The 71,344-nt window shown below is 36.5% G+C and overlaps 5 protein-coding genes and 1 long non-coding RNA gene across 9 annotated transcripts; all 6 read right to left on the bottom strand.

Moving 5' to 3' along the window:
• Positions 1-2,698: 2,698 nt before the first annotated feature.
• LOC133880781 (probable acylpyruvase FAHD1, mitochondrial) lies at positions 2,699-6,782 on the bottom strand. The gene is made up of 7 exons (XM_062319783.1): positions 6,595-6,782; positions 6,255-6,420; positions 6,028-6,080; positions 5,250-5,312; positions 4,071-4,121; positions 3,853-3,970; positions 2,699-3,009 (listed from the first exon to the last, which is right to left on the bottom strand). Exons 1-7 carry the CDS (start codon positions 6,697-6,699, stop codon positions 2,894-2,896), a joined length of 672 nt encoding a protein of 223 aa, XP_062175767.1. The 5' UTR covers positions 6,700-6,782; the 3' UTR covers positions 2,699-2,893.
• Positions 6,783-14,467: 7,685 nt separating this feature from the next.
• Positions 14,468-16,425, bottom strand: LOC133874567 (uncharacterized). The gene is made up of 3 exons (XR_009901324.1): positions 16,330-16,425; positions 15,396-15,445; positions 14,468-14,558 (listed from the first exon to the last, which is right to left on the bottom strand). It is a non-coding gene; the product is annotated as an uncharacterized LOC133874567 (long non-coding RNA).
• Positions 16,426-21,778: 5,353 nt separating this feature from the next.
• Positions 21,779-22,462, bottom strand: LOC133859943 (succinate-semialdehyde dehydrogenase, mitochondrial-like). Its single transcript, XM_062295535.1, has 2 exons — positions 22,361-22,462; positions 21,779-22,204 (listed from the first exon to the last, which is right to left on the bottom strand). The coding sequence occupies exons 1-2, from the start codon at positions 22,460-22,462 to the stop codon at positions 21,779-21,781; spliced, it is 528 nt and encodes a 175-aa protein (XP_062151519.1).
• Positions 22,463-35,574: 13,112 nt separating this feature from the next.
• Positions 35,575-46,704, bottom strand: LOC133880754 (protein GAMETE EXPRESSED 2-like). 4 transcript variants are annotated; one of them, XM_062319754.1, is made up of 17 exons: positions 46,310-46,704; positions 45,881-46,201; positions 45,175-45,513; positions 44,337-44,663; positions 43,720-43,926; positions 43,542-43,627; positions 43,325-43,466; positions 42,697-43,005; positions 42,158-42,282; positions 41,484-41,701; positions 41,153-41,380; positions 40,349-40,578; positions 39,340-39,578; positions 37,615-37,771; positions 36,757-36,920; positions 36,377-36,518; positions 35,575-35,825 (listed from the first exon to the last, which is right to left on the bottom strand). In XM_062319754.1, exons 1-17 carry the CDS (start codon positions 46,602-46,604, stop codon positions 35,584-35,586), a joined length of 3,771 nt encoding a protein of 1,256 aa, XP_062175738.1. In that variant the 5' UTR covers positions 46,605-46,704; the 3' UTR covers positions 35,575-35,583. The 4 variants fall into 4 exon arrangements, with proteins under 4 accessions (XP_062175738.1, XP_062175759.1, XP_062175745.1 ...); XM_062319761.1 differs by having other exon boundaries at positions 35,611-35,825; positions 36,377-36,471; XM_062319767.1 differs by lacking the exon at positions 36,757-36,920 and having other exon boundaries at positions 35,611-35,825; positions 36,377-36,471.
• Positions 46,705-61,646: 14,942 nt separating this feature from the next.
• LOC133858884 (large ribosomal subunit protein eL18x-like) lies at positions 61,647-63,718 on the bottom strand. Its single transcript, XM_062294336.1, has 5 exons — positions 63,568-63,718; positions 63,257-63,346; positions 63,042-63,170; positions 62,783-62,965; positions 61,647-62,031 (listed from the first exon to the last, which is right to left on the bottom strand). The coding sequence occupies exons 1-5, from the start codon at positions 63,568-63,570 to the stop codon at positions 61,873-61,875; spliced, it is 564 nt and encodes a 187-aa protein (XP_062150320.1). The 5' UTR covers positions 63,571-63,718; the 3' UTR covers positions 61,647-61,872.
• A 610-nt stretch (positions 63,719-64,328) lies between these two features.
• Positions 64,329-70,769, bottom strand: LOC133880747 (lipoamide acyltransferase component of branched-chain alpha-keto acid dehydrogenase complex, mitochondrial). Its single transcript, XM_062319743.1, has 8 exons — positions 70,353-70,769; positions 69,607-69,753; positions 68,890-69,015; positions 68,203-68,615; positions 67,313-67,560; positions 66,431-66,519; positions 65,055-65,282; positions 64,329-64,605 (listed from the first exon to the last, which is right to left on the bottom strand). Exons 1-8 carry the CDS (start codon positions 70,554-70,556, stop codon positions 64,492-64,494), a joined length of 1,569 nt encoding a protein of 522 aa, XP_062175727.1. The 5' UTR covers positions 70,557-70,769; the 3' UTR covers positions 64,329-64,491.
• Positions 70,770-71,344: the final 575 nt, after the last annotated feature.

Raw genomic sequence — 71,344 nt, 5'->3', positions numbered from 1 at the left:
TCATCTCCTAACAATTAGCCGGTCTACTAGTTATGTCAACCGAAGTGCAAATTTCTGTGCCCATCATGTGGCAAACTGAGCCGTAACTAGACTTCATCCTGGCAGCATTTCCTTTTCTTGTCTTGGAAAGGAATCCACCTCTTATTTTCTAGTTCCTTAATCTCTGTACTCTTTTTATCTTGTACTTACTAAAAAGAAAACACTTGGGGAGCATGAATTTGTTAAGTCTAGACAAGGGAGATATTCCATCTGGACGAGGATGGAATCAACGATCGAGATTGAGTCACATGCGGAGAGTTGACGGATGGGATAGACGTTAGTGCGGTCTGACAAGGAATCATCCGGACAAAAGGAAATCCTTGTCCGAGCGAAAGTTCGAAGTATTGTAGAAGCAAGGTAATCCCAAGAGTGCAAACTATAGACGTTTGCGAGGTTTGAAATGCTAAGGTTTGAACGGCCCAAGTTAATTACCAAACTTAATTAATTTTGAGAGAGTTACACATACATGGTTAATTGTACAGGTATGCCAAGAAAAGAAAAAAAAAGACAGTATATTATATGTATAAGCATTTTTTGTTAAGCCCATAAATTTGATGCACGAAAGTGAAATGTTATAAAACATTCCTTGTTTATATAATTCATGTAACCTTGCATTACAAAGAACCAACATGAGTAATTTTGTGAACTCACTATCCTTTAAGGATTTTGCTGAATGAAATGTTTTATCTATGATTTTATAACAATGGTTCATCTCGTGAGTTACTTCCATGTAGCGTTTATTTGCCAAGTCGTGGACTTAACCTTTCCATCTATAAAACATTGTTTTACAAAGGAACCAATACTTGAATTTGGGCAAGAGGTAGATGCAACTACCTAAGTTGTTATGGATGTTTACTTGTTATGTCTTTTGGGAGGACTTATTATGTTTTTATAGATAGAGCTTGGCACTTAGTACCCATGTGTAGTAGAATATGAAATATTTCATACTTCGGATGTATTTATGTTTGTCAGCTTATTGACCCGATGTTATGTTGATTACAATTATGTGATGGTCTTTTGCTTAGATGCTCTGGTTAAAATATGATGATGTTAGTTTATATATATATGTATAGCCAAATTCCGCAGCAATTTTGTTGGTAAGGTATGGTAGTGTTCCAAATTGTCCCAAGGGTAACATAATTTTGGGCATTACACTATTAGTAAAGGATGTGATTTGACATAAAAGGTGCAATCTTTGAAATCCAACGATCTAAATAAGTGATTCCATGCTTTTGTGGCGCCTTTATGGCACAATTGGTACTTGGCAAGAAACATCATAGTAAGGAGCAATAAGATCATGAATATTAAATTTTATATAATTGTGATTTTATGATCTAGTAATTTGATCTAGATTATAGGATGCTTATATGCACGATTCGACGGTTAGATTTACTTGAATGTTAATATTATCAACTATAAGATTAAATCAAGTGAGATTTAACGATTGAAGTTAAGTACGATTTGATAGTCAAGATTAACTGTCTGTTGGTAAAAACTGCGATCATACGGTCAGAATTTAATTACTGTTAGAAGGCAATTATAGAAATTATTGTAACTCGATATACACCAATTAAAAACAAGGAAAAACTTCACTTATAATCTCTAATCTTTCGTTACTTTTAAAAAAATGTATATAAACTTTAAAAAGTGTCAATTTAGGGTATTCGCTTTTCAATTTTTTTCAATTTCAGCCATATGTTAAAATTTTTCATTAAATCCTATCAAAATTTTTAAAATACCCATTAGTTTATTTTTTATTTTTAAAAAAAATTATAAAAGTTTTCCAAGATTCTAGCATGGGTATGTTTGCAAATTCTGTTAAATTCTGACCAATACCTAAATCCTAGTATTTTTTTTTTTTTTTTTCTAAAATAAAAGGAGAGGTATTTTGAGAATTTTAATAGGATTTAACGAAAAATTATAAGGAATGAAAATTGAAAAAAATTGAAAGACGATTACTCTAAATTAACACTTTTAAAGTTTGAGTACATTTTTTTAAAAGTAATGAAAAATTAAGGATTATAAGTGAAGCTCTCTTTAAAAATAATTAGTGGTGACAAATATTATCTTAGGGAAAAGTGAGTCACAAACGAGCCTTGAAGCTTTTTATCATTAGTTTTAGAATTCAGAGACTTTTGCTCCAACAATTACTAATGCATATCAAAGAAAATCACCATCTCAAGCAATGAATTTGTTATGGAAAATATTTTCCACCCCGTATTACTGTCTTCATGCTTGTTCCTCTTTAACAATTTTCTTCTGCCAATACTGTAGCAAATTTGGACCTCGGTGGAGATGCAAATCTATAAGCTAAGCATTTTGGCCACATTTAAACTATGAGGAAAGAGAGTAAAATGTTATTTAGTAGATAACTGCCATACAATTAGATAATGTGGCCATAAAAATCAGTCTTTAAATAAGCACTTGTAGTAAATAAAAAATAAAAAAAATGTTAATCGTAGGACTGATTTTTACTGCTACGATATTCAGTTATATGACAGTAGTATAGGAATTTACTAAATAGAAATTATGGTTGAGTCAGCACGTAGTAGTTCTCCACACAGATTTATATATGGATTTATATCTGAGTCGAGGGATTTGATCAATGCTTCAATACCTGAGTTTGCACGCCCATAAGAATGATTCCTCAACCAACATGTCAACTGTAAAAGTGAGACAAATAGTAATTATTCTGCTTTCTGAAAATCATGTCCAATTGTCCATAACGGAGCTATTTATTTAAATCCCTTTTTACTAGATGGTTCTCCTTCAAACAACTGGAATAGAATGGTGTTTTAGATGGTACGCCCCGTCCCGTGAACACCTTCGGAAAGAAAAAGAGCGAAGAATGTAGTTAAGAACTTCCCGGCTTTTGCCGTTTTTCAACATTGAAGTAGACGTCCTGTAGGTTGGTAATGCCAGCAGTTATCTTTTGACCTGCTTTCACAGGGCCGACACCTGGTGGAGTGCCTGCACAAACAGCATCAATAAGTTAATAACACAATTAATGCGACCTCATGATCTTCATTCTTGTCTCAGAAAGGTTGATAACTCTGGAAGAACATAGTTACATGGACCTAATTACCTAAACATGATCGGCAAAAACAATGGCATGACATCATGTTAGTACCAGAACCAGCTGCTTTGTTCTAATCCATTAGTGTCTCTCATTAACCTCTAGCTATCCCATGGCAGTTTGTGTTAACAAGCAACCACAAATGCTGCTTTTTTAAGGCATAAATTAAACTGTCTTGTAAGATTACTTATCAAAAAAAAAAAAAAAAACTGTCTTTTAAGATTGTGTCATATACAGATATGAGTCAACTGAACATCAATCCCCAGTACTTATCAATAAACTACAATGAGCGTCCTGTGAATTTTGTAATTAAGCCCTCCCATGAATAAAATCATACAGAAATCACATCTCTTGGATTTGGATAGGCCATTTGACACCCACAGCAATCATTTACTTAGCCACCTTAAGCATCCAAACTAAACCTTAAGTATGAATTGCTAAGCATACATATTACATAAGCCAAAAGTGGTTTCAGAACGTTAGAACTATAGGCATGATTTTTAGCATATAAACTAACGCCTGACATATAGATAACAAACTGCGCCCGGTGCATGACTTTTAGCATAAAAAGCGATTAAAACTTAAGTATGAATGGGATAGGCAGTGGCTAATCTTCCTTATAAGAGTCCTTTATATCAATTAAGATCCCAATTTCATTCACGAAAATAGGTTTTTACAAATAATGTTTTAGTGTTTAGACTACAATAATTATAGCAGAAATAATGAAAAGGCAATACCTGTCAGTATGACATCTCCTTCCAGAAGTGTCATGATAGAACTTATGTGGCTAATGAGAAACGGGATCTTAAATATCATATCCTTGGTTGAGCCTTTCTGTCGTATTTCACCATCAACCTGTTGTGACGCAAATCCAGTCAACCTCAATCAGTTTGGAATGACCATAAAATAAACATTTTGTAAAGTATAAAACAAATTAAGTTTGGAGATTTTGAACCTTCAACCACAGTTCTAAGTCGTCAGGGTCTGGCACCATTGCCTTGGGCAGCTGCATAATATTTTGGGGGATCAAATAGAAAGTATGCCTAAATATAGTTAAAAGAAAGACAAATCCTCGTAGTGAAGAATCAACAGGTAAGTAATTACTGATTACTTAAAGCTACTTCTTTTCTATTATTCTTTAGAAAAATATTGATAGGACCCCCTTGTGTTTTTCGCGGTTTTGACATTAAGACCCCTGTTTCCAATTTTGAAAATTTAATATCCGAGTTTAGGAACATTTTAAATCTAAAAACTTTCATCCATTTTTCTACAAAATCAATATAAAGAAGCAATATGCAAAGTTTAGGGCCAGCCATGAGTGCCCTGTGGATGTGCTGGCTAACATCTAACCAGGCATAGACATGGCTGGGAAACAGCCCAGCCATGGGAGTCTAGCCAGGTCATACCCAACCACAGACATGGCTGCATGACCAGCCACGGATCAAGCCAGCTCTGTCATTCTAGGTAGTTGCTGCCCAGCCACAGCTGTGTCCGAGTATGACCCAGCCCCATCTCTCGTCCAGCCACAATGGGGCTGGGTAACAGCCTAGCCATGGTGTGTTTTTGTTTTTGTCTTTTTCTTTATTTAATTTTAGATGAGGACATAATTGTTTTTTTCACCAAAATTTATATTATTTATTTGAGGGAAAATGAATGAAAGTCTTCGATTTAAAATGACCCTAAACTCAGGTCTTAAATTTATAAAATTCAAAATTGGGGTTTTGCTGTCAAAAAACATGAAAAAGCACAAGAGATACTGTCAAAAAACATGTAAAGCACTAGAGAGTCCTATCAAAATTTCCCGCTTTTTTTAACTACAAAAATTGGTGAGATTATACGTAATAGTACAACTACTACAAGTACAGGGAAGCAGCGTTGTTGGTGTTGGTCTCTAATTGCCTCCAGAAAAGCCTTCATATTCTTTTTCAACTACTTAAAATAGAAAATGTAAAGTTTTAGGAAAATAATTTCTTAGATTTCTTCTTACTCCCAACCCATGTTTGTTAATATTAGTAACTTCTCATCTATGTGTCTGCTCAGAGCACCTGTTTGATCTGTGAAATGAATTTACGATCCAATATAGAACAATTTCAGCAGAAGTAGAAGCATAGAAAAAGTACAGTTCATTTCTTACAACAGAACTGATTGGTGTGAAGGTGTCCTGCCCTTTAGCTACCGTCCATGGAAGACCTGCAGACTGGTACATGTAGCAAGAAAAAGAAGCCACATTAACTAGCAAACAAGGATCACATACTTTTATCTGAATGCAAAAGAGAAGCAAATACATGGTAAAACTATATGAGTTACTCCTGTGATAAAATAATAGGGTCCACAACAGACTCACGCTATTCTCAATTTCATAAGTACACAATCCAACTCTATCGAATTTGCGTTAACTAGCAGTAACATGCTAGTTACACCAACATCACAATACTTCTTAGTTCGTTAACATGCTTTGGCAAAAGCACCACAATCATGATCATTTCATCCATATTAACATGTGACATAAACCTTTCTTAATCTTCCACATCCAAAAAAATGGATTATATAAAAGGGCAGCACATGGATACGGAAACCACCAATTCGTGTTACAAAAACCACTTGAGAAGAGAATTATCAATATTAAGAATGTTAAAACACTGCATCCTCAGGTGAAAAAGTATGAATAATTTAATAAAAGAATAACAATTAAAATTTTAAGAACCCCAGTCACAATCCAAGAAGCACTAACCACATCTGTTTTATACCCCAAAAGGCCTACTCACAATTGAGGTTCCCTGTAATTGACTATCTAGTCCAGTGGCCACATTCCAATCCAATCCAGGATATCACAATTGCACCGTAGAGTTACGATAAGAAAGTTTAGAGGATCTTGATTTTTATTAACATGTAGGAGAGTAAAAGGTGCCTACTTTTGCAGAAGCTTGAATTTCCCTGGCAGTCATATCCAGTCCCAGAGCATAACCTGAGACACCAAACTTTAAGCAAATGGGATTTCATCCAAAACAACATAATAAATACTCCATGAACTAGAGCCGTTCATCAACAACGATGTGAATAAACAAATCCAACAAAGATCAATAAAAATGTGATTATTATATCAATTTCCATGAAGAAAGGTCAACGTTTTGGAGCATACCCGCAACATAGTCCATGGCAGTGGCCTCAGGAACCTCGCGAGCTTTCTTTCCGATCACCACCGCGAGCTCCACCTCATGGTCCAGAGACTCCAACGGGTGTGGGATTCTGATCGTGCCTCCATTTTCCAAGTAAGACGACGTCGGTTTCAGAAACAACACCGGCTCCTATTCACAACAACATGTAGTCCAATTCAAGTGAGCACAAAACAACCAAAATCTCCAACAAATTTCCTATTTTTGTTCTTCTTTCCCTGCAGTTTCTCGGGCATCAAACAGAGGATTAAGACATGTTGAGAGAGAGAGAGAGAGAGAGAGAGAGAGAGAGAGAGGAGGGAAGACCTTGGGGACGGCGTTGCCTAGTTCTTTGGCATGAGCGGCGTAGTTTCTGCCCACAGCGACGATCTTAGTCCCCGCTGTCAATAGATGCTGAAATGCCGTTGCCATTTCTCAAAAACAGCCTTTCCCCTCTGTTTCTTGAATCCGCCTTGGAATCTGTCACTTTTGTCGACCTACGTTTAACCGTCTCCTCTCATTTGGTAATCTTCTCGGCATTTACCGTTCAACAAATTTACTTCGTATTTTAATTAAAAAAAAATTAGTTTTTTTTAATCTATTTTAATTACATATTTTATCTAAATCATTTAATTTTACTATTTTATCTAAATGTTTTTTTTTTTTAAAAAAAAAAAATCTGTATTTTTTATTGAGAAAATAAAAATAAAAATTTAAAGTACTTTCTTTTGACCTTTTGATAATAGGTTTTTTTTTTTTTTTTTGAACACTGAAAATCTTCTTCTCATTAAAAGAGAGATGACCAAATTACAGTCTAGAGACCAAAAAGTCTCTAAAAGAAGCATCAGAAATGAAAAGAGGCATCTCCTCAATCCAACTATAAGACAAGCATTTAGAAGAAGCTTTTCTAGCTAATTGGTGGGCAACAACATTTGCTTCTCTACAACAATGAGCCCAAGAGCAAGAAATAAAATCAGAAGCATCTTTTCTAATAGCATCTACAAAGTGCCCAATTTTAACAGAAGTGGAGCTTGGATCACAAATTGCTTTAACCACTTGAAGGGAGTCACCTTCGCAAATAATCTTAGAAAAACTCATATCTTTACAAAAATTCATAGCTGAATGGGCTGCCATACATTCTGCCAAGAGGGGATTTGCTTCAACCATGCAAGCACAACATTTGGCACCCACAATCACTCCATCATCACTTCTAATTACACAACCCAGGCCAACAACTCCATTTCTAATATTTAAAGAGGCATCCCAATTAACTTTAACATACCCCAAATCTGGGCATTTCCAGGATTTACTGCTAATGAGAGTGCTGGAATGTAACTGTCTTACCATTTCATCCTTTTTATGAGCTGACTGGTACTCCTCATGACGCCGAAAAGCATCCTTAAAGACAGTCAAAGGGGAAGACAAAAAAAAGAAGAAGAAGAAGAAGAAGAAAGAAAAGGAAAGAAAAAGAGAAGAAGAAATATGTATGTTCTCAAAGGCTGCCACCTAATCATACAAGGATTTTAGCTTGATAATAGACCTATGAGATAGACAAAACTTAATTCTATCGCCACCAACAATTAATTCATTAAAAACTATTCGGATTAGTACTCGTAATGCTCTTAATTAATTAACTGGTAATTAACTTGAAGTGTAACCTCTACTCACTACAAGAAATTTGCACATTAGCGGACAACTTCTTAGCGGGGACACCAAAGTCACTGCTAAAGATCACTCATTAGCGGCGACAATTAGAGGTCACTACTAATGAGCGATCTTTAGCGGCGACTTTTGTGCCGCCGCTAATAGTAGCCGCAAATATACACTATATTATTAGCAGCAACAAAATATTGCCGCTAATGATCCATCATCAGCGGCGACACTCACAAGTTGCCACTAATACTAGATTATTAGCGGCGACAAATACGAGTCGCCGCTAATAATAGTCAATAGCGGCGACTCCAGGTGTCGCCGCTATTGACCCTACACAATTTAAAAAAACAAAATCATATTCATCAGCGGCGACATCTAAAGGTCCCCGCTAATAATTGGTCAATAGCGGCGACAATTGGAGTTGCCACTATTGACCCTACAAAAAATTTAAAATGCAAAATCGTATTTATCAGCGGCGACTTGTGAGTGTCGCTGCTAATGCTAGATTATTAGCGGCGATCCTTAGATGTCGCCGCTAATAAGGTGTCAATAGCGGTGACAATTGGAGCGCCGCTATTGACTCTACACAATAAAAAATAATAATAAAATAAAAAATAAAATCATATTTTAGCCTCTTAAAATAATATTAGCCTAATAAACTTTTTTCAAACAATTAAATCCTACAAAAAAAAAAATTGATATTTTTAAATATTATTAGTGAAATTTTCTATTTACTATTCTTATTTAATATATATTCACCGTTTATAAATTTTTTGTTTTTTTAGATATATATTAATTGTTTTTGTCATGATTGATCTTAGTGCATTAGATTATAGACTTGGTCAAATGTATCCTAAACAAAACAGAATGATCTCATGTATCGAATATCCGATCGAACCTATTGCATTAGTCTGATTAATTATGATAGAGTTCAACCGATCAAACTTGACACAGTGAAGGTTCGATCGATCCTAGTGTAGTAGTTCAATCAATCATAATAAAATAATATGATTGATATATCATCCGATCAATCCTAGTGCATTAGTATGATCGATTGTGATAGAGTTTCATCAATCAAACTTGGCACAGTGAAAGTTCGATCTAACATGTGATTGATCCTAAGTATTAGTCCAATCGATCATCATAGGATCGATCAGAAGATCCAAGCGAATTACTCTGATCGATCGAACATCCAATCAATCCTAATGCATTAGTCTAATCAATCGTGATAGAGTTTGATCAATTAAACTTGACAAAGTGAATGTTCGATAGAAGATATTAACAATCATAGTGCATTGGTCCGATTTGACAAAGTGAATGTTCAATAGAAGATATGATCGATCATAATGCATTAGTCTGATCGATCATAATAAGATCAATAGAAGATATGATCGATCATAGTGCAATAGTTTAATCGATCGTAATAGAATTCGATTAATCAAACTTGACAAAGTGAATGTCCGATCTAACGTACGATTGATCCTAAGTGCTAGTTCAATCGATCATGACAGGATCATAGGATCGATAAAAGATCTGATTGATCAAAGTATATCACTTCGATCGATTGAACCTATTGCATTAGTTTGATTAATCATGATAGAGTTCGACCGATCAAACTTGACAAAGTGAAGGTTCGATCGAACGTTTGATCGATCCTAGGGTAGTAGTCTGATCGATCATGATATAATAATATTATCGATAGACCATTTGATCGATCCTATTGCATTTGTCCAATTGGTCGTGATGGAGTTCGATCGATCAAACTTGACATAGTGAATGTTCGATCTAACGTGCGATTGATCGTAAGTACTTGTCCGATCAATCATCATATGACATTGTGAAGGTTCGATCGATCGTCCAATCGATCCTACTGTACTTGTCCGTCCAATCGATCAAATTAGACGCTTTTTCATTTTTTGGCCCAAACTGCCCTATGGGGGTAGCTAAATTGTAATTTTCCCATATATATATTACATATACACATCATATATACATATTATAATTTTTAAATAGTTATTAAGAAATATATAACATTATTATTATTTTTTTTGGAAAAGCACACATATTCCCCTTAAACTACCACTTAATTGTCAATGTATCTCATGAACTACCAATTATGTCAATATCCCCCCTAAGACCAACAAAAAGACAAAATTGACCCTAAATTATTATTTTTTTAAAAAAATAAACACTCGAAAAAAAAAGAATAAACAGTTTTAAATTTTTTTTAGGGAATATTACATTTTAGCCTCCCAAATTACCACCCGTTTTGCAACTAGCCCCACAAACTGTCAATACTCCAACTCCAGCCCCCCAAACTACCAAAACATTTGAAAAATATCACATTTGGCAAAATATCCCCATATTATCTCTGCCATGTGTCATTTTTCAATTAAAAAATATATATAAAAAATAAAAAAAAAAAAACTAAAAAAAAAAATTAAATATTGAAAACTAAAAAAACTATTTTTTTTAAAAAAATAAAAATAGAAAGGAGAACGGCAGCCACCCCTTTGAGGAGGCGTGTGGCCGCGAGCCACCCCAGAGGTGGCGCTTGCAAGCCACTCTATTTTCTTTATTTTTTTTTTTAAAATAAAAAATTTAATTTAATTTTTATTTTATTTTACTCTTTTTTTTAATATATATATATATATATATATATATATATATATATATATATATATATATATATATATATATATATATTATTTTTATATTTTTATTAGAAAAGACATGTGTCAAACTATGATGAGGGTTGATGTGACATACTAATGGTTTCCGTTATGATTTTAAGCAGTATACCAATATAAGGAGTTATTTATTATTTATGCTTACTACATGAGTTTTAAATCACTTTTTAAAGCCTATGATACTTATTGCAAATAAATACGACCACGTGGACTGATTTTGTAATTTTCCCATGTTATTAATTCATAACAAGTTCATCTGAACTTTTGATTTTATCAATTAATTCCTATGTATAAAATTAGTAACAAATTACCTTTGGGCTAGAACATTTTGGGATTGAAACCTAGATGCCACACAATTAATTAGCTACCACAAATCACCAGAATCAGCATCTCTACCGGAATCACTCTAGGGCCACGGGGGTGGTTCAGCCACCACCAAGGGCCAAAATCCATAATTTTATTTTTTTTATTTTTTTAAAATTTTATTTATTTATTTATTTTCTGCCATGGGTCGGCCACCCCAGATCTGCCAAGGGGGTGGCTTCTTCTTTTTTCTTTTCTTCAATTTTTTTTAATTTTGATTATTTTTTAAAGATTTTTATTTTTTATTTGTTATTTTTTTTATATATAGTGCCACATGTCAACCTCTGCGGTTGACACGTGGCGAGACGTTAAAATTTGGACGAAAAATTTAACAGAAGTACGAAATGAGTTTTTACCCCTAATTCAGATACTACATATGATACAAAACAAAACTGAGGTACTAAATTTAAAAACATGTAAAACTCAGGTACCAATAGGTTATTTAACCTTTTTTTTTTTTTTTACAAAAAAAAAAAAAAAAAAAAAAAAATCAATCAAATTATTAGCAGTGACCAGCTGGTGTCGCCGCTAATAATGCCTAATACTTAACACTGGAATGAAACGCGCTAAGGCAAAAATTTCGCATATCACTCTCTCTCTCTCTCTCTCTCTCTCTCTCTCTCTCTCTCTCTCTCTCTCTCTCTCTCTCTCTCTCTCTCTCTCTCTCTCTCTCTCTCTCTCTCTCTCTCCTGCACGTCTCACTAATCCAACATATCAAAATCTCTTTTTAGTTGATGAAGAAAGATTTTCACCCAGAAAAAAAACCCCGAGGTCATCTCCGTCGTCACCAACGTCCTCAAGCTCGCTGGCTCTCTTGAAGGTCCTTCAGTTCCCTCTAGTGTATTTTATTTTCATTTATTTTCTAAATTTTTTTTTTTAAAAAAAAAAATCGTTTGTTTGCGGCAAAAAGAAAAGGAAAGAAAATGAAAGAAAGGGAAATAAAAACTCAAAACTTTTGTGGATTTGCGTTTCCTACATAATGAGGCTCAGTTGCTATTGTATAAAGTTTTAGGAATTAGACATTTTCATTTTTTTTCTTCCCATTTTCATCACGTGGAAGTAAATTTTGCGAAAGCCTAATGGAAAACGACCTCCTTGATTTCTTCTGTATTTCCAATTTTTGTTTGGTTTTGTGTGATTCCAATGAATTGATTTTATGGGGTTTGATTTTATAGGTGAGAAGGGGAGAAGGATTAGAGGGCTCTGCACTTTTGCCCAGTCCGAATCTCTACGCTACAAGCTCCTCTGTGGTCTCACTGTTCAGAGGTTGGTCTTAATTCGTTGCTGTACTTTTGTATATTAGGATTTCTTGTGGGCCTAGAAATTAAGTTAACAGTGATTGGAACTCATAACCATGGAATCGAGCGTTGTCATCACTAAAAAGGGCAGAGAGAGGGGGAAGGGACGGGGTGTTTGATTCATAGGGACATAAATTCTCTTCTAGCATGACTAAAATGAGGTCATGGGGTTTTATGGCAAAATTATAATTTAGATTTGGGGTAATGGTAGATGTTCCAATGCATGGACAACATGTGTTGTGTACATTAGTTCATGGAACTGCTTGATGTCATTCCTTTAGGTGGTGTCTGATGCCACGTTATGTGTCATTATACATTTGTGCATGAAATGTGTAGAAAGATTCCTTATGCCCTAAATTTATGATTTTCTAGCAGAGATCCTCCAACTATAGATTTTGTCATTATTGTTTGTCTGTCTTAATATCTCTCAAGTACTCTGCATAAGATTGTTTGTAATTATTTCAAAAGTTCATAAAAATGAGCTCGTAAATGAGTGTTTATTTGTTTTGGTCCCCCTTTTCTTGTATGCCAAATAATGTGGTGTGATATTTTATTAACTAGATAAAAAGTAGAAGGTACAAAAGGGAAAACTATTTTTTCAAGAGTGAAGAGGAACCAACATATTCTTTTGGGACTTGATCTGGAATTAGGATTCCTACCATTGGGGTGTTGGAATTACAGTATAATTTGAATGGTTTATAGAAAGGGTGACGTAGGCTCATTGGCTTCGGGCAGCTTAGAGTACAGAGCTTACCTGTCAAAACAAGTGACGACCCTAATTATAAGGAATCACATACAATTAAATGGAAATTATGAACCAAGGAAATTTGAGTCTAAATTTTTGATATAACACTTCTTTAAGTGTATGTAGGATGTAAAGAGAGAAAGATATGTAAGAAATTGCGGCGCTAAAGGACTCAAGTAATGGTAAGTTACTCAAGCACACCTTTTACATTGTCTTTAGATTCTCCTACATTGCCTGAAACACTTGAAGAGAGCTTTGTGGGGCATGCATTAAGACTCTCATTCTTTGGTGAACCTTTTTATCAATATGTTATATCTCTATTTTGTTGATATTCAAGGTTGTTCTTTGGAAAATTTGACAATTGAATTGTGCAATAATGTTGTCAAAGAGAGATTGGGTCATTGTTGGGTTCTTGTTGATTTGAATTATTGTTATTTGATACTTTGGACTAATTTTGAGGTTTTAGGTATGAGAATTTGTAGAAGGTGGATTTTTTTCCCTCTTTTTCTGTTGGTTTGAATTCTAATTTGGCATCTGAAAATGGAATTTGTATTTATTTCCCCATTTCTTTTTTTGTTGGTTTGGATAGTGGTGTTGTTGAGGTGACTATATATGATATTGCCTATTAGGGGACCTTTTACCTATAAAAGCTTCATTGAATCAACATATAGAATGAAGAGAGCTATGTGTTCTCTATGTATAGAATGAAAGTAAATATCCATATAGAAAGTGTTCTCTGCAAATCTAAAGTTTGAATTCTTGGAAATCCTGCTCCGCATCTAATAGGTTTACACCATATGTACCTTAAATATTTTGGAAAAGCTTGTTTCAATATTTTAACAACATATTTTGGAATATCTTGAATTTTTTTAATATGCATATATGTTTTTTTTGTGGATTCTAAATCTATGCATATGCTAGTTGAATTTAGGATTAGTATCGGATGCTGTTTGTATAGTTGAACATTACTAACTTCATCAATTTATTTCCCTTTCTTAGATTATGGTTGAAGCTTGTCTATTCGAACAATTATTGTTTGTATTACAAGTAAGAGATTTTGTGCAATTTTCCGTTTAAAAACTTTGAATAGTAAACCTCCCTTGACATGTTTATCAAGGTCAAAGAACTTTGAGTAAACAAAGTAAGGGAGTAAAATTACATAACACAATTTTCTTTTTAAGTGTGTGTAGGATGACAAGAGAGAAAGATAAGCAAGATGTAACGCCCCCAAACCGCTAAGGGTTAGGTTCGTCCATTTTTATACACCAAACTGCAAAGATTCGTAAGGTCTGCCAACAACCTAGCTAATATGCTGAATTACATAAATTAATTAAATAGAATAATAAAAATTTTAAAACTCAGAGCTTTAATAAATGCGGAAACGTTTATTTCGAAAAGAGTAATACTGTTTGATACCATAAATGAAAATGCAAAGGAAAACTGAATTTATTGTGCAAGTGCACTTATTAAGGTAACAGAAAAATAATATCCTACTGCTAGCCTAGATCCCATCCCGGCAGCCTAGGTCTCTCTGTTCATAACCTGAAAACAAAACAAAAATAAGGGGTGAGCGAGAAATGCTCAGCAAGACAACCCTCAACCATAAAACGGTTGAGTTAACTTCATTTTCTTTAAAACAATTATAAAAATACACTTGAAATCTAAATTTCTATAACACAATTCAAAATTTGGCATTTTACTTAACATATAAAATACCCGTTAACGATTAAGACGTCTCATATATAGGGCCCATGTACACTATTACGCCCTGTGTACTAGGGTTGCGCGGTCTACTGCGACCTCAGGCAGGTAAACTGTGGCCACAGGCCCTGCCCCGTCAGCTAATTAATTGAAGTGCACTTAGCATGACATAGGGATGGATCCGCTTTCTATAAGTCTTTGAGCGGTTACGCTTCCATCCAAGCAACGGTACCGAGCTTAAACTCTGTAAATCTCTGTGAATATCTCTGGGGCCAAAATAATAGTCTCCTCCACACACGTGCCTCATTTATAAAAATCTCATTCTCACAAATTATTCTTATTCCTTTAATAACTTTTGAGACAACGTGTGGGAGGGTTTTTACTCTCCTTTTCTCATTAATTTCAAAAAAAACTGTAACTTCCCGTCTCGGAAACCAACTACACAATTTACGAATAATTAGAAAATCCTTTATAACCAAAGCTTCTTTTAAAATAGTGATTTCAAGATTAACATTTATACCGACAATTTTTATCTCAAAACTATTTTTAAAATAGTCCTTCATGCATCAATATAATTTGAAATATAGAACAAGAACAATTAATTGCAAATATGTTTAAAAAAAAAAGATAAAGTAATATGACATAAAACAATTTGAAAAGGGGTAGAGGATCCCTTACCTCTCTGATTGCAATAAGTCGCTGGACTATCTCGACTGCTAACTAGTCACCTGGTACAGGTTTAAATAAATTAAAACCTTGTGCTAATCACTAGACTACATATTGACACCACTAAGATCTGTCTTGCTAACCTACTGAGAATGGATTCTCTAGGTATGTTTAACAAGATTAATTATTTTACTAATAATTAAATCATTAAATAAGTAATAACACGTTTTCTTTTATTGACATTAGAAATACGACTCCATAAAGGTAATACAATAGGAAATTATCAAAACAAAAATTTATGACCCTTCTCATCACCCTCTGAATGGAAATTGATAGCTTTGCTCTATAATAGCGAAAAGCTTGACTCATCTGTGTTACAGTTACTCATAGAAAAGAACAAGAAAATAAGCTGCTGATACAATTAGCATAAGTTCGGCCGCAGCAATAGTGAAAATAAATCAAAGATTCAGTAAGGTTGATGGTTTGCCGTAAGTGGAACGAAAAGGAAAAAGGAAAAAAAAAAAAAGAATTATAAGGGGACGAGACTTGCTGTTTAGAGGAAAGAGCAAAAGTGGGGGATATACACAACAAGACAAAATCAAGCATGTGCTGTCCGACCAGAACCAAAAGAAAAGAAGATTAAAAATTTGAAGGCTATACCTCCTACGTTTCACTGCTAGAAGAGAAAAAGAAACTAATAAATAACAAGCCTCATGTAAATAGTAGGTGGGAAGAAGGAAAAGACAAAACAAAAAGAATCCAAGAAGTACTTGGTCGTGAGGTTGGTGAGTACTTGATGTTAAAAGAAACAATAAGAGGAAAGACAAGAAACTTTAAAGTCTAATCATATGGAAATATGGAGATCAACAAACAAAAAAAAATAAAATAGAAAAGTAATAGGAGAGTTACAGATAGGGGACGTCGGTAGAAGGGAAAGAAAATATACCTGCTGTGATTCTTGGCTAGCAACAAAGAGATTGTGGCCGGATCGTCTTGCGAGAGAGGAATAGGGAGATGGTTTTCATGAAAATTTTTTGAGATGAGAAGAGCAAATGACAGCTAAAGGACGTATTTATAAGGCGTAGGGTTTCATTCTTTGGCTGCTAGGATTTTATATACTAAAATAGGTATTTTAATAATAATAAATCAGATATCTAATATTTTTAATATAAAAGTGGAACTTAAATTGATATAAATTTATTAAATTTAAAATAGGTGTTTTAATAAAATATAAGAGTGGTTATTTAATATCAAGAAATATGAATTAATATCAAGAAATAAAAATTCATATGTAAAATCAAGTGTTTATTAATCCCGTCTAGTTATCCATTCTCATAGGTGGTAAAGACTATTCTACCCTTGAAAGGGGGTCGGGGTTATTACACAAGAAATTGCGGTGCTCAAGGGCCTAAGTGATGGTAAGTTATTTCAATCCCATTGTCACTCACTTATTGGTGGAAGCACTGTGAAATGTAACAAGCGGGAGGCTTGCATGGAATTATAAGGATGAGTACAAATTATTTAGTGTGTTTGGCTATTGACTACATATTGGTTACTCTTTAAGTATTAGACTTGTCTACAATGTTTTCACCACAAGAAAACACTCATTATGTGAAAAGTTACATCAAGTATGCTGCATTATGCCATTCTATTTAGTTTGAGAATTTTGTTAATGATAGTTTTATTGTCTATATGGTCTTAGTTATATTGTCTCTCTTAGTTTTGTGTCTCATATTTTATTTTGACGTATGTGTTGGGGTTTTAGATGTGGGTACGATTTGTCTTGTGAATTTTTTTACTGAATTATGGAAAATGAGGATGTGGGTGGGGTTTGTTTGTTGCTTTTGAATTCTGGTGATATCATAACATATGTGTTTTGATCTTGTAGTCTTGGTTGATTGTTGTTTAGATTTTGGGATGTCAAAAGAAATGTGTGTGCATGTCACAGAACTTTGATAATTACACATTCATGGAACATTTGTATCGTATCTACTAATAATGTTCATAAGCCAAACCAACTAGAAGCTTTGAGTAAACACAACTCCGGTTAGTAAGAATAGTGTTCAAGTCACTCTGTTGCAGGACAAAACAACAGGAAAAGAACCCACTAGTGTAAATTTCTGAGGAAGCCCTGAACTGTTACAATTATATGCAACAAACTTCACCCTAGCAGAATACTTCAAATTTGCATTTATTCAAAAGGTAGTGCTCATGGGAATTTATTGGCCATCACTAATTAGTCCATAAAATTTAGAAAATATTACTAAATTGGTCCAAGTGGTTAAGGATTTGTTCAAATCGCTCCATTGGCTTATATTCCTTAAACTCATACTAAATCCAGTAACATGTTTCTACATAATTTAAATGAAGCCTCCACCCAAAGTCTAGGGCTAGTTTGGCAACCCATTGTCATTCTCCTTCTATTTCTTTTCACTTCTTCCAAAAATATCAAATAAAAAATATTCCAACTTTTTTACACTTTTTATATCACATCAACTGTATTTTATTATTATTCAAATAAAAAAATTCACTACAAAACAAAATTTTTTTCACTTTTCTATAAAACATTCTCAAATTTTATATCACATCAATCACTTCTTATTCTACAACACACAAATATTCTACAATACAATTACTTACCAAACAAGCCCCTAGTTTTTGCAAACTAAGACCAGGTATTCCCAAAAAAGAAAAATGATACTATGGATTCTTTGAATAATTACATGCCTGGAAAAAAAAAAATATTGGATTCAGAATGTCATTTTGAGTGGCTCCAAAAATATAATACATGCTATGAGTATCAGGAAAATTATAGCCAGTGCTTAGTGTTACAACTGTCATGCTATTCTGCTAAAAATAGTGTAAAAATATGCCAAAGTCTAACTATCACAAATTGTTGTAGAGGGAGAATATTGCTTAATTAGCAGAATGAGTTCTTAAACAAAAAACAACAATGTTCCATACAGAAAGTAGCAGAAGAAATAACAACTGTTTGTTACTTTTGAATTCTGGTGATATCATAACATATGTGTTTTGATCTTGTAATCTTGGTTCATGAATGTTTAGATTTTGGGTTGTTAGGTGGTCTTTTGATGTTTTGGAGTTTAATATTTAGCTTTCACCGTGTTTGGTGTTGGTTAGGTATATGAACTAGTCTTCTTGACTTATAGGTTATTAGTCTTAATTATAAATGAATTATTGAAAATTAATTTTTTGGTTTTATATATATATATATATATAAAACATTATTAGCGGCGACTTTTTATTTTTAATTTTTTAATATCAATAGCGGCAACCCATATGTTGCCGCTAATGGTGTTTTTTAAAATTTTTAAAATATCATTAGCGGCGACCCATATGTCGCTGCTAATACTCTATCATTAGCGGCGACTTATTTGGTCATCACTAATGCCCCAACATTAGCGGCGACCCACGATTTTGGTTAAAACCTTTTTTGTGGCGGGGAAAAAAGTTTTAGCGTCAACAAAAGTCGCCGTTGTTGAGTGATCAATACTGTGTCGCCGCTATTGATCATTAGCGTCGGAGTATTTACAGCGACCACATCAGCGGCGACATGTGGCCGCTATTGACTAATAGCGGTGACATGTGGCCGCTATTGACTAATAGCGGCGACAAAAAGACTTTTAGCGGCGACTTTTTGTCACCGCTAATACTCATTTTTTTTGTAGTGACTACCATAATATTAGAATATATGCATGCAGCAAAAATGTAAAACAATAATTTATAAAACATTAATTTTTTACAAGTGGAAATAATCATGTAAATTCACGATTGAATAAGTAAATTGCTAATAAAACTTAGCCAATACACTGAGCTCTATTTAAGTTAGTAATAAATGTTCGAAAGATAATCGTTTGGAGAAAGCATTTTGGGTAATTGTTATCAAAATATCATTAAGGTTTAAACATGAGTTTTTTAGGACAATTTATTCTTAAGAGCAATTATCAAAGTAAACATATCAGTTTGGAAAGAGTAAATTTAGAAGACAATTCAAGGGATATACTTTAAGAAACATGCAACAGTTTTAAGGCAGAAAATCATGTTGATGAAATGTACAATACAATACCAATAACTATTTTAGAGTCTATAACCAAACTCTACATGACCTATTCATACCCATAACCCTCTTACGATGAGGTTTGCTCGTCTCATGAGACATATGGTACAATATCGTTAGGGGTTTACAGGTGGTTGTGGTTAGCAGTACATTGCCTTTAACCACCAACAGCAACTGCTTTAGGCGGTTATTGAGTTTTCATAACCGCAAGCTCCACCTTAGGCAGTTAGCCGTTTTAAAATAACCAACGGTTAATGATTATTGAAACTTATAACCGCACCGTATAATCGCTTTTTAGAAATTGACCTATTTTGGTGTTTTAGGTCTTCCTTGAGTCTCTTTTAGGACATATTTTAGATGATTTTGGGTCTTTTTTAAAAGAGTAAAAGGCTTCAAAATATAACAAAGTTTAAGAATATTATTATTATTTTTATGAATAAAGATCAATTTCATTAAACTTAAAACAAAAACTTTATATCAAACGCACCAAAATGACTTCATTTTGTATATTATTAGTTTTTTAATATATATATAATATATATGATACATATCATATATAAGGATAGGCGGTCAACGATTTTTTTTCAATCACCTACAAAATAGGTTATACGGTTATATGGTTAACAGTTAATAACCACCAGCACTAAATAAGACACATTAGTCATCCACCCTCTAGTTGCTTGACCAAGTCGATACCCCAAGTGTGCACGTAACTAACGATATCACAAGTATAACCTCCATCGGTGGGTGGTTGCGTTAGTCATAATAACCCTCGTATCCATACTAGAGGAGTTCATTGTTGAGCTGCAGAGGTGAATTTTCGACTAGCCCACTTCAATATATTCCAGGTAGTCCCCATGCAAAGTGTCGAGCAGTCGTCGTTAGCTTCTTAGGTCCAAAGTGCCACCTTGGCTCCAAACCTCGGAGCCCCCCTCAGGAGGAGATTGTCACTTTCAGCCCATTCTACCCGAGGTTGGAGAAGCTCCATCTCGAATTGCATTTACTTAGCATGATCCTTATACTCTACTAAAAAATATATATATATTAAAGAAAAAAAATCAATGACATTCATGGCATTCTGTAACGATCAAGAGAACAACATCAATTATACCACAGATGACATAAACAACATGACATAACAACCAAAGAAGAAAAAGAAAATTACCTAAACAAACACATCACAAATCTTTTCAACAAGTAGATAGACAATACCTAACCTCTTCCCCTCGGCATAACCTTCAGGTATGACTCCTCATAAGACAATGATTAGGTCCTCAAGGAGGCTGACCTCATCACCCACAGTACGTCGGTGATCCGAGGCTCTCGTACGTAGTCTCTTTTTGAAGGTGTTTCGAGGTCCTTTATGGATCTCAAACGACTTCCAAAGATACATCATCCCCGAATGAATCCAATAACTTTGTTGGGAATAATCCCATTTGGCCCAGCCCATTTCGAGAATTATAAGTCTCTGGGTTCACATTGGCTCGCTTACGATTGTGGGCTCGTGGCCCATTAGATATGAACCCACGAGTACAAGCACTTGGTAGCCCCGACAAGATATGGTCATGGCACTGGCGACGGGGGATTCATATATGCAATCTCAAATATTTCAAAATCGCATCCGGTCCGGGACTGATACTAATTTCATATTTTTTTGCCGTGAATCTCGCTTTGTGATGCAATCAAATAAAACAAGAAACAAAAGAAAAGGATATGGGCTACTTCGAGAGAGCCGTGATCTCCAATAGCTACTTCGAGGGAGTCGTGACATCCAAGATATCAACAAAGGTTCTAGGTTTTCATAATATTCAACATAATATTTTATTGATTAGGGTTACACTTATATAGAAGATGGCTAGGTCATAAGACATAACTATTAGGTCTAGCCGTCATTACATCATGCAGGAAAATAACTAAGAAGGAAATAAACTAATGAAAAATACATTCCTTATTAGCTAAAGCACTTAGGGAAATAATATATGGAGATTATACTCCTTATTCTTTGCCGACTTGGGCTTTAGGATTGCCACATGTGCTGCCGTATAAGCCTTGGAAATCTGAACATATCATCCTTCTCCCCTAACATCTTCCTTGTCCCCAAGGAAGAACTTCAGTTTTCCAAAAATTACTCCTACCCTTCCACCTTTTTCACTGCAGCTTAATTGATCAGAGGACCCTGGACCACACCCACAGTAAAGTCATCCCCAACTTGGAGATTTTGGACAGCTTTAAAAAAAAAAAAAAAAAATTCACAGTTTTCTCGTAGATACCTTCTTGCACACGAACTCTATTTGCACAAACACATGTCTGTCCATTGTTACGGTACTTTGCTGCAAAGGGTTCCTTTTACTGCCACATCCAAGTTTGCGTCATCAAAAACTATGCAGGGTGCATTGCCACCAAATTCCAGAGATACCCTTTTAACACTCCCAATAGCACCTGCCATCAATTTCTTTCTAACTGTTATTGAGCATGTGAATGTGATCTTTCTTACCTGTTTACTCGTAAGTAAAGAATCCCCTATATCAGAAATGTTTCCCATATTGACAATGCCTGGGGGTATTCCAGTCTGAAGAGAGGGCTCTGCTACTGCCAAAGCTGTGAGAGGCATAATTTTAGAGGGTTTTATGACTACCGCACAACCACATGCGAATGCAGGACCAACCTTTCGAGTAATCATAGCCAAGAGAAAGTTCTGGGGCGCAATTGAACCAACAACACCTACAGGCTTTAAAACAAACAACTAGCGATCAGCAAAAAGGGATGGAATTATATTACCATATACACGTTCGACTTCTTCTTTTCGTTCCTTCTTTCTCTTCCTGAACTGAGCAAAAATCACGCTCTGCTCTTCCTTATCCTTCTCATTTTGTTTCAGTTATGGTTTTGTAAAAATTACTCCATACTCTTCCAGCCCGTGCTTCCTCTCTTCTTCTTTCTTCTTCATATTCTGCTGCATCACTCCCTTGATATTTTCAGCCCCTTCTTGATAGAGAGACATGGACTCTCTTGGCCTGTCGGACCCATTCTTCAACTGCTTTGGTTTCGGCTCAAGCTAGTTGCTAGGTATAACCCTGCTATTGACGCCAAACTGCACTAGACTAGTTGCTACAAAAATTCCAACAACTTCACCCCCGACAACAAGACCATCAGGACTTGAAATACCCCCAAAAAAATCAGATTGCATCGTGACGTCATTTCCAGCATTGACATTGATTATATAGGGCATAAAATTCGTACCAGCAAAACCTGCGTTGAAATCTTCCGTTATGGGCAAGGATTGGCTTGCCAGAGAGGTGCGTGGTGGAGAAAAGCTTTCAATTCTTTTCTGATCTCCTCCATCTGTTTGCTCGCTTCTTCTTTGTACACAAGGAATTCTGACCGCATCTTGTCTAGCCTCGCTTGTTCCTCTTCATTCCAAAAAGACATGGTGATGGTGTGGATCAGAGATTGTTGTAGAAAACAATCAACCTTCGCTCTGATACCACTTGATGCAATCAAATAAATAAATAAAAAAACAAAAACAAAAGAAAATGATATGGACTACTTCAAGAGAGCCGTGATCTCCAATGGCTACTTCGAGGGAGCCATGACCTTCAAGATACCAACAAAGGTTCTAGGTTTTCATAATATTCAGCATGAAATTTTATTGATTAGGGTTACACTTATATAGAAGACGGCTAGGTCATAAGACATAACCATTAGGTCTAGCCGTCATTACATTGTACAGGAAAATAACTAGAAAGGAAAAAAGTTAATGGAAAATACATTCTTTATTATCTAAAACACTTAGGAAAATAATATATGGAGATTATACTCCTTATTCTCTGCCGACTTGGGCTTTAGGATTGCCACGTGTGCTGCCACAGAACCCCTGAAAATCTGAACGTATCACTTTGAGACTGTTAGGGAAAGAACCTCTTTTGGAAGGTGGAGGATTCTGAGTCAAGGTCTGATTCTGACGGCGCTCCTAGGTCAAGGGAGAGAAAGAAGACGAAACCTTAATGCAGCGAGGGTACTTATTAGTCAGGTATGAAAAACAAGACTGAATTAGGCCTAGACCTCAGGTATGAAAAACAAGACTGAATTATCGCACTAGAGTATACTTTACAAAGGAAACACTAACTTAGGCATTAGAGGGAGGAATGCCAGCTAACCCCTAGCGTGTTCTCTTGACTTTGTTTGTTTTGCAGCGATTAGGAGACGAGATTAATAGAGTAGGGTGTGTTGTCAAGACCATACCGAAAACTATACCAACAAATTCAAACCCCTACTCCACCTAAGGAACATGTACCTTGGGGAGCTCAACAAATCTTGACTTGTAACGTGGGAGGTATCCGAAGGTGAGCTCCAAATTGTTAGGCCATACCTCTAAATTTGTAGCAACATTTATGACCGACAGATCACCAGGTCGAGGCTCCTTGCTTGGAGAAGTAGAAATTCCCTCTCATTTGGGTTCCATCTCAAGCGTCCCATCTTTTGGAGGAACCATTGATACGAGAACCACTACAAGACTTTGAGGAAAGCTTGATCAACTGCAACTAGCTTGCTCGAAATCACTAACTAAAATGGGGGACCTTAGGGTCCTTGGGTGGTCATCAACCTTGTACTGATACGACTCTAAGGGATCCTCGTCGGGTTCACTAAATGGAGCATTCCCCTTAAGCTTGGCAACAACTAGTTGCATCACGTTGGAAAATAGGCATCGGTACCCTGTCCAGCCATTGCCCTCTTTGAAAAATTCAGGACATTGTTTAGTAATTAAAGTGTAAAATTTAAGTAAATAATTGGTTAAATTAATTTAGTGTTATTAAAAATGCAAGAGAATATTTTTAAAGTCCAAAGAAAATAAAATATAAAAAAAAAAGTAGAAAATAAAAGAAAATAAAATGGAAAAAAATAGAAAAAATAGAAATGAAATGAGAAAAAGAAAAGAATAAAAATAAATAAATAAAAAGGAGAAGAGAGGCGCACGTCTATGTGCCTCAATTCTCAAAACAATGGCCAAATGGCCATTAAAATAAAAAGGCCTAATGGCCATTCAAGAAGAGGCCTAACGACCATTAAAATAAAGGGGCCCAACAGCCCTTCACAAAACGTGGATGACACCTGTATAATAGAGGTAGTGCTCCTCTTTTGGGAATATTTTCGGAAATTCAAGCTTCTTCTCACTTCTCTCTTAGGGTTTTCATGGAAAACCCTAGATCTACGAAATCCTAAGCCCCATACCTCAAATAGAACTTTATTAACATGATCTACGCGTGATGATTTACGTTTTGACCGATTATTTTGAGGTAAATCCTTAAACTCGTGTTTTATAGATTTTTGGTTAAATCTTGTAAAATATGAGTTTAATCTTAATTATTCTTTAGGTTTTGTGCTATTTGGAGCTTGCAAAAATCCCTCAAACTCCGGGTATTGTTTGGGTGAATTTTTGGCTAAGTTTCTTCAAACCCTAATTTATGGATATTTAGCTTAAATGGTATTTTGTGAATTTAACCCTAAGATTTTCTTATGGGTTAATGTTGTTATAATTATGTTAGTGTTTTATGTTAATGGATTAGTGTTTATTGTGATTAGGTTTGTAAATATAATTTATGAGTTAGTGTTTATTATTATGGGTATTTGTTTAGGTTGTGATTTTTAATGTCTAACCCTAAGCAAATATTTTGGGTTAGTGTTATTTAGGTTTAGTTAGTGTTTAAGGTTCATGGGCATGTGTTGGGAACCCTAGAAAATTCTATGGGTTTTCCAATGGGTTAGTTCTTTGGTAAATAATAGCTAAAATATTAGTTAGTGTTAGAGAAATATTTAGTAATTGCAATGTGTTATTTTTACAATGGCACATTGCGTGAAGTTGTCGAGGAAGCTTAGTTGAGTTTGTTATCCGCGCAACTAAGGTGAATATTCCACTCACTGAGAAAATGATACTATTTTTATGTATTTTATAGAAGTGCAAATAATATGTTATTTTCATATTGAACCGACATTACGTTTTATATGTGTTTTGGATGTTTTGAGTAGTTTCAATTTTGATAAGATATATCAATGATCTTTATGAGGACTTAGATTGATTGTGAAATATGATTTGAATATTGTTTTAATGTGTTCTATTGCTTCCTATTGTTGGGATTTAAATTATGGGAATTATGATTTAGCAAAATAACATGTTGATTGGTTACTGTTTTATAAAGAAAGCATGTGTTAAAAGCATAGTTCTTGAAAAGCAAAGGTATATGGTTTTGAGCATAAAGCATTGGGTTGGAAAAGACCTTAGGGCCGATATCCTCTTTGGCATAGTGTGTGAAAGACCAATGGGCTTGTATCCCCTATGGCAATGGGCATATATCTCCTATGGCATTGGATTAAAGACCAATGGGCTTGTATCCCCTATGCCATAGGTTAAAGACCAATAGGCTTATATCCTCTATGGCATAAGTTAAAGACCAATGGGCTTGTCCTATGGCTAGGTTAAAGACCAATGTGTATGTATCCCTTATGCATAAGATTAAAGATCAATAGGCTTGTATCCCCTATGGTGTAACTTTGGGTAGACCAATGGGCTTGCATCCCCTATGGCACAATTTGGTTGAAGACCGTTAGGCTTGCATCCCCGAGCGACATCTGTGTGTGTTCAATAGTATGCATGTATTTTATCGGGTGCATTATAGTGTTTTCACGAGATTCCATTGACCATTGGGCTGGTATCCCCTTTGGCACTGCACTGCACTGCTTTGTATTGGACTGGGTTGGTAATTGAGCATGTATAACGTTGTTTATATTATGTCGATATAGTATGAATTGTTGAATGAGATATAGTTAAGAATTGATTATTGAGATATAGTATGAATTTGTATGTGAGCATGTTGGAAAAAGAACAATATTGTTATGTTGTGTCTGTGTTTACTCTATCTACTATGATGTGATTTCAAGATACATGTTTTCATAACCAAAACAATAACTGTTATTGTAAACAAGAGATTAAGTAAAATGTTGTTTTATGTGAGAACTTAGTGAGTCTTATACCACTGAGACCTCAGTAATTTATTACTAAGGTGGTGAACTCATATTTTCACCTATAAGGATGTGGTAAACCCCACAACCGTGCAGATACTGATGTTTTGGTTGCAGGATCAACGGATCTAGAGGGTGACCCTGTGGCACGGTACTTGGGGTACTGCGACTGAGGCTTATTGCTGGTGTTGTAGCTGTGTGGACTTGGGTGTCCCATTTTGTTAGTCTTTTGTTGTTAGCTCACATCCTACGTGACACTTGTATTTTGTAGAGCCAGTCTTTTGGTATGTAATTAATGTTAAGTTTAAGCCTTAAACAGATAAACTTATGTATGGCTCTTTTATAATTAATAGTTATGTTATAAAAGTGTTTTTCCGCTGTTCTGATTACATATAATTGAATGTTCCGCTGCTTAGATGTAACTCCGATTATCAGGTACATGTTATGGGACATGTGCCATATGTTGGCTGAGCGACAAGTAGTCGTACCACTGTGATGACTCATTTGCATGTTTTCAAAAAAAAAAAAAAAAAGGGTTGTCACACTCTGGCCTACCGAAATCTCAGCCCTCCTTAAGAGGTCATCAACCTCAACTTAAAATCCGTTCGACTTTTCCTTTGCTCAGTCGGATGCTTCCAAAGCAAGGTCATAAAAAAAAACTCTCACCTTTTCCCTATATACAACCTCAACCTGAATTTCAGCTTCAATCTCAGACCTTGGCAAATCAATCCTCACCCCATTGTACAAATCCTAAGGCAGATCCGATTCGACCCTCTCCCTTTTGCTCGTAGCAACCTTCCATTTTTCCTCTATAGGCCCAACCCCTTTCCTCTTTGTTGGGATCTTCTCAATAGGTCCAACCTCCTTTTAGCTGTTTGAGGTCACCTTGACTAAATTTTCATAAAAGATGAACACCTCCAGATGTTCCTTGGTAACAAGCTCATCGCAATCGCACAAAAATTTGTTGTCCTTGAACCACTTTTTTTTTTTTTTTTTTTTTGTCTAACTTGACGGTGGGGGTTGACTGTTGGACCTATGAACCTAGTGTCCAGTCCACCAACTTATCTACCCGAGAACATCAAGATAACTCGGGAATCATTTCCTATGCTACATCAATAACTATTTCCATGATTCCCGACATGAGCAATACGCATGATGGGGTCATGGGATGTAGTGAATATTCGCAGCAGGAAAATGTCCAATTAAGGTGTAACGCATGGCAAACAGAATTTTGTTTCCTTTAACCCTATTTGGCTATTTGCTTTCCCTCGATTCATACTAAATTAAGCATTGGAGCCATCCCTCGTAGACTCACTCTGAAAAACTCTTTTGCTTATTAATTTTCTACTTGTAGGTATTTCCAATCGGTACCTCAGCATGTGGTCAACTATTCTAACAGTAATTTCCAAGCATTGAGTGTGTCTCTGAACAGCTCTCCCAAATCAGCTCAGGTAAATTTTTGTCTTCATTTTTATTTTGATAATCCAAGATTTGTTTACACAATCATTGGTCAGGTAATGTTCAACCTCAGCACACAAATTTTATCCTTCTTGATTGATCAACCATACTTTGAATTATTTCCTACTATTTACCGAGGTAATCTATCAAACTAAATTGGACTAAGGTCCAACCATATTTTTGAGATATATATATATAGTTTATGAACCTTTGCGGGAAAAAAAGAATTTACAAACTTGCCAGGGTCTCGACCACCATTGTCAATAGAGATGCCACACATCTTGACCCACCAAGATTTCCATCTCCATTATCGGTCGAGATGCCACACATATAGCTCTCCCAAATTACTTAACTAGAGATGCTACCATTACTACCACATTTTCAAAATTTATGCAGTGGAATTGTATATGTGATTTGAGCTTCACTCTATTGTACCCTTGCATCTAATTTTTTTTTTCCCACTATTTTCATTAATATAACACTAGACCGCTTAAATATATTGTCCATCTCCATTTTGTTGGGTGGTCCCTCCTACGTGGGGGACCAACCCATAAGCCAGAGAAACAGAGGTTGTCACCTCTGTTTCTGTTGGCAGAGGGCAAGTCACGTACAGTGCGTGACTTGCGCCCAAATGAAGAAGAAAAATAAATAAATAAATAAAAGGAAGGCTTGCAGTTTTTGAAGCTTGAGACAGAGAGGGAAGCTTTGGTTTTTGAAACAGAAGCTCGAGCAAACAGTGTGAGGGAGGAGAGAAAAATAGTGTTTTACACATACCCATTTCCGTCAGAGATTAGAGGGTCATTTATGGTCCGATCTTGATGAAATTTCAATATGTTGTTCCTGACGACGAGGGCAACGCATTGACTGGTGTCGATCGTTGGACTTCCTCTCCAGTTGCTCGGTTGTTCATCCCCACTTGGTGAGACCTTTCTTTGTTGTTGTTGGAATCCACTTTTATAGTGATGAATTTATGTTTTAATCCAAGAATGTGTGTATTCTTGATGTGGTGATAACCTCTAGATATTGTTCTAGAGAAGACAATTTGTAAGCCCATTATTGTTGATAGTGGAAGTTTTAACTGGACTAGGTCCCGTGGTTTTTCCCTTCACACCGGAGGGTTTTCCACGTAAAAATTTTGGTGTCTTGCTTGTGGTGGTTGCTGGATTTATTTTTCTGCATTGTTTTTGGATGAGTTGATATTATGATGCTAGCTAGATTGACTATTTAATTTGCACAAAGAGGGGTAGATAATTTCCGCTGTGCGATTTTGTTATTGACATTCACCCCAACAAAGTGGTATCAGAGCTTTGGTTGTGAAATTGTTGTGTAAATTAAATGGAGGAGTCATCTAATAGCATGGTTAAACTCACGGCTTCCAATTATTCAATTTGGAAGAATAGGATGGAAGATATTTTGTACTGTAAAGAATTGTTTGAGCCTATTGAGTTAAATGGGATTAAACCGGATGCCAAAACCGATGATGAATGGAAGAAATTAAATAGGAAAGCCATCGGATATATTAGGCAATGGGTTGATCAAAGTGTCTTCCATCATGTAGCCAAAGAAGTTGATGCTTACTTACTTTGGTTGAAGTTAAAGAGTCTTTATGAGCGAAAGACTGCTCAGAACAAAGCCTTTATGATAAGAAGGCTTGTGAATTTGAAGTACAAAGATGGGCAAAGTGTTATGGAGCATTTGAGTAATTTTCAAGGATTATTGAATGAGTTGTCTACCATGAAACTTGTACTAGATGATGAGGTGCAAGCATTACTTATGTTGAGTTCTTTGCTGGACAGTTGGGAAACCTTGGTAGTGTCACTCAGCAATTCGGCTCCCAACGGTGTAATGACTATGAGTATGGTAAAAGACAGCATGTTCAATGAAGAGGCAAGAAGAAAAGAGCATGGTATTTCTTCTCATACAGAGGCACTTGTTACAGAAAAGCGGGGGAGAAGTAAAAGCAGAAAACCTCGTGGTGATGACAGTCGTGACAAGTCAAAGGGAATATCCAAGACAAGAAAAGAGATAAAATGTTTTCACTGTGGCAAGCTTGGGCATATGAAGAGACAGTGCAGAAAATTTAAAAAGGAACAGTTGAAAGAAAAAGGTGAAAAATCAAAAGAAGAAAAAGACACTGCAGTAGTTGCATCTGATGGTGATGATTTAGTTGTTTGTGAAGATGCTTATGTTAATCTCGCATGTCATGAGTCTATGTGGGTAGTTGATACGACAGCTTCCTTTCATATTACACCACATAGAGATTTCTTCTCTTCCTACACCAGTGGAAACTTTGGTTGGGTCAGGATGGGAAATGAAGCAAAATGTGAAATTGTGGGCATGGGAGATATACAGTTAGAAACCAGCATTGGATGCAAATTGCTTCTCAAAGATGTCAGATATGTTCCTGAGATGCGCTTCAGCTTGATTTCCATTGGGAAGCTTGATGATGAAGGCTACCATAATTACCTTGGAGGTGGACAATGAAAACTTTGCAAGGGTTCTCTTATTTTAGCCAGGGGAAAGAAGATTAACACTCTCTACAAGACTGAAGCAAGATTAGTCAAGGGAGATGTGAATGTTGTTGAGAATGAAACTTCCACTGAGCTATGGCACAAGAGGCTTGGTCACATGAGTGAGAAGGGACTTCAAGTTCTTGCCAAGAAGCAGCTCTTACCTAATATCAAAGGTACGTCACTAATGCCCTATACTCATTGTCTTGTTGGAAAACAAAGAAGAGTTTCATTTCATAAATCCCCACAATCAAGAAAGACTAATATTCTTGATTTAGTTCACACTGATGTCTGCACTATGAACACTAAAACTCTTGGTGGTGCACTTTATTATGTGACATTTATTGATGATCACTCTAGAAAAGTGTGGGTTTTTGCTTTGAAAACTAAAGATCAGGTGCTGGATGTGTTCAAAGCCTTTCACATGAAGGTTGAAAGAGAAACTGGGAGGCAGCTGAAATGTGTTCGAGCAGATAATGGTGGTGAATACAGAGGTCCGTTTGAAGAGTACTGCAGAAGCCATGGTATTAGGCTTGAGAAAACTGTGCCCAAGACTCCACAGCATAATGGCGTAGCAGAGAGAATGAACAGAACTATTTGTGAAAGAATCAGGTGTATGCTCTCTCATGCAAAATTGCCTAAATCCTTTTGGGGTGAGGCAATGAAGACCGCAGTTGACTTGATCAATCTTTCTCCGTCAGTTCCTTTGAATTGTGACTTTCCTCAAAGGGTGTGGACAGGGAAAGATGTTTCTTTTGAGCACTTGAGAGTGTTTGGCTGCAAGGCATTTGTTCATGTTCCTAGAGATGAGAGGTCCAAGCTTGATAGCAAGACTAAACAGTGTATCTTCCTGGGTTATGGACATGAAGAGTTTGGTTACAGACTTTGGGATCCAGTTTCTAAGAAAATCATACGGAGCAGAAGATCAAACCATTGAAGACATGGAACAGACTAAAAAGCCAGAGTCTCTCTGTGAAGAACGTGTTGATTTGGGTCCAGTTGTTCCTCCTTGTGTGACACATGATGAACACATGAGAGATGTACATGAAGAACATGTTGACACAGTTGGTAGAGATGGTGAATCCGCAGTTGATAATGTGGAGTCAGAAGAGCACCTAGAGCAAGCTTCCTCAGAGCCATCCACTGAGATTCAGTTGAGGAGATCTACCAGAGAGAGCCAACCTTCCAGAAGATATTCGGTTGATGAGTATGTGTTATTTTCTAATGGGGGAGAGCCAGAAAGTTATCAGGAGGCTATGTTACATGACCAGAAAAATGAGTAGCAAAAAGCCATGCAAGAAGAGATGAAATCCTTGCATGAGAACCACACATATGATTTGGTGGAACTGCCTAAGAGCAAAAGAGCACTCAAGAATAAATGGGTGTTCAGATGCAAGATTGAACCAAACAGATCACAGCCAAGGTACAAGGCACGGCTGGTTGTGAAGGGGTTTAGTCAGAAGAAGGGTATTGATTTTGAAGAAATTTTTTCACCCATGGTGAAGATGTCTTCTATCAGAGTTGTTCTAGGTCTGGCTGCCAGTATGAATTTGGAGATTGAACAGCTTGATGTGAAGACTGCTTTCCTTCATGGTGACTTGGAGGAGGAAATATTTATGGAGCAACCAGAGGGGTTTACAACTAGAGGTAAGGAACATCTAGTGTGTCAGTTGAAAAATAGCTTGTACGGACTCAAGCAGGCACCGAGACAGTGGTACAAGAAATTTGATTCCTTCATGGTTAAGCACGGGTATGACAAAACTACTTCTAATCATTGTGTATTTATGAAGAAGTTCTCAGATGGAGAATTTATTATTCTCTTGCTATACGTGGACGATATGTTGATAGTTGGTCGTGACACTAGCAAAATTGACAGATTGAAGGAGGAGTTGAGTAAGTCCTTTGCTATGAAGGACTTGGGACCCGCAAGACAGATTCTTGGTATGAAGATCTCTCGTGACAGAAAAAATGGAAGATTGTGGCTATCACAAGAGAGTTATATTGAGAAGGTATTGGACAGGTTCAACATGAGCAAGGCAAAACCAGTGAGCTCTCCACTTGCAGGTCATTTGAAGTTAAGTTCAAAGCAAAGTCCTACAAGTGAGAAAGAAAATGAAGAAATGAAGAAAGTGCCTTATGCTTCAGCTATGGGTAGCTTGATGTATGCCATGGTGTGCACGAGGCCTGATATCGCTCATGCTGTTGGAGTTGTCAGTTGGTTCCTTTCTAATCCTGGCAAAGAACATTGGGCAGCTGTAAAATGGATTCTCAAGTATCTCAGAGGTACTTCGAGGGTATGCTTGTGTTTCGGTAACGGTAAATAGGTGCTTGATGGGTTTACAGATGCAGATATGGCCGGTGATGTTGACTCTAGAAAGTCTACTTCAGGGTACCTGATTACTTATTCAGGGGGAGCAGTGTCATGGCAATCCAGGTTGCAGAAATGTGTTGCTTTGTCTACTACAGAGGCTGAGTACATTGCTATCACAGAAGCTGCCAAAGAATTGTTATGGATGAAAAAGTTCTTACAAGAACTTGGTCTACAGCAAGAGAAGTATTTGCTTTACTGTGACAGTCAGAGTGCCATCCATCTCAGTAAGAATTCAACTTTTCACTCAAGATCCAAACATATTGATGTTAGGTATCATTGGATTCGTGATGCGTTGGATGAGAAATTGTTGCAGATTGAGAAAATCCATACTGATGATAATGGTTCAGATATGATGACAAAAACGTTGCCTATGCAAAAGCTTGAAATTTGCATAAAGAAAGCGGGCTTGGTGGAGCCCCCCACGTAGTCGGGAGGGGGAGATTTGTTGGGTGGTCCCTCCTACGTGGGGGACCAACCCATAAGCCAAAGAAACAGAGGCTATCGCCTCTGTTTCTGTTGGCAGAGGGCAAGTCACGCACAGTGCGTGACTTGCGCCCAAATGAAGAAGAAAAAATAAATAAATAAATAAAAGGAAGGCTTGCAGTTTTTGAAGCTTGAGACAGAGAGGGAAGCTTTGGTTTTTGAAACAGAAGCTCGAGCAAACAATGTGAGGGAGGAGAGAAAAATAGTGTTTTACACATACCCATTTCCGTCAGAGATTAGAGGGTCATTTATGGTCCGATCTTGATGAAATTTCAATATGTTGTTCCTGACGACGAGGGCTACGCATTGACTGGTGTCGATCGTTGGACTTCCTCTCCAGTTGCTCGGTTGTTCATCCCCACTTGGTGAGACCTTTCTTTGTTGTTGTTGGAATCCACTTTTATAGTGATGAATTTATGTTTTAATCCAAGAATGTGTGTATTCTTGATGTGGTGATAACCTCTAGATATTGTTCTAGAGAAGACAATTTGTAAGCCCATTATTGTTGATAATGGAAGTTTTAACTGGACTAGGTCCCGTGGTTTTTCTCTTCACACCGGAGGGTTTTCCACGTAAAAATTTTGGTGTCTTGCTTGTGATAGTTGCTGGATTTATTTTTCTGCATTGTTTTTGGATGAGTTAATATTATGATGCTAGCTAGATTGACTATTTAATTTGCACAAAGAGGGGTAGATAATTTCCGCTATGCGATTTTGTTATTGACATTCACCCCAACACATTTCCAGTCATGATACAACACATCCCGACCTACCAGGATCTCCATCTCCATTGTTGGCCGGGATACCACACATCCCAACCCACCAACATCTACATCGCCATTGTCGATTGGGATGCCACATGTCCCAGCCCACCCAAATCACCAAAAGACCTTGCATCGGGTCCACCTGATAAGGCACAAAGACCTTGCCTAGGGTCCGCCCGACAAGGCACAATGTCCATCACCATTGTCGGTTTGGAACCCTACAGTTGCATCCTCCTCAGGTAAAAATTGGATAATCAATTTATTTTTGGGATAAGTCGGAATTATGATCCTCTGTAGGAAAGGAATACTCTAATTTCTATCATTGAGGCTTTAATTTCTATCATTAAGGATTTTCATCATGATCTTTGTTATCGAGGATTTTTAGGCTTTGATTTTTGTTATAGAGGATCGTTGGTGAAATTCTAGAGTCACTTAGTGAATCCTATCTTACAAGCTTTGATTTATATTATCTAGGATTTTTTGCTGAATTATGGAGTCGTTATACATTAGGCTTTTAATTATTGGGAAAGTCCTATGCTCCTCAATACTGAACATGCAGTTTTAGCTTTAAGGTATTAAGCTAGATCCTAGACACTAAAGACATGATCTCGTCTCACGCACCTACACGAAGACTTTGCCTTGGGCATGGCCCGACAAGGAATAATGATTCGACAAGTTCTCCAACAACAGTTCAACATGTACCAAGCCACAAGTTTGGGGGAGTAAGACTAATGCAATGCGTTGAGTACCCCAACAACCGCTATGTTGACTAGGTACCTAATGGCCAACACACTTCACCCTTAGTATTGAAGGTCAAAGGCAACCCCGATTGCGAGTACACACAAAATTCCCAACGTTCGACTAGTTGGACAAGTCTACTGAGGGAATGAGGGGTTACTGTTAGTACGATAAATATGCCTAAAGCCCACTTAAGCACCCCACTAAATGGCAACTAATTAGAGGAATACAAGCCCGCACACTGCACGCGACAAGCATCTAGGAACCATATTCACTAGCCCCTCATCAAAATGAGCACACATCCCCAAAAATCAAGCGTCATGATTCTTCTTCTTCTCTCTTTCCATTCAGTTTTTCCTCCCAGAGTGATTTATTAACTTAAGCATTAGAGTGTTCCCAATCCCACCGAGACCGATGGTTGTCCGATGACCACTCTCCTTGTTTTGTAGGTGACTTGTCTTTGATCGGCATGCCCAAAAATTTGCTTCAACACATACAACGTCAAAAGATTTTATTACTTATGGTAATTGATACTCATATATAGCAAGCATTCTTTTCTGTCTTTTTTTCTCTCTTTTTTTTTTTTCCCTTAAGAAATGTCATGATTGTCTTAAGAGGAACCATCAATCGCAGGAGTGGAATTCAATCGAGTTGATGGTAGTCTGCAGGAGAAGCCATGGAGCATATATGCCCTCAAATATTTTCCTTCTATTGAAAATTTTTTGGGAGTGGCACGTGTAAAATGGGTTCTTGTAGCAATTTATGAACAAAGAGCAGATAAACAATCAAACGATTAAGTATGCTAAGGAAACAAAAAAAAAAAATTGCCTTTCAACAAGGTTAAAGTCTCTGACTTGGTTAAAGAGTTCAAATTTATGCAATATGTCAAGCTGTTTCAGTTTGCCCTTTTTCAATAGCAAGTGCCTTGATACTGGGTAGAGAAGTTCGCTGACTTTGATCACCAAAAGAATGCGAAGAGTGAAACTCTGGCTTCCTCGATTCTCCTTTTCCAGATAGACGTCGAGACCTGGAAAATTTGCGCACAATGCATTGTCAATGAAGCTAAATGAAAGAAAAAGAATAAGCAAACCAACATCCTTTCCAACATGTCCATAATTTGCACACAAGTTACCAATAAGCTCAGAAACATCTTTCAATCCTTATTTTAATCAATACTTGATCTTAGCCCAGAGGCTGAGGAGGTACAACATAGAAACTAAGGAAATCAATTCATACTTCAAGCATCAAATTTAATATAATTGTTTTACACTCACTTCCTTTTTAAAATATTCCTTTCTGCATAATAGATCAAATGTTTGCATTCTCATAAAGTTCTTATTCGATAAATTCTGAAGAGTTCAGTCAAGAATTTTCTTTCAAGGATGTAAATTCATCCTACCATTGAGAAGCCTAAAGTTAAGAAGAGAAGAATGTGATAATATCCATAAAAACCTTCCAAAGTCTCAAATTTCGCCCAACTCTTCTGTTCCCCTTATTATCAAAAAACCCATTCCCTTGATTTTGTATCAATCATATTGCAACACGCATTATTGCAGCATTGGCAGATAAGATAATTACCGCTGGCGAAAGTTGGAAAATCGGCTTCTAGACAAGGAGGAGCTTGAACAGCATCCAGTGAAGTAAGTTGTATCCCCAGATAAATTTGTACTTGGCTGCACATGGTCGAGTAAGCAAAACATGCCACATTAAAAGTGACTTTCTGCACAAGTCAACCGATAATATAATATATTTAATTTCTCATAAATTTCATTTCATAGCAAATCAATCATAACATTCTCCTCCCCTCTATCTCTCTCTCTTCTGTGTGCTAGTTTTGGTCTGATTCTATCACAAGATACTCTGTAAGCGTTCAGAATCTTTGCAACAAAAAGACAATTTCTATGAAACAAAATGTTCTCTATCATGATAATAAAACCAGACAAGTAAGATAAACTTACAGTTGGTTCATGAGAACTTTGCACACTAGCTATCTCAGAACTTTCCATGTGCCGGTTTCTTCTTTCACTTACAAGAAGAAATGCACACTTGCATGTAAAAAATAGAAGCAGTACTCCAAGAGAGAAAACCAAGAGAAATTCGATGACGATAGCTGATCCTAGGGCTGTAAACCATAGAGACAGAGATAAGCTTATCAGCCATTTAGATAGATGCATATATGACTTCCTTGCTTCTGTACTTATGATTAAGGTGACAATGAATAGTCTGAAAGAGCATGCACCCTTGTCTTGTATTATTTGGTGCTATGCTCATAAATTACGACGACTATCTAAATCTTTCTATCCAAATGTAAATACTTGCTTGGCAAGATATTTTGGAAGACATTACTTATCAAAAAAAAAAATTTACTGATCAAAAAATATATTTTGAAAGAAATTAAAAACTCGTTTTGTGTCAGTCAAATTGGAAATGGAACCTCTAGTATCTTTAAGGTAATAAGGTTTTTCTCGATGATTTGGTCAAACCAATAACCAGCATCCCAAGAATTGCAAATTCCTCTCCAAATTAATAACAGAAACTTGTAGTGCAGAATCATTTTTTTTAACTACATTTTTCTACAGAAAAAAAAATAATAAAAAGCTGTGAAAAATCTATCATAATTTAGAGAAAGATAGATGATGAGCAATCAAGACAATACAAGTGTTGGTAACATAACTTCAAAATCAAACAGGTTAGCTCTTTTAAGCATATTCCGATGATGAAGCAACTATCCACAAATAAAAATAATGTTAAAGCCTAAGAGGATGATATCTTAATAGAAGACGATGAGAACTAAAAATAAGTTAACTCTCACTTACTATGAGCTACCAATGAACTCATTGGCCTTCTTCTTATTAGATTTACAGCAGCCTCAGTGTATAAAGGCAATGATACCCTTTCAGCACAATCTGGATAACACCCGTAGTTTCCCATATCATTTAATGTCACTGTTAAAATAGCACCATGTTCTCCACCCTGTACAAGAGAGACTATTGGATATATTTTTGCTACTTGAAAAATAGTATACAATTCCTATGTGCAACACAGACTTTTTCCCCAAATCTTTTACTTCCACAGTGCTTTGGATTTCTTTGAAACTCTATGTAAAGCTATATGTTGAATATTAAAGAGTTACAACACAACCTGATACTTTTATTTCATGATGCTAATCATGTTCGATACCTTATTAGCGGGCCTCATGAGACTAAATAATACTAAGTGAATAATTGGCTGAATGGTATAAATACTTTCTTAGCTTACATATTATTAGAATATTAATTAAATGATTGAATTCATCATTTCTTATAAGCTTATGCTTTTGGGACAATTGATGATTAAACATGGTATCAGAATAAAAGTCCTGAAGACCTCACTTGGTGAGAGGGAGTTTGAGCATACATATAAGCAGTATTTAGAATATTAATTAAATTATTAAATTCAGCATTTCCTATTAGTTTAAGCTTTTAGAATAAGTAGCGATTTAATACATATCAGCATTGTTCCTTCAAGCATAAGGCTAATCAATTATATATAATACAAACCAGTATCTTGAAGTGTCAAATGAATATGTTTTACTTCAGGGTGAAGGTTCCATACTAATCCTTTTTTTTTTTTGTCCTAGCCAAACTAAGTTAATTTGTCTTGCATAAATTATGTTTTTTAAGCACTTAGGCTAAGGAAGCACTATGGTTGGGATAAGAATTTCCTCCCTTTGTGTGTATCATATATTTAGGGAAATTGCTCCATACTTTAGTTTTGACTCCGTTAAAAATAAGGATTTGAATTTTATTATGTGAAAGATAAGGACCTAAGTTTTTAATTTTGACAATTAAGGATTTGAGTTTTGGTCATCTGACAAATAAGTCATTTTGTTAATTTTGCCATCCAAATTTTATCGGAAAAAGTGCCGATTGTCATATTTTCCACGTAAGACCAATAGAATCGTACCATGTGTACAAAAAAAAAATATTATGCCCCAAAAATAAAAAGAAAACAAAAAAAACAAAGAGAAAAAAAAAAAAAAGATCCTGTAGATGGGGGTAGTGGGGTTGAAGGGAATGGCGATCCACCCCCACCACCTCCTCTCTGTGGTGGTAGAGGGCATAGAGGGGGACAAGCAATGTCGGGTGGATTTTTTTTTTAAAAAAAATTTTACGGCATATTTTTTTATTGGTACATGTGACAATTTTATTGGTCTTACATGAAAAAGATGACAGCTAGTACTTCTTCCATTAAAATTTGGACGAAAAAATTAACTGAAGATCCTTATCTGTCAAATGGACAAAACTAAAATACTTAATTGTCGAAATTGGAAACTCAAGGCTTTATCTGTCACGAGATCAAAACTTAGGATGATATGAGGCAATTTCCCTTACATTTACTTCACAATTATTATTGGATTTTGCAGAAGGGGGTATGTTGAGGCTAAGATGCTGTTAATTAATCAGACAAAGAGGAAACCTGTATAAACATATTCTTTATCTTACACTAACTTTTACTACTTGAAGGAGCATAACGCTTGCAAGCAAAAGAAGCTCACTCACATGATAAAACAGTTGTTGCATAATACTATTGCAATAATTGACTGTGGCCCGAAATCTAATACCGTTAGCTTTGACTTTAAAATGTTTTGAGATAGTAACATATGTCTGCAGAGGTTGCCACAGATAAATGTTCTTTAACTTCAGTTCAGTTGTATTAATGAGCTCAGCTGGTAAACTAGTGACCAAAAGTCCATCATTAACTTCCAAAGAGAACTCCACTATGAAGTTTATCTCACCACCTGAAACATAAGCCACCAGCAGAATGTCCAGCAATTAGAAGTCTGCAAGTCTAGCACAAAATTTTGAAGCAAATAGTACCTAAACTTCATATATCCAGAGTTTTGAATAATTCACATCTAGCTTGAACATGCTAGACACAAAAATCTCAAGATTAAAAGGTTCAGATGATCAATTTTTGATACTATTTCCTCCAAACAGGTTGTGTTGTCAGTTGTTTAGGTTATGGAAGAAAAATTCCTAAACAAGCTTTCTTATTAATATCCTATCAAATCTATCGACTAAATTGGAAATAACTCAAACTCCCAGAATGCCAAATCTTCTAAATAGTATTTAGCATAAAAAACTACTAGCGTGATGATGTGATCTTATACATGCAATTAAGAACAAATGCAAGATTTTTGTAATTGATTTAAAATATGTTACTTCCATCTATAAGGTAGGGATTATGCAGTAAATTTAGAGTTTTAATCTTGAATTTCCACCTTTCAACTCAAATCTATATTTGCATAGCTTGAGTATATGACATGACTCTTAATTTGGAATCTGTGAAACACAGTCTTGCCAGAGCACCTATATTATATGCAGATAAGACAATCTTCTGAAACCAACACCACATAACTGAACTGAATCTAAAATGAACATTACTATCCTTTTTGTTTTTGTTTTCCTGGTGGAAAATGAACTCTACAATCATAGAATGATTCTTTTAATTTTAGCACAAGTTAGAAATTCTCGTCTCCTACCTAACAATAACAACGGTAACCCATACCTGTGAAGTTAAGAAGATCTGGATCCCCAACATAAAACTCAAACTTGTCTCTTTCTCTGTCAAAGATCAGTGACTCGTCTTCATTACCCTTCAGGATAATAATTTCAGGAACATGAATAAATGGAGGATCATTGATAGGGTCCACAAAAACTGGAACATCCAAATCGTTTTTTCCATTCTTGTTCCTGGTAGAGACTCGCATTGTATCATTACCACTGAAGTTCTCATTTCTGATTTGAGATAAATGAGACAAAAGAACAAGTTACTGACAAGATTGTCAAGCACATAAGGAAAAAAATATATACTTAGCAAGTGGTCTATTACTATGAAATTTCAACAACTCATAAGGCTCAATAGATCATCTGCTATTGTGACCCCACCTCCCTGTGGGCCCAAAACCAAAATGAAAAAATTATACCGGTGCTGACTGTGGGTAGATAGATTAAATTTGCCCAAATCATCCCTTTAGATTTAGAAACTATCTTCCCTCACAATGATACATTTAAATAATAAAGAGAAGTTCATAGCTATGAAAAATGGGTATAAGTAAGAATACCATTTGAGCTGTTGAAAAAAATGATGGCATAATTTTTAGATGTGACATATAAATTTCTATCTTCTATTTGATCACAATTGATAACCTATTAATGCACTTGCAAATCCCAATAACTTAAAGTTCTACAAGGGAAAACATGTCAAAAATAATAATAATAAATGCATCATGAATACCAAACAAACATTAATAAAAGCTGAAATCAAAATTTTCAACTAAATGAAAAGCACATTGAAGTTTAATAATAATACCCAAGATACTGAATTGACTGAAGCGCAAAATTGATTACTTCTGCGCAGCCTTCTAAGATCAGGTCCTTTGCTTCTTGACCCCCTCTGTTTACAAATAGTCCACTCCACATTGGCTGCCAAAATTGCATCAGCATGGGAGACAAAAAGACAGTCCCAAACTTTGCACTGAGAGTAATGGAAATGTTCTCCATCTGATCTGAATATTTAATCTCAAACCCAGAGAAGCCCCTAAAAAGCGCCAGGAAAAAAAAAATCCCAGATATAACTGACTAAAATAAATTTTACAATGTTGTACTTATCAATGAACTTTTAAAGGATAAAAGTTCCTTACCCGAATCTGGGATTTACGACATCTTCAGTTGCTTGCAATTCACTTGGAGAGGAAACAAACTGGGGTGGGATACTGAGAACAGAAATGTTTACAGTGGCAGTAGCAAGATTGCCATTTATATCAGACATTGTGTATGAAAAAGAATCATTCCCATAATAATCCTTGTAAGGAGTATATCTAAGAAGCCTTCCATACTGTAAAAGTGAACCGTGACCTGTCTGACAAAATATAACATATACAAGTAGGTCAACTTTTCAAGAAAATTCTTCTATTCATATGCTTGATCAGTGTAATCTTCATGTTATATAAGGGAAATAGATGTCATAGTATTGATGTATATGATGCATGTCAACTACTAATATAGGATAGTTAACTATGCAGATATATGCATTATGACTTTTCAGAATTAATCAGTTCGGCATTGAGTCACAGGATTCATCTTTTTAAAAGATATAATGTAACTGAACTATTGATAATGCCACAGTAAGGTGATCAAAAAGATTCTATTGATATAACTGGACGACCAAATATAATTCAAGTTCTGGAAGGCTGGTGAGTCTAGTAGTTTGCTACCCTAATAGGCTGGCCATCATTAAGATAATTATGAATACCCTTCAGAGAATTGAGAAGTGTGGGGAGAAAGAGAAGGTTGTAAATACTGCTTCAACTCTTACTTTTGTGTATTCAACAATAGTTGCATTGTCACCAGCAAAGTAGTCATTTGCTAAAGCATCAAAAGCAATGGACTCATCCTCCCAAACAGATATTGTATCATTGTAGGCTATGGGAAAATATTCACCTGAAAGACAATGGAATATCAATCTAAACATTGAAAAAAAATTAAATCCTAACTTTAAAACTGAAACTGAAGAGCACCATAGGTAAAAAATGGGTGGAAGAACATTATCTCAACGCATCAGAACATTTACGTGTGCGCGCGTGCATGCTTATGTGTATCACCAATGAAGTTGCACAATGTATATATATTGACTACTTAAGAAACAAGAAAAAAAAATATTTCACAAAAGAATTTGAACATTTCAATATTATGTAAAGGGCATAGATCCCATTCACATTTATATACTCCAAAAGCTACCAGAACATAAACCATAATTCGGATCATTAACCACAACCACACACATAATTGTTCACAATGAGGGATATATTGAATTATTCTTTTTTGATGACAGCTACAATAAACTATTTAGCTTACTAGTGTACACATTGACTTCAAACGGGCAGGGTGAGAGTTGTTTTCCATCAAAAGAAGCACACATCTGGTAAGTGCCAACATCCTTGGCCAGATAATGAACAGTGTATGACCCATCATTGTTATCTACAAACGTCCAACTTGAAAAGCCAGAATTGTTGATTGAAGCAATCTCTAACTTGAGCCTTGATTGTTGCAACAAAACAGGGTTTTGAAATGAATCCTTGAGCTGCACTACTATTTCATTTTTAATCAGTTTTGGCACCTTGGGATTGAATCTCAGAACTCCTGAGAGTGATATATTAACTTCACCTGTTGATGAAGAACCCATTAATCAGGTATATCAAGTGGAAAACTTAAAGATTACACAGGTACGTGCAATGATCATCCGCAACAATAAGGGAAATTCTGAGTTAAATATGTAACAAACCATCAAAATTTGTACAGAATTTCAACCAATATACAAGTGTGTAAATTTTTTTCTCCTCTGGTTAAAAAAAAAAAAAAAAGTGGTTAGTTCACATGCTTATCATGAAAACTGAAGTTCTACAATTTAGAAATACATGGTTTTAGAGTCGAAAGAAAGAGAGAGCTCAACCTGGAAAATATTATATCAAATGAATAGTACTACCTGCTATTACATCCTTTGTGAATGAGTGGCCACCATTCAGCAGAATATTTCCACAAAATACACGAATTTCATAAATCCCACTCTTGTCAGGTGTATACACCACATTAAAGGAACTGGCCTGAACTTTTGAGTTCCCAACAGACTAAATCCAGAACCAGTACAAAATCAGAATCTAAGGTATAGCAGATTAATGGGAATATAAGATTACAATTCTTACAATGTTACTCAGGTCAACAGACGGTGAAGGGGCAATTTCCATCTGGCTTGTGGCACCATATCTCAATCTCCCAGTGGGTTCACTGCCTAACTCAAAGATGCCCACTTCTTTGTAAAATTAATAATTTATAGAAAAAAAAAAAAATCAAACAACTGAAAAGTTGCTAAATTTCATATACCGTTGGGGATATGCAGAGGATATATGCTTGGCAATACATAATAGGAATCAATTTCCCTTGCTATTTGTACTTGAAGCCTCTCTACTTCAACCTGAGAGGGGTATTGATAATGATCATTCAAATAAACTGAGAACTCTGCCACTTCCCCGGAAAGCGAATTATTTAGACCAGATCCATTGACAACACTTTCCAACGCATCGCAATAACCTATTCAATTTCAACATAAAATGGCAGCTTCATTTAATTAACAAAAGAATCGCCTTCACCCTTCACAGACATAAGAAAGCACAAAACACCTCTCCCCGAAAACCACTATAATTCAAGTGAAGTTTTCAATTTATAAGAAAGAAAAAAACATATTAACCACTAAGAGCTCGTGCTTTGCTTGTATATGCTTGCATGCGTGCATTGTGTCACAAAGAGAGTTCACAAACAGTAGTATTACTTGTGCAACAACTAAAATCCAGAAACTAGCAAAACATGCATTAAATAAGATCTCCACCCACTTCCCTCACCACTACAAGAGAAAGCAAAACATGTAGAGGGCTAAAACAATTCTCAAAAAAGTGATAGTCACTAACAGTTAACAGATTTTCAAGAAACTAGATCATACACACCTACGAAGACAGTATAGGCATACGGCATGTTGGAAATGCTTTCATCATGCTTGAGATCATATATTGTTAGTAAGAAGTTCCCTGGTTCCAAATTGCTAAAAGAAAACAACTGAATTCCTGCCATGACTTCTTCAAAGTGTAAGTCTGCAACAGGGATAGACAAATTCGTCTCTTTTTCAACAACTTCAGCATCAAATTCATATAATCCTGGAACAAAATTCCCATATTGATCCTTTTGCTGTATAAATATTTCCATCTTTGAGAATAGTTGCCACCCATTTGGTTCAAAGTTCCACGTAGCCATGCAATTGGAAATCTCTAGAGGTCCTGGTTAAGGCCAGGGCAAGATTCATCAGTAGAATGAAAAATATCACAAACATAACCAAACTAAATGAAAAAGTTAATTTTCTTAGAGAATTAACGAGGATCAACAAGATTTACCTTGATGGTCTTAGAGCTATTTCTATACCAGAAATATGTTAACATAAGGAATTAGTCTCAACAAAAGACATTTTCTTCAAACAGGATGTTCGTATCTTAAAAAATCCCTGATAAATGAGTGGCATTATAGGAGTATCTCAAAGTTTTTGAAAATTGCAATCCTGTTAAACAGAGAAGTATGCCATCCAGAATAATCACATCTATCAAATTATGCTACAACCAAGCATGAAATGCAGGATAAAGTACCAATGGCTTCATTCATCAGCACCATGAACTTGAAATGCAAAGAACTACTAGAATCTCTAGTAAAAAGGTAGGAAAAAACCAACTCATCTACATGCAATTAGTGCCTCTCAACAAAACTTAAGAGCTTGTAACTAAAACGAAAGTACATCACCTGGGTTCACCTTAAATGGTAGTGGAGAGCCATTCAAAGTTTCATTGTCACCTTCTACATGCAATGAGAGGTCTCCAGCCTGCACCGTAATAAACTCGATGATGATATAACCAAATTCATTCCAACCCATGAAGGTGATGTTTGGGACAACTGCAATGGAACCATTTGCATAAAATGCTGACACCGTAAAATTATGTACATTGGGCTCTTCAGTGGTTGAAGAGATATTATTCCCAAATGCATCTCTAGGAAGTATCAGAACTGCCGCTTTTGTCCCGGCATCAAACTCATTCATAAGATTCATCCAAGAAGCAACACAGACAGACGGGTACATTTGACCTTCAATCAGGCAACCACAATTTGGGTTAGAACACATCTTTCTTGGCACTACCGATAGCATGCAAATATTAATTAAAGCTTAGATCTAAAGCTCCATTACACATAGCAATACTATTAAACATTCATAGACAGCTGACTCGTGACAAATTCAAATTTTAAACGAATAATAGTTCAAACTATTCATGCTAATTGTCAAAACAACCAAGAGAACTTTCAGCAAGTACATGTGTTGCACACAAATTGAATACAACTCTTCTCTTGGTGGGTTAAGTGTATGGCATCAATCATTTCAGGAAAAGTAACATATGCAGATATAGACAGTAACATAGCAATCCAATTCTCACAATTGACTACAATTACTAAACACCTGGTTCAACTTGGAAATGCATTGAGGAATCGAACACTTTGAAATCGTTTTCCTCAATGAGCACATTGAATAACCCGGCTGTGATCACAATGAAGTTAATTTTCCAATCGCTAGGATCACCCTCAAAATCCAAAAGAACCCCAGATACATAAGAGCTATTCCCCATCTTTTCGTTCACCGTAAGAGTGGGCTTAAAAGCATTTTTATCAAGCTTGTCAGCGTGTTCCAGTACTTTAATCTTTATAGCCGCAACATCACCGGCACGGAATGTGTCTTTGTCATCCAACCAACTGAAAGCAAATTTAGGTAGTGGTGCTTTATCTGCCACAAATGAAACCCAAAACACTTACTACCAAAAAAACAAGAAAGGAAAAGAAAACCGTTGTATAAAAAGAAAAAAGAAAAAAAAGTTTAGGTTTTGATGAGTACCTGAACTTGCAGGGTCAGAACCATTGGCGGTGAAGAAGGAGAAAGCCAGGGCTGAAATAACAATGAGTACATGCATTTGGACCACCATGATTGAGACACAACTGAGGGTGAAAAACGACCATTTTTTTTCAACAGGCTGTTTATGAAGCGCATTGTGTTTAGAGTAATCGTGGCCGTTGAATTTTTTTAAAGCAGTTGGTGGCAGTTGGAACCGGTTTGGTTGGATTTGCGGCCGGCTATCTCTCCAGGACTCAAAATAACTACCTTTCAGTGGAAATATGTTAGAGGATAACATATATTCAGGCAAAGGATCCTCAAATCATGCAGAAAATCCTCCAAGACACAGCAGCCCCATAAGAGCCGACTCTTCCTTGTTTTCCTCTCCAATATTTTCCCTGATAAGAGCCGACTCTTCCTTGTTTTCCTCTCCAATATTTTCCCTGATTTCCGCCATGTTTTCCTCTTCAATGTTCCCTGATTCTCGTCTTTCACCGTATATTGGTGTGCTCTCTCTCTTCCCTCTGAGTTACAGGGGTGAAGCTGATTTTCTCTCCTTCTATAGGACTGAGAGCTGTGTTTTGGGTACTGGTTTGTCTTTTAGAAGTTGTTTTTCAGAGTCTTTTTCAGTGAGCTTTGAGCGAAGGAATCTGTTATGGAGGAAGAATTGTCTGAAAAGTGGGAAAAATTCTCACTCTTGGAAGATGAAGATACAGGGGTTTGTTTAGAATCTTCTGAACTAATTCCTTTGGTGAATCGAGGAAAGGATTGTCTAATAGGAAAAATTGTAGCAGATCGTATAATTCCCAAGGATTTCTTTAGGGGTCCTCTATTGCGTGCTTGGAAACCGGAAGGGATGGTTTCATTCCGGGTGATAGGTGATAATTTGAGTTTGCTTGGGAAAAAGCTCAAGTTTTAGAGGGACGTCCTTGGTCTTTTGATGGGAATCTTGTTTCATTGGTGGAGTTTGATGGTATAACGCCCCCTTCCAGAATGAACTTTGATAAGGAATCCTTTTGGACGAGGATGTTTAACCTTCCTTTAGCCTGTATGAGTAGAGAAATTGGCCATAAGATAGGGAGTTCGGTGGGGAAGGTTGAAGATATTGACATTTTTGAGGATGAGGCTGGGTGGGGAGAGTTCCTGCGAGTCAAGATTCTAATTGATTTATCCAAACCTCTGCCTAGAGGAAGGATGTTACATCTTCCAGGGAAGGCTTAATGGATTGCTTTTAAGTATGAACGCCTGCCAAAGTTTTGCTTCTGGTGTGGCGTTATATGCCATGGAAAGAAAGGGTGTACTCGACAGGGCCTCAGGCAAGCTGGTAATAATGAAGAACTTTCTTATGGAAACTGGTTAAGAGTGTATTGATTTTCAGAGAGGGAAATGTGCGAGAACAGTTTGGAGAAAAGAAAGAGTTGAAAGCTCTGGAATTCTTATTAAACTCAGTAAAAGTACATAATGAATTACAACTGAGAGAAAGATATTTATACTAAAGTTAATCTAGCTGTTCAACTAATATCAGTTAAAACTAACTGTATAACAAAAAGAAAAACTAAATAACAAATCTGTCGAAAACTAAACTGATAAAATATCTCAATACCCCCCCTCAAGATGAAGGGAATAAATCAAGGACATTCATCTTGGACTTCAGCAGCTGAAAAGGACCCCAAGCTAAAGCTTTTGTGAAGATATCAGCAATCTGATGCTGAGTGTTGATGTGGAGAGTACGTATAATGCCATCTTGAATCTTATCTCGTACAAAATGACAGTCAAGCTCGATGTGCTTGGTCCTTTCATGAAAAACTGGGTTTGCTGCAATATGGAGGGCAGCCTTGCTGTCACAAAAAAGCAATGCAGCCTGTGGATGCTCAATCTTAAAATCCTTAAGCAAAGCAAGAAGCCAAATGATTTCACATGCAGTGGAGGCCATGGACCGGTACTCTGCCTCAGCTGAAGACCGAGAAACGGTGTGTTGTTTCTTAGATTTCCAAGAAATGAGAGAATCACCTAAGAAAACACAAAATCCTGTGATAGAACGACGTGTATCCGGACAACCTGCCCAGTCCGAATCACAAAAAGCCTTTAAATGAAGTTCAGATGCAGCAGAAAAGAAAAGGCCTTGACCAGGAGAACTTTTAAGATATCGTAAAACTCTATAGGCTGCATCAAGATGAGTTTGACGAGGATAAGAGCTTGAGACAACTTCAAGTTGGATTCCATAGGAAATTTTGCAGGCTTGGAGGCAAGTAGCCCACATTCATCAATGATCTCCAAGGCATATTTACGCTGGGAAACAGAAATACCTTGAGTATTCCGAGCAACTTCTAAACCAAGAAAAAACTTGAGAGGACCAAGGTCTTTCAATTTAAACTGAGTGTTTAAAAAATCAGTCAACTGAGAAATGGCCTGAGAATCATTACTGGCCAATATAATATCGTCAACATATACCAACAAAACCACAAAAGAAGAACCTTGAACCCGGGTAAACAGAGAATAATCAGATCGGGATTGAGAAAATCCAGAATTGAGCAAAGTGGTTGAAAATTTCGAGAACCACTGTCTAGAAGCCTGCTTTAAGCCGTATAAGGACTTAGTCAATTTACAAACTTTAGAAGACTCTCTGTTTGAAGAACAACCAGAAGATAGTAAATTCCGTTTACAATCAAAACCGGGAGGAAGAGTCATGTAGACCTCTTCATGTAAATCACCATGCAAAAATGCATTGTTTACATCTAATTGGTGAAGAAACCAATTTTTAGATGCAGCAACAGCCAGTAAAATGCGAACAGTGGTGAGTTTAGCCACCGGTGAAAAAGTGTCATAATAGTCTAGACCTTCGCATTAGGTGTACCCCTTAGCAACAAGCCTAGCCTTGTAACGTTCTATAGAACCATCAGCTTTATATTTGAGTTTATAAACCCATTTACAACCAATAGGCTGCTTATGAGAAGGCAAATCAACGATTGTCCAAGTATTTTTAAGCTCAAGAGCAGAAATCTCAGCATGCATAGCATCTATCCATTGCTGAGATTTCACTGCTTGATGAAAAAATTTGGGTTCAACATGTGAAGAAATACTAAGACAAAAGTGTTTGTGTTTAGAAGAAAGTTTATGATAAGCAAGACAAGAAGAAAGAGAGTAAGGAATACCTGATTTGTTAGAAGAAGATGAAGAGGATGGGTGAGTAGCAAGTTGGCAATGGTAGTCTTGCAAAAAAACCTGGTCTACATTTAGCACGAGTAGACTTTCGAGAAGGAACAATATCTGTAATAGAGGTAATATCTGTAGAAGGAATATCAATAGGACCAGAAACAGTATCTGGAGGAAGATGATGAACATCTGAAGAAACAATATCAATAGACTGAGCATTATCAGTAGACTGAGGAGAAAAAGATGGTACAATGTGAGGAGAACTAGGCTCTGTAGATTCAGAAAAAGAAACTGGTAAAACAGAAGGATTAAAAGATAAGGGATCAGAATTAGAAACAGATTTATAAGGAAAAACTGATTCATGAAAGATCACATTTCGAGAGACAAAAATTGATTTAGAATTCAAATTCAACAACTTGAAACCTTTGACACCAGCTGGATAACCTAAAAACAGACAAGGAGTAGCCCTAGGATCAAATTTGTGACGATTTCTAGTCAAGGTTGAAGCAAAACACAAGCATCCAAAAACCCGTAAATGTGAATAAGAAGGAGATTTTGAAAATAATATCTCATAAGGAGATTTATTTGACAATAGGGGAGTTGGAATGCGATTAATAAGATGAACTGCAGTGAGAACACAATCACCCCAAAAATGCAATGGAAGATGAGATTGAAAACGTAAGGCACGAGCGACATTTAAAAGATGTTGATGTTTACGTTCAACAATGGCATTTTGTTGAGGAGTCTCAACACATGTTCGGTGATGAATAATACCTTTAGTCATATAAAAATTGACCATATCAAATTCAAAACCATTGTCCGAACGCAAACATTTGATTTTGGTATGAAACTGAGTTTCAACCAAGTGAAAAAAATACTGAATGAAATAACGAGTTTGAGACTTGGAATGCATTAAAAATACCCATGTAAAACGACTGAAATCATCCACAATGGTAAAAAAAAAAAACTATTATTATTGGATTTCACAGCAAAGGGACCCCATATATCACAGTGGATCATGTCAAACAAAGACTGAGATACAGAAGTACTAGAAGAAAAAGGAAGCCTATGCTGTTTTGCTAAGGGACAAACTGTACAAATGGATTCAGAATTACAAGAAACAGAGGGAATGAAATTTACTAACAATTTCATCCTAGAATTCGACAGATGACCTAACCTATAATGCCATAGGTCAGTGGAAACATCCTTTATTGAAACAGAACATACTTGTGCAGAATGAAAAAGAGGCTTATGCAGCAAGTAAAAGAGACCACCTTGCTGTTTACCCACGCCAATCGTCATCCAGTCCAACAAACTCTGTATGAAACAAAAATTGGCAAGGAAAATCAAACAACAGTTAAGAGATTTAATCAACTTGCTAACAGAAATCAAGTTGAAAGAGAAGGAAGGAACACAGAGAACATCATGTAATGTAAGATGTTTAGAGAGTTTGACAGTACCAATATGTGTAACTATGGCATAATTACCATTTGCTAATTTGACACGAGAAGAAATAGTAGCAGTAATTGAAGTGAATAATGACACGGAACTGATCATGTGATCAGTGGCACCAGTGTCAATTATCCAAGAAGAAGATTCATCAGATGAAATAGCAGGTGAAGTATGTGATGATGAAAATACAGAATGTTTCATATCCAAAGAAACAGAAACATTAGCAGAATGAACCATGGATTGCTTCATGTTCGAAAGGAAGGAAGCAAAAGAAAAAGGAAGTGAATTAGAAATATTACCTCCCATGTTGGAGAACAAATGATCCTGAGAGCTACCTACTTGAAGTGCTGAAGGAGAAGTCTCAGAAACTGAAGTTGAAGGTTTAAGGAGAGAAAGCAGTTGTTGAATCTGCTCTTGAGAAATAGAAAGCTGAGGAATCTGAAAAGATTGATCAACTTCTTGGACTTGATTTGCTGAAATGGTATTCGGCTTGTTCTTGTTGAACTTGTACCCTGGGGGGTACCCATGCAATTTATAACATTTTTCCATTGTGTGGCCAAGCAGACCACAATGAGTACACAAAGGCCTGTCCTTACGAGATTTGCCATTGTGATGTTGCTGATTCTGAATTTGTGATGAAGCTCTAGTCATCAGTGCAGCAGTTTCCACTTGAACAGGATGAACAGAAATGTCACGCTGCCTTTCCTCTTGAATAACCAAAGAAAATACCTTATTGATAGAAGGTAATGGATCAATGAGGAGGATCTGCCCACGGATCTGAGCAAAACTGTCATTCAGTCCCATGAGGAACTGAAAAACGTAATCTTGATGCGAATGGTCAGCAAGAATTTAGGTTTATCACAGGAACACTGTGGAATTGGCCGATAATTGGTCAATTCGTCCCAAAGCCCCTTAAGTCGGGTAAAATACTCACTGACAGTAAGGTTTTGTTGTGAATGCGAGGAAATCGCCTTCTGCAATTGGAAGATTCGAGGGCCATTCCTCTGTGAAAAACGATCCTTCAAATCGTTCCACATATCATCGACCGAGTTGATGTAAATCATACTCGCGGCAATATCCTTGGACACAGAATTCAAAATCCAGGACAAAACCATATTATTGCTGCGATTCCAGGCATGAAATTCATCTTCAAGCTCAGCAGATGGTTTCTTGATCGATCCATCAATAAACTTGAGCTTATTTTTGGCTGTTAAAGCCATGATCATGGAACGGCTCCAAGTGTGATAGTTGTCGCCTTGAAGAACTTGAGAAACCAAGACAGAACCGGGACTGTCCCCGTGATGAAGATAATAAGGACTGGAAGAATCAGAGAACGCAAAAGAGAATGAGCCAGACGCCATGGATGGCTGCTCTGATACCATATTGATTTTCAGAGAGGGAAATGTGCGAGAACAGTTTGGAGAAAAGAAAGAGTTGAAAGCTCTGGAATTCTTATTAAACTCAGTAAAAGTACATAATGAATTACAACTAAGAGAAAGATATTTATACTAAAGTTAATCTAACTGTTCAACTAATATCAGTTAAAACTAACTGTATAACAAAAAGAAAAACTAAATAACAAATCTGTCGAAAACTAAACTGATAAAAATATCTCAATAGAGTGAGTTATCCAATTCGTCGACGGAATAGAGGATCAGTAGCGGCGGAATACGTAATAAATGATGGGGCTGTTGGAGTTCCAAAACACTGTAGTGATGAAGGGGCCCCGCCTAATCGATCTCTAATTAGGACTTCACTGAGCAGAGCTCATATGGTAGAAAATGCAGGAGAGGAGGTTGAAGATACACATATTTCGAAAAGTCCTAGGGCTGTACAGCAAGAACGACGCTTGGCTGAGGAAAATGTCAGTTTGGAGGAGCCTTGCTTGATGGAAGTGACTAATGAGCAGCAGAGAAGGCGGCCAGATGGGATGGAAGGACTGGGTAATCAGAAAGGAGTCATTTCTAACTGCTTGGAAGGAAAAGAGGAAGATTTGCGGGGATCCTTTTGCTTATCGAGGCAAATTATGTTGGGGGGTATGGAGTGCATGACGTTGAAAAAAAAGAGGAAGAGAATAGATCTTTAGATATGGAAACAATTAAGGAATTTTACGAAGAGCCTTTGACTGGAAAGAAATTGGCTGAGTTGGCTGAAATAAAGGAGTCTTCTAGTTAGGGCAATTTAGAGAATTTGCCCAAACACGTGGGGCAAAAATTTGGAGGGTTACTTGCAGGGGCAATGCTACGGAGCAGCAACATTTCCGAAATTCTTATAATTACAAAAATGCCACAAGTAAGCAAAATTTCTGAATGAATTTCAAAAATTTTGCTTCACCCAAGCATTACCCTACTTGTAGGGGTGGGCAAATTCGCCTCATACCCGCAGATTCGTACTGATCCGACCCGCTTCGTACCGAAGTTTATGGATATTGTATTGAAATTGCACTGTGCGGGTCTTCAAAATATATACCCGTGACTAACGGGGCGGGTTGCGGAAATGAATTTTTCTTGATCCGCACACCCGCCCCGACATATGCAGCATATTCTTATAAAAGGTAAAAATACTGTGAATCTTCATCCCTTCCCGCATAGGCGCATCATACCATCAAACTTTTCCCCAAAAAGTAGAACCCTAATACAACTCCTCTTCCTCAATTCTCATACTACCGTGACTTAGCCTCCCAAAAAGTAGAACCCCAACACAACTCCTTTTCCTTAATCCTCATACTACTTTGACTTAGCCTCAGAGTCTCAGACGTAGCCGGCACATCCATCCAAAAATCAAGGGTTTTGAATTTTTTAACAGTTCCAGCCCATTTTTTCCTTTCTTATGCGGTTTAGGGTTGGAAATCAAATGGGTTCTTCACTCTTTGTAAATTTGACAGTCGGCCATCACTTGTCTTCCACACAATTTGTGCCTCGACCCCTCTGTGTTGAAGAAATCTTCACTCTTAACTTCCAATGTCGGCCGTTACTGTAGGTATAACTTCCTACCAAAATATTTCAGTCTTTATCTGAGTTCTCTCTCTCAAATGGCTTGATGTTTCTATTGTGTTTGTAATATTTCAGTCTTTCTTTGAGTTATCTCTCTCTCTCTCTCTCTCTCTCTCTCTCTCTCCCCGATGACTTGATGTTTCACTGATTCTGTTGAATGCTGATTTAGTTGTTGTCATTGTTGAGATTCTGGAGAACAGTCATTATTGTTCCAGAAAAGTAAAAAGAAAAAGAAAAAGAAAAACTCGGTCCACCCCGACATCCGGTCCGATCCATGACACCCAACGATCAACGGATTGACATTTTCCTGTGCGAGTTGCGGGTGCCAGGTTTCAAACCTGTGCACTGGGGATCAGGTTTCAAAAAACACTAAAATCCGGCCCGTGCCCACCCCTAATTACTTGGATCTAGTTCACCAAGCCCAATATCTCTATCCATGTATTCAGTCCTCAAATCTGAATACTCCTTTGCAAGTTGAGAATCCTCCACGTGTGGTGTCGTCTCTAGAAGTTTCTCATACCGCACAGAGAGTAGAACATAATACATGTAACGAAGAGAATCTGGGTTCGGCTGTGAAGAAAAGATCACGAAAGGGTTGTTCCAAGGATAAGTCGTGTGATTTGAAAGAATATGAGGTGTTGCCGGTTTTAAATTTTGAAGAGGAAAATCAAGAAGATGGACAGCCAAAGAAGAAAGGTCGGTAGGTTAGTTCTTCTACTAAATTGGGGAATATTGAAGAGGCGGAGGCTACATTCAACCATGATTTGCCTAAGTTGGAACTACCGGGGGCTTGGGAACCCCCGAGCAGTTCGAACTCTCAAGAGGTTAGTGAGGGGAAAGAAACCCGTCCTGGTTTTCTTAATGGAAACCAAGCTTAGGCAAAGTAAAAGCTCCTTTTTGAAGACAAAACTGGGGTTTGATAACATTTTTATAGTGGATTGTGTAGGCCGTAGTGGGGGGTTAATCTTAATGTGGAAGGTGGACGTTGAGGTTGAAATTCAGAATTACAGTAGGCGACATATAAATGCGATCATCAAAGATCCGAACTCAGATTTGTTTTGAAAATTTACTGGGTTTTATGGACACCCAGATGTCAACAAACGTTTTGAATCGTGGTCTCTCTTATGTCGACTGGCATAATTTATCCCAAAACTGTGGATGTGCATTGGTGACTTCAATGCTTTTACTTCATCGAAAGAAAAATTAAGCTCTTTTATTCGAACCCCAGCTCATGTCTTTGATTTTTAGCAGGTACTTGCAGATTGTCATTTGGTAGACTTAGGGTTCAATGGCCCTAAATATACTTGGACAAATGGCCGAAGTGGTTGTGACTTGATTCGAGAAAGATTGGACCGAGCAATGGCTAATGATGAATGGAGAAATTATTATAATGTCTCTGAAGTTAGTGTTCTTGCTAGATCTAGCTCATACCATCACCCTATTTTATTGACCTGCTATAATAACTTAGATGTGAAATGGAAGAAAAATAAGTCCTTTAGATACAAGGCGAGTTGGGCTAAAAGAAAAGATTTTGGGGAGTTAATCAAAAAAGCTTGGTGGGATAGACCTCAGCAGGGTAGTCAATGGTGCAAGGTGCAGGGTGGATTAAAGAAATGTCAAAAATACTTGCAACAGTCGATGAGAAAAGAGAATAACCAAGTGGAAAGCAAAATTAGAGAGGTTTCTCAGAAGATACATCTTTTGCAAATGGCAGACGATGAGGTTAATGTTGAGGAGGAGAACAAGTTGCAACCTGAGCTTTATTCTTTGTTGGAGCAGGAGGAACTCAAATGGAAGCAAAGGGCTAGGGATGATTGTCTTAAGTTTGGAGATCGTAATACGAAGTTCTTTCATGCATGTGCAAATCATAAAAATCGAAAGAAGCAAATCTCAAAAGTTGTGGATAAGGATGGCAGAATCTGTTCTACTCAAGATGAGATTGAGGAAGCTTTCAATGTTTATTTCAAGGATCTTTTCACGGCTGGGTCTAATTTGGAGATTGAATAATGCGTGGAAGCTATTGAAAGAAAGGTCTCTCCCCAGATGAATGAGAGTTTGTTGGCTGAACTGAGTTTGGAAAAAATCTCCAAAGATTTGAGTCAAATGGCCCCTCTTAAAGGTCCTGGACCAGATGGTTTCCAAGCTGTTTTTTTTTCTCAACAAAACTAGACTGTTGTTCAGGAAGAGGTCAGTTTGGCTATTTTACATTTTTTTAATACTCTTATTCTTGATGTTACCATTAACAGGACTTATATGGCTCTTATCCCTAACACTCATTCTCCTGTACATGTCATTGATTTTAGACCTATTAGTCTCTGCAATGTCATTTATAAAATTCTATCAAAGGCTCTGGCTAATAGGCTTAAATCTGTGATGCCTTATATTATCTCCTCTTTTCAGAGTGCTTTCATCCCAGGCAGATTAGTTTTCGAATAATGTTTTAGCTACATATGAGACTATGCATTCTATGCATACACGTATATGGAGTAAGACTGGTTTCATGGGTTTTAAATTGGATATGTCTAAAGCATGTGATCGGGTAGAGTAGAGTTTTTTAGAGGCTGTGATGTTGAAAATGGGATTTAATGCTAAGTGGGTTAGGCTTATAATGGTTTGTGTGACCTCAGTACAGTATGCTATTATTGTGAATGGCAACCCAGGAGAATTTCTTCAGCCTACTAGGGGACTTCGTTAGGGTGATCCTATGTCTCCTTACTTGTTTTTGATTTGTGTGGAAGTGTTGAATTCTTTACTCTTTCAGGCTGAGAAGAAAGGTGTTATTTCTAGTGTTCCTACCTCTCCTAAAGGTCCTAGAATTAGTCTTCTCTTTTTTGCATATAATAATATGATCTTCTGAAAAGCTAACTTGGTGGAATGGAGGAGAGTTTTGAGGACTTTGGGGATTTATGAAGCTAGGTTTGGTCAAAAGGTTAACTTGATGAAAACTTATGTCTTTTTTAGTAGAAATACTAGTAAAGGGAGAAGAGCTGAAATTTTAAAACTCTCAGGTCTGACTAAGTCTAGCCATTTTGATTCTTATTTGGGATTACCTGCGTTGGTTGGAAGGTCTAAGATGCAAGCATTCAACAGCATCAAGGAGAAAGTAGGGAAAAAAACTTGCAAATTGGAAGTTTAAATTTCTTACACAAGATGGTAAAGAAATCCTGTTGAAGGCTGTAGTCCAGGCGATCGCCACTTATTGTATGAGTATTTTGCTTGTTGCCAGCCACTCTTTGTAAGGACCTTAATAAAATGATGCAGCAATTTTGGTGGAAATTTATGTCTAATTCAATAGGAATTCATTGGATGTCTTGGGAAAAGATGGGTAGGTCAAAAGGGATTGGAGTTATGGGTTTTAGAGACCTAAACTACTTCAATAAGACTCTCTTAGCTAAGCAGGGTTGGATGGTTTGTCAAAATCCTTCTTCCTTATTGGGTAGCATCCTAAAGGCTAAATATTTCCCTAATTCCTCTTTCTTGGAAGCATCCCTGGGGAAACGTCCTTCATATGCCTGGAGAAGCATTTTTTTAGCTCGAAATCTTTTGAAACAGGGTTTAGTTTGGAGAATTGGAAATGGTGATAGCATTAAAATTTAGGGTAATAGATGGATCCCCACACCCATTTCTTTTTTAGTCCAATCCATTCCAATGCCGCAGCTTGTAAGTAGCCGGGTGGAAGCACTTATTGATAAGGATTTAAAGTGTTGGAATGTGCCTTTGATTCAGGCCACTTTCAATCCCGAAGAAGCTAGGGTGATAACATCGATTCCACTGAGCCCTAACCTACCTCCGGATCACCTTATTTGGTTAGGTACCAATAACGGAATTTTTTCTGTTAGAAGTGCTTACCATTTAGGTTTGGACATCATGGAAAGGGATAGAGGTCAATCCTCAAAGGTTGAGAAGGTTTCTATTGTTTGCAGATCTCTTTGGAACCTTCCAATCCCAAATTCGGTTAAGATGTTCATGTGGCGTGCGTGTAATGACATCCTTCCTACTAGATCGAATCTTCTCAAACGGAGAATGATTGATGATGGAAGATGTCCTTGGTGTAATTTAGAGGAGGAATCTATAGCCCATGCAATCTAGTTTTGTCTAGCTGCAAAAGATGTGTGGAATGCTGATCATTCTATTTTTCATAAATGTGCTTTTGTTGAACAATCTTTTCTGGACATTTTTCAGCAATGTTTAAATCGTTTTGACAGGTTTGAGATGGCTTTCTTTGCTGCTATTGCTAAGAAGATATGGCTGAGGAGAAATGCTATGATTTTTGAAGGTGTCTCTGAACACCCAAATAAGATCTATGCAAATGCTGTCGGATTAGTTGATGATTTTAAAAGATGTCTTAAAGGTGATGAAGAGATGTCTACGTCTATGCAAGAGAATGTTAACTTTGATGCAGCCATCAATAGAAGTGTTGGTTATGTTAGGGTGGGATTGATTGCTAGGGATTATTTGGGTAATTTGAAGGGAGCTAAACGTCTTTCTATTTCAGTGATAACTGATGCCTATAATGCATAACTTATGGCAGCTTCTCATGCTGCTATTTTCTGCATTCAAGCTAGATTTTTGAATGTGATACTTGAAGTGATGCTTTGAAGGTTATAAAAGATGTGAACTCCCCCCCCCCCCTTTCCCTTTATCTTTTTCGAAGTGGGCATTTTATAGAAGGTATCAAGCAGGAAGCTTTGCACTTGAATTCCTATTATTTTGTTCATGTGGCGAGAACTTGTAACGAAGCAGCTCATGTACTTGCTAAAATAGTAGCTGCTTCTTTTTGTGATGATTTTTGGTTTGATCAATCTCCTGCTTGTATTATTGATATTGTTACTAGGGAACAGAGAGTCCCTAGATCCTAAAAAACTTTTGTATTTTGGGATCAGTCTTTCAATGAAGTTTTATTGAGCATTTGTTCGAGAGAAAAAAATGTTCCCTGATTCTCTCCAAATTTTATGACATGTTATGTGGGATGTGCTCTCCTTTATTAGCCTATATATTGATGTATTTTGTAACAAAAATGATGTAATGAATCAGACAAGATGTAGTCCTTTGATTTACTTTGTGTTCTCCTCTTCTTCTTCCCTCTCTCTGTTTTCTCCTCCTCCTTATTTCTAACATAGTATGAGAGCATGAATAGGCCAACGCCAATCTTTCGATCCTTCAAGTTGCAACCTTTGTCAAACATTAAACCATCTTTTAGTTTCAAATTTTCTATCTTCATGTTGCACGTTTTTCCTCAGCCGAGCCTCTCTAGAAAACTAAACCACCCCTTTCGTACTGCACCAGTCCTCCCTACCGCACCATTTGGCCAATCTGCAGAAGACCCAACACCAGCAGACATAGAGTCGATACCCAGAGACCACGGCCCAAACCTCTCACCTCTGTTTCCCTTTCTCTTTGCTCTCTCTCATAACTTTTATCAAACACCTCACCTTCACATGACATCCACAGAACCAGTTCTCCCAAAAATCTCTCTTCTCTTTAACGAGATGCCCTGCTCCTAGACCACAACATTACTCAACTCTACCATTACCGCACATACCCAGGAATCTCTCCATCACTCAGAAATTCTTTTTTCCTGCTTACCGGCAAAAGACTTGCACAAGCTCCTCTGCACTTTTGCTATGCCCAGTGTCTTCAAAATCTTCCTTTGTGCCTCTCTATCTTGCACACCCTTATCGCTGGCACACTCTGCACCGCGTTATGACCATCTTCATTTCGTACCTCAGCTTCCACCTCCAGTGACCCCTCAATCATCATAATATCTCCTTGGTGAACCAGGCTCGACCCAGATGCTTTCTGCAACCCCCTTTCCTTCATCATCCTTCTCACATACTCTACATCAGCCCAATATCCCTTCTCTTCCACTCAAAAAATAAAAAAATTTGCAAATCAATAGTCCTTTGCCGCAAAGTTTGTGTGCTCCACTGCAGTACCACCTCCGGCGTCTTTTCCAGCATCCTTACCTGATGACTTCTCCACCGGCCAAGTCTCCCACCTCTGGCACCGTCTCCGGCCGCGAACCCTCCAGTTTCCATGCCCTCTCCATCCTCCGTGAATTCTTCTCATAAGGTTGTCCACAAGTTGCAGTTTCTTTTTTTTTTTTTGGTTTTGTTTCCTGTCTACCGTCGTTTTTAGTCCATTTTTCTTTTATTTGTTTTGTCTTGTCCTGTACTATGGTATACTCAGAAGAAGACACTAGAACATTGAAGAAAAAAAAAAAGAAAAAAGAAAAAAAAAAGGAAATCAGAAGATGCTCGAAGCTGCTAGACATGAAAAAAAGAAAAAGAACGGGAAAATCTCACTTTGGCCCATAGTTGACCCTTTTCTATTTGGCCCATTGTTGGCCCAATTTCAAGCTTGAGGCAAATGTTTAAATGCACAAGCTTATTTAAGCCATTTGTTGACTCTCTTCTCTTTGGCCTACTGTTGGCCCAATTTTTAGTTTGGGGAAAATGTTCAAAGGCCCAAGCCTATTTATACCATTTGGAGGCTATTTTCTTGGCCCATTGATGGCCCTAATTCTGGCTTTGAGGTACAGTTTAAAAACTCAAGCCCATTTATGCCATTTGTTGGCTCTTTTGGCCCATTGTTGGCCTAATTTCTTGCTTGAGATAATGTTTAAGACCCAAGTTCACTAAAGCCCTTTGTAGGCTCTTTTCTTGGCCCCTAGTTGACCCTAATTTTGGCTTTTGAAGTACAGTTTGAAGACCTGGGCCAATTCACCAAAAAAAAAAACAATGATGAGAAGAAGAAGTTAAACTAATGGAAGTTACTCCCTTCAGTTTGCGGGAGAGTGTTAGAGGATAACATATATTCAGGCAAAGGATCCTCAAATCATGCAGAAAATCCTCTAAGACACATCAGCCCTATAAGAGCCGACTCTTCCTTGTTTTCCTCTCCAATATTTTCCCTGATTTCCTCCATGTTTTCCTCTTCAATAGTCCCTGATTCTCTCCAGATTTTATGCCATGTTATGTGGGATGTACTCTCCTTTATTAGCCTATATATTGATGTATTTTGTAACCAAAATTATGTAATGAATCAGACAACATGTAGTCCTTTGATTTACCTTGTGTTATCCTCTTCTTCTTCCCTCTCTCTGTTTTCTCCTCTTTCTTATTTCTAACAAAATACAATAGAACCATGCAGTGTTCACTGTAATTAGGCTTTCCAAACGCAAATTATACCGTAATTGCCATTTTCACTCAGAAAAGACTTGTCGTCGGACATCATAAGGGCCATGATGTGGAAATGTAAAACAACAAAGTCATGTAAACGACATGGGAGAGGATGTCATTTGAATCATTTCATATTAAGGTGCCATTGAGACTAAACGCGTTAAAACATAAAACCGCCAACCAGGCGACCACTAAACTACGAACGGCATGGTCAAAAGACAAAAATCAAATTGTTCCCGAATTTAGGCCGTATTTTGCATTAAACGGCTTTAAAAAACTTAATAAAAATATGACATGTTATTTATAAGACTCGAATATAATTTCATCTATCCTTTTAATAAATAACATTTTTCAAGCCGATCGAAGCAAAAGGCGGCTTACTCGTATGGAAAAACTCTTTGAGCACATTTTCGCACATATCGTGCTGGATAAAGAAAAGGTTTCTATTGCTTGACTAAAACTTCAGATGCTTCTGCCCATTACCATGTAGATGCGTACGCAGTACACACCCCAGCACCAGTGAGCATCTCAATTCCCATTGAGTTTTTACGACTAAATTCGTATAGCCAAAAACATCCACAACAATTTTATGCATTTGGGAGCATCCAAAAGAAATCAAATGACAAAACAAATTTAAAAAAAAAATGCGAAGATTTGTTGGAACCAACCAGAAACCAAAACAAATGGCATAAGATGAGACAAAAATGAAGGGTGCAAGAAGAGTAAGCTCCTTGCAGAGAAATGATACAAATTTTTCTCTATAAATGGAGAACGAATATCAAGCAAATTAAACTCTAAACCCCCTGCTGTTTCTTCTTCCCCTAGCTTTCTCAAATTTTCTTCCCTTGGACCGCACGTAAGGTTTAGTGTGGCTGTGAGGCACACCAGGAGCTTTACCAAAATGTTTGACTGCTTCACGAGCATTCTTAGGACCTCTAAGAAGAACCTGCGATAAGCACCAGCAAAACTTTATTTTGATGGAATTTACATGAGGAAGAAGCACAACATGTAGCAAATTACCAAGAATATCTTAACAGAGTAACACGATTTACATCAGTGGATTCCCAATAGACGAGCAAAGATATGCAGCAAGGAAGCTTTTTCATTTTTTTTTGCAACTATCTAGGTGACCTTTGAGAAAAAAATAAATAAACACATTTTAATCTCTCTTGGTTGGCCAGGTCAGAGTGACAAGAGGTTCCAATTGGTTCTCAAAAGAATTGAGGGAAAGGAAAATAGTCAATGGGTTCCTTCACAGACCATTATTAAGCATGTATCTTTCATTCAGTCTCCTAGTTCTACAACTACCAATATTTTCAAAATTTACATTTGCTAACAAAAATCCCAATTACGAAAATGAAAGGGGAAACAAGTCCCTACACGAACCCACCAAAAAAAAAAAATCTTTGACACATTCTTGGTATCTCTCTCTCCTTTGAGGCCTTGTGATAAAACTTCAAAAACTAAGTAATTCCAAACAACTAATATACCATTATATATGCATTAAAACAATCTTCTTTACTCATGAATGCAGCTATTAAGACCACAAAAATCCAAAAATCTTCATCGTGGACTCTAGATTCCGACTTTCAAATCAACCCAAAACATGAGCACTAGGGTGGCAACATGCATTCCAAAATGAAGAAGATAAATTACATTTACATAAGCAAATAACAAATGGGTTCCAAGTATTATACCGTGTTCTGACCAAGAGGCGCCATGAGAGCCAGCTGGTCAAAGGTCAAACACTCTCCTCCTGCCTTCTCAATCCTCGCCCTCGCCGTCTCCGTGAACCTCAACGCCGCCACTTTCAATGACGGCACCTCCTGAACCCTAACGTCGTCCGTCACAGTCCCGACGATCACCGCGATCTTTCCCTCCTATTGTCAATCCAAAAATCCACAATATTAACGATAAATTTTAATCCAAAAAAAAAAAAAATAATTGAAAACAAACCTTTCCTTGCGCGAACTTGATCAGCCTCGAGAGCGACAATGGCGGCTTGTTGATCTTGCTCATGAAAAGCCGCTTCAGAATCACCGCACTGAAGTTGCTTCCGGTTCTCCGTACCAGAAACCGGTATAGCTGATCGTACACCACAAGAATCATTCAACAAATTGCCAGATCCACATATACATACATATATACACGCAGAGAGAAATTATGGAGACCTTGACAAGGAGCTTGAGGTAAATATCATCGGATTTAGGGGCAGTTCGCTTGGTTTTTTTGCTTTTGCCGCCGGCGACCAAATCGATGCCCTGGAAAACAATATTTCAAGAGCACCACATGTTATGGATTGTAGAGAACAATGACTATAATTATTATAGTCCCTGTTTGGTTCTCGAAAAAGCTGGGAGAAAATGGGAAGAAAAAAAAGAGTTCTCAAAATTAAGAAAAAGACATTTTTTCAATTCCTTGTTATCACTCTTTTCCTGAGAACCAAACAGAGATAAACGTGTTTGGGTAAAGAGAATATTACCATTGTTGTTCTTCTCCCAGGTCGCAGCAGAAGAGGGAGAAAATTAACCGTTTTATACGTTACTAAGTGGTTCCTCTGGTTTGCTAGGGTTTTTGGGGAATCATAAAAACGGCTTGTAGCTTTCTTCTTTTTCTGATAAAACGACTTGTAGCACAGACGTCAATAATGTAGAGCTCCAAAATTTATCAAGCTTTGAACCGCTCATTGGGCTTGAAGTGTAAACCCGGATCTGCCCAAATGACAAAGGACGCACTATTGGGCCTTAAGGGCTGTTGGCCCATGATCAGATGTAGGACTAGTGAATAAGAAGCGTTTGAAGCATCAAGTGATTAGCCAAAATTGGATTGCCAATATCCAAGTTGTTTTTGGGTTTCGATGAGCAAGTGTAAACCGATCGTGAAGGACAAAGTTCGACCTCAAAACATAAAATATTTAACTAAAATAAAAAATAAATTGTAAAGCCAAAGTTCGACCCTAAGACATCTACTTTTATACTATATTAAATTATTACCCATCCCAAAAGCTTAAGCAAATACGAAGCTTAATAATTTAATTAATATTTTAACACTTTATTTTTAAACTCTCCATTAAGAAGTAAGGACAAGTACATAGTTCTTATATTATGTTAAATCACTAGTTATGTTCCAAAAACTTGCCGACAGTAAATTATTTAATTATTTAGTTAATATCGTCACTCAAACAGTTGAGTTTGTGTTTTGATCAAACTCCTTGGCTGCTTTTTTTCCTTTCGGACACAAACATCGAGAACCCCAGTTGAACATGGAGAAGATTTCTAACCCCAGGCAACAACTATGCCAATATGAAACAGCAACAGTCAACAGATTTACGTGGGATTACTGTCCATTTATTGGTTCCTATTTCAGTAACATCTTAATGCCACTAAAAGAGGTTTCTTTGAGATAATCATTTCATATGCAACATGAGCAGCTCCGGTTTTTCAACAAATTGTTTCCACTCATTGCAGAATCTTGCGACAGTTGCCCCATCCAAAACTCTATGATCTGCACCTATATTAATCTGAGAAAGAAAATACAATGTCAGATTGGGTAAATTATAGCATCTGTCAATAACAAAAGGTTAATTACATGTTAAGAACAAAGTAATAGTCAAATGTTTATTCATATCAAATCTGGCAATTTTCTTGGGTTGTTTTGTATCATCAATATACGAAGACTAGATAATAGAGATTATAACTAAATAATAGCTAGTATTATGGTAGAGTGGCAGTAACAAAAGAACATATGTTTTAATCATCATAAATCACGGAGCATTTCTAAATTAAGAATCTATTCCTTCCTCTTCAAGACTTCAACTAAACGACTAAAGCATCACAATGAACCATGAGGGGATGTATGCTGTGGTTTATGTTCATATCATTTGGGGGAAAGTGTTGGAGGGTTTTTGTTTTCTTTTTGCTAAGGTGTTCATTAGAGATATGAAACCAAGATAAATAATTCCTTGCTTACAGTCATTATTGATGCAGGATACAAATTGCCATCATCTGCAAACTGTGGAACTTTCTGAATCCGGCCAATTGCAATAATGGACACTTCAGGCAAGTTGAGGAGGGGAGAACCAAATTTTCCGCCAATTGCTCCAATATTGCTTAACGTTGTCGTCCCACCACAAATATCGGCAGGATTAAGCTTGTTACCCAATGCAGCTTGTTGTAACCTTGACAGTTCCTTTGTTATCTAAAAATATAAACAATATCTGTAAGTAAAAAGCACATTGGCAATACACACATCAAAAAATAGACAAGAATGAAATCATGATATGTTGCAGGGAATTCAACCCGTGTATATATACAGGACATCAACAACCAAAGGCATTGCATTTAGGCATTAAATGTGAACCATTGCTATTGTCTAAATTTCAAACTACTTACTGCCAAGCTTAATAGTTAACCCACAGGTTATTTTCCCTTTATTATAAAATCTTATGGTCAAAGCAATCAATTGCCCAAGAAACAGTAGCACGGGAGTACATGATATGGGCTGAGAAGCAACCGCCAAGCAAATTGTCTCTGTTGCCTTTTACAATACTTGATGTAAGTCAAAGCTTTTGACATGACAGTCAACAAGCAAGGAAAAATATATACTTCAAATATTATTAAAATAGCTGTTGCGCCCACTATTGCATGAAGGAAAACGTAACGGATATATTAGTTAATGGGCTGTCTTAGTAGTTTAATGGGCCTTGAGCCTTATTAGTTAATGACTTATTAGTTTAGTAGCCTTTAGGTGAGTTTATATAAACAAGACTAGTTAAATATTTTAGGCATAAAAATTAGTATTAGTATTAGCTGAAAATGGAGGGGGAGTACCTCGAATCACTTACGGAGGTTTTAGGCATCCTCGAATTTGCCTAATTTCAGTATAATATCATTTTCCAATTTTATTGTTCTTCATTGTTCTTACATTTCTTCCATTCCAATTCCATTTTCCTTATTCAATTTCCATTTCAGTAATCTGTGTAACAGAAAATATCATACTCCATTGCCTTAACTGCTGCGTTTGAGATGGACAATTAACTTTCTTTTCTTTGTAACCTAAGCAATTTTTTTTTTTTTTTTAAAATAAAAAAGGGTAGGAGAAACTGTGAAAATGAAAAATATAGAGGTTATAATGAAAAGCAATTTACTAAATGTAACTATAGCAGGGTTTTTTTTTTTTTTTTCATGAATAAATATAACTAAGGCATAGTATCAAACAAAGATCATGTTTCCCATCTTTATCTGTGCTTCTTGGAAAAACTGACAAGGAGTTTCAGAAGAATAATAAATTTCACATATCATGTGAACAGACAAGAAGATAAAATTAAGAAGTTCCACAAAACTAACCTCCAAGATTGAAAGTGACTGAACATTTTTTATGTTTGGCACAACCAGACCATATGGAGTAGCCATGGCAATTCCAATATTGTGCGAACCTATAGTAATAAACAACTTGTATCAAACATTGAACAATGTTTATAAAATTATTTGCAGCCGGACATTGATTAACACGTCTCAAGAGAGCAATTAGTTGCTGAGGCCTATAATTACTAACACTTCCACGATAACCCCAACTATCCACATCAACAAGCTTTTAGCATGAGCTCATCCAAATAACATCTAGGCATTTTCTTGTACACCCATTTAAACTAAATCATTTCAAATTTTTTTGGAGCAATCGAGATGAGTCTCTAGCAATATTCACTATATATGTAGTACTATAATTAGCAAATCGCATTTGAAACACATTTTCACATATTCTTTTGTATGTATCAGACACAAAGTTGGACACTCAAATAGTAGTGGTAAACCTTTATCTACTCCAAAAATGTAATAAAAGCAAGAGAATTATAATGTCTTTAAATTGGAGCCTAATTAACATTCCTGCTTTATTCTACTCTAATTTCCACATTTTTGGCCACAAATAAACAAACTCGATTTTAAAAAAAAAAAAAAGAGTTAATTCACGAAACACACAGATATACATGTTCGATGTCCTACTTCCACAAACGTTTATGACAAAATGAAATATAAGCACATATACAGAAAAATGGCCTAGAATAGGAAGTGAAGCAAGAATGTCATATACTCACTGGTACAAAGAGAAAGTTCTCATTTTAGCACGTATGACACATGATATGATGCATATAGAAGTCAGGTTTTATCAGCTTAACAAGTATCTCCGCTTATCATAAATGCAGAAGCAGTTAAAATAGCAAATTTACATACCTTTGAGGTTGACCTCAAGTGACAACTCATTGAAGCAACTATTCATTAATGGATACTTGCTCAAGGCCATTGAAAGTGACTTAATCAGTGATGGAAGGAAAGTGTGCTTAACATCTGGATCGGAATTATTATCTTGGAAAGACTTTTTAAGCTCCAATAGCGCATTGCAATTTATCTCATCCACATAATGAAAATGTGGAACTTTTGCAGCCATGGACATTGACTTTACCATTGTTCGCTGGAAACCCCTGAAACAAAAAACATAAGTAACTTGCCTTTAACCCTAATTCAGTCACAGTTAGACTACTAACAAAAATAATTCACATGAATATTTTTTTTTTCAGATGAATTCATTATGTTGCACATAAATAAACTACACATTGCCAAGTTACAAGCTGGTAGGAGTTATGCACAGATCAAAACTACAACAGTGCCCCTACTAGCTAGGTGGCTTCTCTTGTATACTTCTTGTGTACCTGGGGCACCTTACGCTTTTAATGATATTTCGATTATTTAAAAAAAATAAAAAAATACTGCAACAGCATCAAATCTTCATATTAGATTGGTCTCCTTAATCTCCCAATTGTATCAACTATTTTTAATGAAGACCAGTGAACCACAGGCAATGTAATCCGATGTATTGGCTTGATGGCAAAAGCTAAGGAAGACTATGGCTACACAAGCCACAGAGTCCTAGCTAGTATTCACCAAGTCAAACTGATGGAAGTGAATGATAACACCTCTATAGTAATGAAACTCTCAAACTGTCAAACTCATCATGGTTTTGTCCATGTCACAAACTAAATGGAAGAAAATCCTATTGGTTTTTCTTTTTTCTTTTTTCAAAACAAAAGAAAGTGCTGAAAGTTCATGTTTGTATCCAAGATTACCTCAGGGGAACTGTCTTATCTTCATACTCATAGTCCCCTCTAACTTCAGCTGACAAATGGGGTTGATCCTCTTCTCCTTCAACAAACTGCCTCCCCACATCAGCAGTCAAGGAAGCATATGGATCTTTGATGATTCCTTTCTGGACAGCATATTTAAGCACATCTTCTTTTAATACCCTCCCATCTTTACCAGTTCCCAGGACATCATTTATATCTACACCATGTTGCTTTGCAAGGTTCCGAACAGCAGGTGTGGATAGAACTCCATCTATGTTGTTTCTCTTCAGCTCTGAACCAAGTGACTTTGCATTTTCCAGACTATCAAGAGTTAGAGTAAGGTTTTCTGAAACATCATGAGTCAGGGTTGGAACCTGAGTTTCCTCAACAACAATTTTTAAAAGTGTTTCTCCAACCTGCAATATCAGGAGAATCATTATAATAATTTCCTTTCAGTGTCAAACAAATGCAAAAGTGAAATCTAGTCTTGATTTTTATGACTTGCTTCCTAGCAGCTCTATTTAACACGGTTTCTGATGGATGCCAAATTAACTCCCCCATGCTGTCTCTCACAGCCACTTAGAAAACTGAAACTACATATCTAACCATCAGAAGGTTGAATCATTAATCAGATAAGGTTGAGAACGAAAACATGCTCAGTTCACCAAAGTGATATACTTGAATTCTCACCTTTACAATGTTGCCAGGAACATAGAGAATATGCGCAACTTTTCCTTTGTAACGACTTGTTATTTCTATAGTTGCTTTGTCACTTTGAACTTCACAAATTGGTTGAAATTCTTCAATTTGATCCCCCTGCCAGAGTAATCATATCAACAATTATTTCGACTGACTTAGTCAAAACAGAATCTAGGGTAGAATGGATAGGTATATATACACAGAACAACAAGAAAGCAGGTGATTTACAGCACAGGTCTATTATCCTATTTCACTAAAAGTGCAGAATTACGAGTTTCATTATTCAGGTGAAAGAAGGCTTAAATTCCCCAGGAAACCATGGTAAAGTCCACACCTAAGAATAGCAAAATCAATGCTAGAGCTTAAGCTAAAACCAATTAATGAATTCTGAAAAAAGTTTATTTCTTCCTGTAATACATATTTGATAGACTAAAGAAAAATCTTACAGTAAGGACCATATCAATATTTCTTAACAAACCAGACTTAAACCAAACACAACTAAAAACTCTACATTTACAAGCATCTTGACACATACACAAAACCTACTGAGAATTCAGAAATAAGGGCAGAGAGCGCCAATAGTTTGGAACAAGGAAGAAGAAGTGGGAGCCAGTAATTCACAAAACCAACCACACCTTCAGCCAATTTATCTAAATCAACAAATATGTTATAAGACATAAACAGGCAACATTAGCATCATTCACTCACCTCTTGCACAAACCATTTAAGAAGTTCACATTCGGCAATACCTTCACCGGTTTGTGCTAATGGCACATCAACTATCCCACCCACGGAAAGATCCGCCAAAGCATGACTTGAAAACCAACATCTCTTCACAGTATATGGAATATTGAACTACAAAATTGATAAGGAAACATTCAGAAACCCACAAAAAAAGATCTCGAATAAGATGGCATTTGTACACGAGTTCCACATTATCATTGCTTCAAAGACAAGTCATATAAACATGATTGATTTGATTAATTGAGGACCATTTGAAATACCCAATGTCCACCAAAAAAAAAAACCAGTACACCCAGATCAACCATTGAAACAATAGAATTAGTCAGAACCCATTTGGGTGGCCAATCCACCAAGCATAGGCCCTTAATATGGTAATTGAAATTCAAGGTGAAAAAATGACACCAGCTTGGCAAATTAAAATGCATGTTTGCGTTCATGAAGCTATTCAATTACAAATGCGTCCACTGCATAAAAGAGAACCGATAACTAAATCCAAGAACCAACAGTGATTGGCATAATTAGCGACTAAACAACTCAACTAAAAACCAAAATCAAACTCTAATTATAGACTGAACAATGACAATGACCATTTGCTACGTTATTAGTAACTAAACGACGACGAACGAAACAAGAGCAAACTCAAAAAAAAAAACAAAAAAAAAAAAAAAAAACCAACGAGCCTAGATAATACGAGAAGAGCAGGCACACACATATATTCGATTCTCAGCGGGCCGAAACGACGCCGAAGCGGATGTGAAGAAGGCAATCCGAGAGGCGAACCGCTGAAACGGAGGGTTGAGCTCCGACGAGGCAACCGGACACGGGTTCGGAGATTTAGAGGTGTACGGACACAGTATACACCGTGGACCGGAGTTCCAAGACCTCCTGTTCAGAATCCTCCGACAGATCATCATTCTCCGGCGTCGCTGTACTGTTAGGTCCTTTGCTTATTTCTTAGAAATTCGTTGGAAAAACACGGCCCTATTTCATCATTCCACTGATCAACTTGAGTACGAGGAATTGAGGAGGTCTTGTCCCTTATCAGTTATCCATATCCAATCCAGCTTAGCATTTTCTTGCTTTGCGTTTGCAACTACCCAACCGGGAAATTAAATTATGGAAAAGATTCTCACTCTTTAAGTCTTACGTTTTTAAACTCACGCTTTTTAACGAAATACTAAAAGTTTCCCTTAAATTTTGAATAAATTACTGTAAATTTTAAAGGACAATCTACGTGTAAGATTAACACGTGTCATTCAACATATAAAAAGCACGTGTTATTTAAATAATATATATTTTTTATATATTTTTCTAATAACATTAATAAAAAAAATATGTATTTTTCATAAGTTTAAGTGATACATGTCATTTTTATGCGTAGATTATAAAAAATTTCTTACAAATTAATTTATAAATTCTTTTTTGTCTAATTTTAAATTTAATAATAATTTTTAATGCCATGTAAAATAATATAGATTTGAGAGCGTAAAAATAGAAGTTAGTAAATATTCTCATTTAAAGTGCGTATATTAATAACGTCTGTCAAATGAGACCCTTAATTAGTATTTGTTGTCAAAATGGAAGAAAATAGAAGTTACATTTTTTTTATTTATTGAAACGTTGAAATTGCTTGTTCAAACTGATCTCTATGCGTTCGGGAATGCAATGACAAATTGAAATGATATTACTGAGAAAAAGGATA

Source organism: Alnus glutinosa, chromosome 1 (assembly GCF_958979055.1).
Source record: "Alnus glutinosa chromosome 1, dhAlnGlut1.1, whole genome shotgun sequence".
Taxonomy (NCBI): Eukaryota; Viridiplantae; Streptophyta; class Magnoliopsida; order Fagales; family Betulaceae; genus Alnus; species Alnus glutinosa.
Note: the sequence above shows the minus strand (reverse complement) of the source record. Positions and strands in the feature narration are given on the sequence as shown.

Excerpts from the sequence above, each read along its gene's own strand:
- LOC133880781 (XM_062319783.1), bottom strand. The coding sequence starts at position 6,699 with ATGGCAACGGCATTTCAGCATCTATTGACAGCGGGGACTAAGATCGTC. Across the intron at positions 5,313-6,027 it reads AAATTCAAGCTTCTGCAAAA|TCTGCAGGTCTTCCATGGAC; the intron begins GTAGGCACCTTT and ends TACATGTACCAG. Across the intron at positions 4,122-5,249 it reads TCACACCAATCAGTTCTGTT|CTGCCCAAGGCAATGGTGCC; the intron begins GTAAGAAATGAA and ends AATATTATGCAG.
- LOC133859943 (XM_062295535.1), bottom strand. The coding sequence starts at position 22,462 with ATGTCTCTCTATCAAGAAGGGGCTGAAAATATCAAGGGAGTGATGCAG. Across the intron at positions 22,205-22,360 it reads ACGGGCTGGAAGAGTATGGA|TTGTTTGTTTTAAAGCCTGT; the intron begins GTAATTTTTACA and ends GCTGATCGCTAG.
- LOC133880754 (XM_062319754.1), bottom strand. The coding sequence starts at position 46,604 with ATGTTATCCTCTAACATATTTCCACTGAAAGGTAGTTATTTTGAGTCC. Across the intron at positions 37,772-39,339 it reads TGCAACAACTGTTTTATCAT|GGTGGAGAACATGGTGCTAT; the intron begins GTGAGTGAGCTT and ends TCTCTTGTACAG. Across the intron at positions 35,826-36,376 it reads TTTTCCAACTTTCGCCAGCG|GTCTCGACGTCTATCTGGAA; the intron begins GTAATTATCTTA and ends CAAATTTTCCAG.
- LOC133858884 (XM_062294336.1), bottom strand. Across the intron at positions 62,966-63,041 it reads TCAAGTTCGCGCAAGGAAAG|GAGGGAAAGATCGCGGTGAT; the intron begins GTTTGTTTTCAA and ends GATTGACAATAG. Across the intron at positions 62,032-62,782 it reads CGCCTCTTGGTCAGAACACG|GTTCTTCTTAGAGGTCCTAA; the intron begins GTATAATACTTG and ends TGCTTATCGCAG.
- LOC133880747 (XM_062319743.1), bottom strand. The coding sequence starts at position 70,556 with ATGATGATCTGTCGGAGGATTCTGAACAGGAGGTCTTGGAACTCCGGT. Across the intron at positions 68,616-68,889 it reads TTCCTGGCAACATTGTAAAG|GTTGGAGAAACACTTTTAAA; the intron begins GTGAGAATTCAA and ends CTGATATTGCAG. Across the intron at positions 65,283-66,430 it reads AGTCACTTTCAATCTTGGAG|ATAACAAAGGAACTGTCAAG; the intron begins GTTAGTTTTGTG and ends TTATATTTTTAG.